The sequence below is a fragment of the Helianthus annuus genome, chromosome 4 (assembly GCF_002127325.2).
Source record: "Helianthus annuus cultivar XRQ/B chromosome 4, HanXRQr2.0-SUNRISE, whole genome shotgun sequence".
NCBI lineage: Eukaryota > Viridiplantae > Streptophyta > Magnoliopsida > Asterales > Asteraceae > Helianthus > Helianthus annuus.
In genome coordinates, this window is record NC_035436.2 from 183106583 (window position 1) to 183178671 (window position 72089).

At 37.6% G+C, this 72089-nt stretch overlaps 5 protein-coding genes across 6 annotated transcripts in view; 1 reads left to right on the forward strand and 4 right to left on the reverse strand.

The window, feature by feature from the left end:
• Positions 1-11930: 11930 nt before the first annotated feature.
• Positions 11931-14175, forward strand: LOC110937302 (protein UPSTREAM OF FLC). The gene is made up of 6 exons (XM_022179699.2): positions 11931-12092; positions 12183-12252; positions 12403-12521; positions 12873-13512; positions 13638-13733; positions 13844-14175. Exons 1-6 carry the CDS (start codon positions 11936-11938, stop codon positions 13956-13958), a joined length of 1197 nt encoding a protein of 398 aa, XP_022035391.1. The 5' UTR covers positions 11931-11935; the 3' UTR covers positions 13959-14175.
• Positions 14176-14461: 286 nt separating this feature from the next.
• Positions 14462-20185, reverse strand: LOC110937303 (UPF0496 protein At3g49070). Its single transcript, XM_022179700.2, has 3 exons — positions 20013-20185; positions 15158-16189; positions 14462-14773 (listed from the first exon to the last, which is right to left on the reverse strand). The coding sequence occupies exons 1-3, from the start codon at positions 20038-20040 to the stop codon at positions 14721-14723; spliced, it is 1113 nt and encodes a 370-aa protein (XP_022035392.1). The 5' UTR covers positions 20041-20185; the 3' UTR covers positions 14462-14720.
• A 1962-nt stretch (positions 20186-22147) lies between these two features.
• LOC110937301 (polyadenylate-binding protein 2) lies at positions 22148-28451 on the reverse strand. Its single transcript, XM_022179698.2, has 6 exons — positions 28294-28451; positions 28109-28223; positions 27933-27994; positions 25022-25213; positions 23126-23247; positions 22148-22403 (listed from the first exon to the last, which is right to left on the reverse strand). The coding sequence occupies exons 1-6, from the start codon at positions 28390-28392 to the stop codon at positions 22355-22357; spliced, it is 639 nt and encodes a 212-aa protein (XP_022035390.1). The 5' UTR covers positions 28393-28451; the 3' UTR covers positions 22148-22354.
• A 30385-nt stretch (positions 28452-58836) lies between these two features.
• LOC110937299 (serine/threonine-protein phosphatase PP2A-2 catalytic subunit) lies at positions 58837-65222 on the reverse strand. Its single transcript, XM_022179697.2, has 11 exons — positions 64924-65222; positions 63674-63730; positions 63312-63395; positions 63133-63204; positions 62903-62974; positions 61575-61615; positions 61213-61279; positions 60396-60587; positions 59623-59712; positions 59406-59513; positions 58837-59160 (listed from the first exon to the last, which is right to left on the reverse strand). Exons 1-11 carry the CDS (start codon positions 65011-65013, stop codon positions 59095-59097), a joined length of 939 nt encoding a protein of 312 aa, XP_022035389.1. The 5' UTR covers positions 65014-65222; the 3' UTR covers positions 58837-59094.
• Positions 65223-69512: 4290 nt separating this feature from the next.
• Positions 69513-72089, reverse strand: part of LOC110937298 (major facilitator superfamily domain-containing protein 12) — a 5133-nt gene continuing 2556 nt past the window's right edge. The window contains exons 4-13 of one of the 2 annotated variants that reach the window (XM_022179695.1): positions 71820-72016; positions 71662-71737; positions 71486-71569; positions 71330-71409; positions 71121-71247; positions 70900-70959; positions 70756-70806; positions 70307-70465; positions 69980-70112; positions 69513-69881 (exon numbers count right to left, since the gene is read on the reverse strand). In XM_022179695.1, the coding sequence (XP_022035387.1) occupies positions 69709-69881; positions 69980-70112; positions 70307-70465; positions 70756-70806; positions 70900-70959; positions 71121-71247; positions 71330-71409; positions 71486-71569; positions 71662-71737; positions 71820-72016 (1140 nt within the window). In that variant the 3' untranslated portion in view covers positions 69513-69708. The remainder of the gene's footprint in view (positions 69882-69979; positions 70113-70306; positions 70466-70755; positions 70807-70899; positions 70960-71120; positions 71248-71329; positions 71410-71485; positions 71570-71661; positions 71738-71819; positions 72017-72089) is intronic. The other variant, XM_022179696.2, reaches the window with a different exon arrangement.

Consider the following 72089-nt stretch of genomic DNA (forward strand, 5'->3'; position numbering starts at 1 on the left):
GGTAGGAAGATCAAGTCTTCCATTTAGGCACCTCTATGTGTTCACCACTACACTTGATGTAAAAAAAACAACCAAGGAGGGTCATGAACATACAATAAAGAATAAGAAATATACACACTAACTAAGAGAAATCATCAAATCATGTGAGGATTGTATGTTTGGACAACCCAAGTTGTTCCATAATCACTCATGTATCAAAGACAAAGTTTGACATGACTTGTGGGTTAAAAACCCTAAACAAAACACCAAGTTTATGAGGTTTAATCCTCTGATTTTAAATGTCTCAACCTTGTTTTTAAGCTTAACCAACCATGGGATAAGTTGTAAGCATTAGGACATAGGTATGAGATGTGTTAGACACAAGTTGCATAGGTTTAAACAAGTTTTTGATGAACATAAAAACAAACAGAAAGTTTATGGACTATTTCGGGGCATTTCCAGGTCTGATTTCTCCAAGGAGAAGTCTAGGAATCGAACCCCATGATTATACAAGCAAGTAGGAAAAAGAATCGAGTGAATCGGATAAGAATTGAGTGAGTTATGCTCATTTTCGTGAAGGGGTGTCAATCTACTCGAACCCTTGCTTTCAGCTACGGTTTGGTGGATGTTTTGTGAGTTTTTAGGGTTGCAAAAGTGGTAGGGAGGCTGGTTATAAGTGGTATTTATAGGGGGAAGGATTAGGGTTTCAATGGGTTGGGCTTTGGAAGTGTTTAGAAGGGGTTACACCTTGAAACTAGCCCACAAAACCCAACTATATGGGGCTGAATTTTGCTGAATTGGGCTGCCATATTTCTTTATTTTTTTTATTTTTTTAAAACATTATAATGAGTAATTTTGTTAATTAAGTTGTGTAATAATATGCAACAATGTTTCCCCTAACTTGTAACAAGGTGAAATATGAAATAAAACATGATTTAACTAGGTAAAAAGTGTAGTGTACAAGTTTTATTTACGAAGCAAGTTCCGTATTTTACAACGATTACGATGAAAGAATGGTTATAAGAACACAAGATTTCCAAAGATAGAATTTCACGTAAGGTTTCTAAATGTAGGATGTTTGAAAACGCAGGGCGTTACAGTCTCCCCTCCTTTAGGAAATTTCGTCCCGAAATTTATTCAAGAGGAAGGCTTGAAAGAGTTTTTGGCATAAAGGTGATCATTAAGAATTGAAACTTGGGAAGTTTGAAAGTTTTGAAAAGTACCAAATTTTGGAGAACGTCAAGGTAGATTTGCAAGGGGAAGTTTTTAAGGATAGTATAAAAAAAATCATACTTTCGTAAAACCTGTTTATTGAGAGGAACGAAAAGGTTTGTTACTTTAAATAAAGCAATAGAGGTATACTAAGTATAGTTTCACAAGAATCAAGAATAGGGAGGCTATTTTATAGGTAACGAGGTAAGTTAGGACTCAAATGTTTAAACAAGCTGGATTGCGAACGAGTTTTGTATAAAATAATACGAGTATAGAATGAACGAATGACTCTTAAAGAGTACAAGTATGTGAATAGCATAAGTGTTGGATAGATGAACGTAGTGTGTTAAGGATGAAGTCTCGTCATGAATAATCGGATATAATGCGTTTGTGAGTTGCGTGAAGTTGTATTAGGTCCAAAAGGTCTGCAACACACTGAATTTCTCATGGCACGTTTTACGAAAGTTTGGTAACATGGTGAAAACACTTATATATAGGAAGTACCAGCGGCGTATCCACCATGTTTTAACCACATTACGTCCGTTTCGTTACTTGGGGTCGTGTTACGTTCCGTGTCTTACCATACACAGTAGTACACTCTATGGTTCTCATACGCCTATCACTATAATCCCGTGTGCACCCGCGATTATACTGATTGTCGCATGATCCACATAGCTTGTACTAGTTATGTATGAATCAAGGTATACATGAATTTGAAAATAAGAATGTGTACGTAGAAGAATGTCGTATGTAAGCGTGTTTATGTTTAAGCATGTATGGGACCCACGTAAGCGAATCCCTCGGATTACGCTCGCGTATAGGTACGAATGTACGAATCATGAGTAAGGATGAAAGTATGAGCATAAGTTTAAGTACGAATACGCATGTATGTATGAGCATAAACATAAAACGTGTAAGTAGTATGTGTACAAGCAGAAGCGTAAAACGTATAAGTAGTATGTGTATGAGTACAAGCATAAAACGTATGAACATAGGTGTAGGTATGAAAAATAAATATTGCGTATATGGTGTACGTTGAGACATTGTAGAGAAAAAAAAGGTTAAGTATGTAGATACGAACGATATAAATGATGTTATCGCGAGATATCGACTAAAATGTGTATGATGATGTGCATGTATAGTTGTTTAAACAAAACGTTGAGTTTGTCGAATCAAAATTAGATTGAGCTTGGTTTGAAAGGTAGAATATAGTTTGTATATGTAAAGGAACATAAAGTACTCATTGGTCATGCTTAACGTATTTTGTAATGATTGAAATGCTACTTTTGTTTAAAAAAAAAGGAGTTCACGTATGTTGAAAATTGTCGGTCCCCATGAAGTCTTCTAGCCCACGTGTTTTGAAATTTGGGGCAGGAAAAAGGTTTTCAATCAAAAGTAAGTTCATTTCATCAAACGAGAAATCATGAATTTAAGAGGTTCTTGTGAAAAACGAGGATCCTTCGAACGAAAAACGAGTTAAGCGTTGTAGAGAAGGTTTTTTTTTTTAAATAACGGGTTTGTTTCATTTGCATCAAAACATGAAAATTTTGGACTTTGAAAGTTCTTGTGAAAACGTCGACCCTTAGAAAAGAAATTTAGTAAAAGAACTTAGTGATTGTTTAAAAATAATTTTAACAAAGGATTTATTGATGTTGGAAAGAGTATTTGGTAAACGGTCATATAACATCTATGAGGTCTTATAAGTAATTGAGAAAGGTTAGTTTGATTTCGATTAAGAGTGGAAGTCTCTAGTATGATGATATAATTTGAACGTGTTTCAGTTAATAAATCAGATGTGAAGTTCATGGGCAAGAGATTCATTAGACCGATTAAATTGATAGGTAGCATTTCGTAAGGTTTGGAAATTCGTGTAGTAAAACGGTAAAGACATGATTAAGAATCTCGTGTATATGATTTGAGTGAAAATGGATGGTAGAATAAGAAGTACGTTTGATAAACAATGTATTTTGAAATCGGTATAAGTAGGTATTTTGAATAATGATAAATGATTTAGGTATAAAACATGATCGGGTTTGCATAATAAAATATTTTGAAAGATAAGTTTTGGGTAACGGTCACCTAAGTAAGGGAATCACCCCTAACTCGTTGGTGAAGTCGTTTTAAGGGAAGAGGGGTGGAGTCAATCGTCAAGGTAAGGAAGTCACTCCAATCTCGATGATACATCTCCACTAGTTGTTACAAGGAATATGAATTTAAATTATATGAAAATCATGCGTATATAAGTGTATCGAAAAGGTTCGATATGTTGTGCGTGTGAAAAGAGAAATCAAAGGTAAACTCGAGGTTGAAAGATTGCATCGTATAAAATGAACAATAGAAACACATGTTTGACCAAAGTTTGGAGTGTTCCAAAACGGAACTTTGACTAACCAAAGTGGTCGAAAAGTCTTTTGAATTTGAGGAGCATGTTTTGGCCTAATAGGTAAAATACTCTCGCCGACAAGTCGGTTAACGGTATTTACCCTTCCGGTTACTACATGTCCCAAATCAATCGAAATTTCGAGACTTGGCGGGATTTATGAAAAAAATGCCAAGGAGTGGAACTAGTCGACAAGGTGCGGGTTTCACCCCTAACTTGACGATTTCGTATCCTAAGTGTGGTTGGTACTCGTCGGGTCAAAATTTAATTTCGACGTGTTGGCGAGGGTCCACTAGAACTTGAAATTTGAGATTTACCATTAAGATGTGGATTTCACTCCTAGCTTAATCGCGATATCTCGTGTAAAAAAAAAAAGAATAGGTAGATTGAGAGTCGTTCACCAAATTGTGGGTTTCACGCCTATTTTGGTGAATTCGTCTCATTTGTACAATATGAGTGTTGTCGGATTTAGAATAATCGAGTAAAATGCATGAGGGAAGTGTATGTCGAAGGAGATACACAAACAAGTATAAACACATAAGAAAGCATATCAAGGATGATACTTAAATAATGAAATAAAACAAGTATTAACACATAGAGAAATATGTCAAGAATAACACATAAAGAATCGAACAACGAAACAAGTGTTAACACATAATAAAACAAGCATTAATGCGTAAGAATAACATGTCGAATATTACACATGAGTAACATACATGTTTAAAAGAGCATAAATAAGTAACAAATAAAGTATCATGTAGTAGTCCAAGCAAAGCATACGAATAAGGTTCTAAAACTATAGACTAGGCTAAAGCATTCCTACTTTTCCTAATTCCCTATAGTTATGGCTCTGATACCAATCTGTCACACCCCAACCAATGGCGGAAACATCGGGATGAGACGAAGTGTGAAGATTGCTAGAGACATCATAACGCTATTTGTGACAATATTTAGAAAATCCAAATTTCATTTCATTTCATAACTTCAAATAGTCAACATTACAAGAAATTCAAATACGACAAGTTTAACAAAACAACATGATAACATAACAAAATTTTGATACAACATTTTAAACCCTAACGTCTATATGTGTATCTAGGCATCAACGCTACTTCATTTCATAGCATCATCGTCCTCAACCTGTAACATGTTTAAAATAAAGTTCAATGCAAAAGCAAAGGCGAGTATACAAGTTTGATACGTACATAGCAAAAGATAAGTTTGAACAATTCCTCATAGCAAGCATGTGATTCAAGATAAACATTTAAACATGGCATGTGTCTAACATATCAAACCAAGAAAACGCAACTTGCTCATGACATAACCAAAGTTTCAGTAGAGGCGGGTCGTTAATCCTATAGCGCTACATATGTCAAGGTTTGGCTCGTACGAAGTTAATGATAAGTTCAACACATAAGAATCACCCAAATTTAAAGTATCAAGCCATCACATATACAAGCATGTTATAGGAATGTTCATGTGTTTAGACAAAAGTTCATGTGTAAGTTTCAATAGGTAAACACGTTACACCCCAAAAGTAGTAAAAGTAAAAAGGGGAAAAGTACGAGTATACTCACAAAGTTTGCATATGTTTTCCGATTATCCAATTGTTGACGAGTAGAGATTTAGAGTCCGAATGTATAAGGGTTAAGGTTCAAGTATGTTTAGAGTCGAGATTCGGTGTTTAAAACAACATAAAAATAAGATATGAGGATAACATGGAAAATAATCATTTAGTACATATGATGCTTGTTCTTGACACTAGGAAACTCGAAGGAGTTTAGATGTTTTCATGGAACAAGGTTCCATTAGAATCGTGACAAGTTATCATAGTCTAGGATGATGTAATCTAGTACCCCGACATATGAACACTAGTTCATCATCAAAGATTCGATTATTCGAATAATATATTTAGGTTATATAATATATGTCCAATAGTTCAAGCATGAGGTAGAAGATTAAAATCTTCATTTTGGTACCTCTAAATGTCATAGAAGTCATGTAGGAGGTAGGAAGATCAAGTCTTCCATTTAGGCACCTCTATGTGTTCACCACTACACTTGATGTAAAAAAAACAACCAAGGAGGGTCATGAACATACAATAAAGAATAAGAAATATACACACTAACTAAGAGAAATCATCAAATCATGTGAGGATTGTATGTTTGGACAACCCAAGTTGTTCCATAATCACTCATGTATCAAAGACAAAGTTTGACATGACTTGTGGGTTAAAAACCCTAAACAAAACACCAAGTTTATGAGGTTTAATCCTCTGATTTTAAATGTCTCAACCTTGTTTTTAAGCTTAACCAACCATGGGATAAGTTGTAAGCATTAGGACATAGGTATGAGATGTGTTAGACACAAGTTGCATAGGTTTAAACAAGTTTTTGATGAACATAAAAACAAACAGAAAGTTTATGGACTATTTCGGGGCATTTCCAGGTCTGATTTCTCCAAGGAGAAGTCTAGGAATCGAACCCCATGATTATACAAGCAAGTAGGAAAAAGAATCGAGTGAATCGGATAAGAATTGAGTGAGTTATGCTCATTTTCGTGAAGGGGTGTCAATCTACTCGAACCCTTGCTTTCAGCTACGGTTTGGTGGATGTTTTGTGAGTTTTTAGGGTTGCAAAAGTGGTAGGGAGGCTGGTTATAAGTGGTATTTATAGGGGGAAGGATTAGGGTTTCAATGGGTTGGGCTTTGGAAGTGTTTAGAAGGGGTTACACCTTGAAACTAGCCCACAAAACCCAACTATATGGGGCTGAATTTTGCTGAATTGGGCTGCCATATTTCTTTATTTTTTTTATTTTTTTAAAACATTATAATGAGTAATTTTGTTAATTAAGTTGTGTAATAATATGCAACAATGTTTCCCCTAACTTGTAACAAGGTGAAATATGAAATAAAACATGATTTAACTAGGTAAAAAGTGTAGTGTACAAGTTTTATTTACGAAGCAAGTTCCGTATTTTACAACGATTACGATGAAAGAATGGTTATAAGAACACAAGATTTCCAAAGATAGAATTTCACGTAAGGTTTCTAAATGTAGGATGTTTGAAAACGCAGGGCGTTACATTTTTGGCGCGTGATGTTGACAGGCTGCGCACTTTCTTAATAATTCTACCACGTCCACGTGCATCCCTGGCTAATAGTAGCCTGCGCTCATAAGCTTAGCTACTACCATGCGTGGACGGGCGTGTATCCCACATAAGCCTTCATGGATTTCGCTGACTAAGTATTGCGCGTCTGTTTTGTCAACACAGCGCATGAGTGGTCCCATGAACGATTTTCGGTACAGAATCCCGTCCACCATCTCATAGTTTATTGCCTTGTTCTGGAGTTTCCTAGCTTCTGCCTTTCCTTCCGTGAGTTTGCCATGTTGTAGGTACATAATGATCGGGGATATCCAGGATGGGTTGCCGATCTCTATGACATTTACTTGTTTGAGAGGAACAGAAGGATTGGACAATACCTCGATGCGTACTTCTTTTGCTAGGTGCTTGAAGCTGGTGGCAGCCAATTTGCTTAGTGCATCTGCGTGTTTGTTTTCGCTTCTGTTTATATGATTTATTTTGAACGTTTAGAATTGGCTGATTAACATCCGCGCTTGTTCCAAATATAACGCCATAGCTTCACCTTTCGCATCGTAGTACCCATTAACTTGCTCAGCCACCAGTTTTGAGTCAACGTTAGCTTCGAGGTTTTTCACTCCCATTTTAAGCGCTAAACGAAGGCCTGCTAGAAATGCTTCGTATTCTGCTTCATTGTTCGTGCTCCGAAAATCCAGGCGTATCGCATATGTAAGTTCGTGTTCGTCTGACCAATCGGAGACCCGCGCCTGCCCCGTCATCATTAGAAGCTCCATCTGTGTGCAGAGTCCATAACCTATCGTCGAAGACGGGAACAGGGTTTTGGATTGCTTCACATTCCTGTATTTTGTCGACGGGAACTTTTGTGGAAAAGTCTGCTAAAACTTGCCCGTTGATTGCTGGTCGCGGTCTATATAGGATATTGTACCCTCCCTGCTCAATAGCCCACTTGGCTAATCGCCCCGCAACATCAGGTTTGGATAGAATTTGCCCTAAGTGGTAGTTGGTGAGAACTGTAATTACATGACCAGAGAAATACCGGCGTAGGCGTCGTGATGCATGTACGAGAGCAAGGACCAATTTTTCTATCATCGAATAACGCGTCTCTCGGCCGGTGAGCATCTTGCTGATATAATATATTGGGGTCTGAATGTTTTCTCGTTCCACCATTAGTACTGCGCCAACCACTACTTCTGCAGCGTGATAAATATAAGATTAGCGGCTCTTTTTCTCGTGGTGTTATTAGTGTTGGCAGCTGAATTAAACATTCTTTCATTTGTTTGAAGGCTGTTTCCGCTTCTGGTGTCCACTGGAAGTGGGTTTTCTTAGCGCAGTTGCGCAGCGTACTAATGAACGGATAAGACTTCGCAACGTGATTTGCCAAGAATCTGTTTAAGCTGCTAATCTTCCCACGAGTCTTTGCATCTCTTTTATCGTTGAAGGTGATGGCATTAGCTGGATGGCTTGCACCTTTTCCGGGTTAACTTTAAAGCCGTCCCTTGTTACTATGAAACCCAGAAATTTTCCTTCTTCCATCCCAAAGGAACATTTTGTTGGGTTGAGCTTTAAGTTGACGTTGCGTAATGAATTGAACGTACGCTGAATATTTTCGAGCATAGTTTCCTCTTCGTGGCTCATGATGACGAGGTCATCCATGTACACTTCGACAGTTTTCCCGATGTCTTCTCCAAAAATCGTATCCATCAACCTTTGGTAAGTAGCTCCAGCATTGCGCAACCCGAAGGGCATTTTTGTGTAGCAAAAGATACCTTTATCGGTTCGGAAGGCTGTCTTGTCTTCATCTTCCTCTTTCATTAGGACCTGATGGTAGCCTTTGTAACAGTCGAGAAAACACTTCCATCGGAAGGATGCCAAAGAGTCAACTTTTTTGTCGATTTCTTGAAGCGCGTAGCAATCTTTTGGGCACCCTTTATTCAGGTCTTTGAAGTCGACGCACATTCTCCACCCACCGTTGTGTTTTTGAACCATGACTGGGTTAGTGACCCAGGTATGGTACTGTATTTCGCGCAGGATTCCGGCCTTGAGCAATTTTGTGACCTGTTCGTTCATTGCTTCCGCTTTTTCTGCGCTGGGACTACGTCTTCCCTGTGCAACAGGCTCTGCTGAGGGTTTGACATTTAGACAGTGTTACGCTATTTCTCGCGGAACTTGAGTCATATCTGCTGGGCACCAGGCGAATATGTCTTTATTGTTCGAAAGCAATTCCTTCAATTGTATTCGTATTGCTGGTGAGATGGCGTGCCCTAGTAAGATTGTCTGTCCTGGATATTCTTCATTGAGGACCCATTTTTCTGGCTCATTTGGTGCTGAGGGTTTGGCCACTTTCGCTAGTGGCTCATCATCCACATACATAACCTCCTTACTTGAATACAGAATTGCTACTCCAGTTTCCGTTGGAAACCCGCAAGCGGCATGTGGAATAGAAGTAATCATGCTGAATTCTCTTTGTGATCTTCTTCCTAGCAAAACATCGTGGCGCGATGTTGCTGGCATGACCATGAAATTTACTGTGACTGTGCGCGAATGCTCGCCATCTGACAGTGTCACAGGGAATGCAATTTGTCCTAATGGAAATACAGCTTCGTTACAAAATCCAGTGAGAGGAAAATCGACTGGCTCTAGACGTGCTTTGTCTTCTGGATCGAGCTGCTTGAAACACTGTTCATAGATTATATCCATCGAGCTTCCTAGATCTATGAACATGTAATCGGTTCTGTAATGGCCGAAGATACTGGTGATAATTACTGGTTGTTCTTCCTGAGGTCCTCCAGGACCTTACCCCTTCACAGTTAAAAACCAAATCAAACACCGAATTCATTATTCAAGTCGTTTTTTTGGTTACGATTACGGTTTGATTTACGTTTTTTTTCTTCAGCTTTTGGTTTTTCTGAACACCCCTAGCCTCACTATTATGTAGAGAGAGAAAGAGAGAGAGAGAGAACTTGAGAACTTGTGTTCTAGAGAGAGAGAGAGAGAAAGATGTCTCTGAGATACAAACAAACAGTATCCTTGAAAGTGAAGGGCTTGCTCCTTTATTTATAGAGAGGGAAACCAAAACCCTAATGGGCCTTATCATAATGGGCTAAATTGGACCAATCCTTCTTTTAGTAGTTTGTTGATTGGGTTACTTAGGTTTGATTGGGGTTGGCCCAATATCATACCTACAACATTAGCACTCAAAGTTTGAGAAATTACATATAACATTTATTGAAAATACACTCATTTTCACTCATTTTTCCAATAGAAATCATGTATAAATCTATTATGATTATGCTATTTGGATTGTTATTTGCAATGAAAGTAAAAGTTAGAAGTGTCACTGATTATTATTAGCCGATCGGTCATAATTATGATTATTAACTTCCAATTTCCCTAATTTAAATGTCAATTAACCTTTGTGATTAGAGAAAAGAATAAGAAAAGCTGTGGCGCAAAATTAAAAATTGTAATCTCATGTGATGGGTTATTATAATTATAATTATAATTATAATTATATTATAATTATTAAGATAAAGTGGGCATGAATAGTGATTAATTTTTTCATGTAATTCTTTTAATTTTTAAATATAATAATACTATTAATCAGTAAATAGTAATCTTATTATTTTTCTAATAACTTACGTTCTATGTTTGTGTTTTTTTCTACATTATGGTATAAATTTTATTGAAAAACAGATACTATGTCGCTATCGTACCAAATCGAACAATATATGTAACGCTACCGGTAATTATTTATATTGTTTAGTGTACCAAACAACATTAGTACTTGTACATGTATTCATTTTTATTGTGTCCTGTTTGGTAACGGATTTTTGCCCTAGCCATAGTGAACCAAATCGAAACTAACCAAACAACTTCGGTATTTATTTTTATTGTTTTTGCTTTCGATAAGCTGGCACCGTAACACTATCATACCCTACTGAACACCGATACCTATATTCATTTTTATGCTTTTCGGTTTTGATAATTTTCATTTACACAACTCTGTTTGCGATGATAAATTAATGTCGGTACCAATATGTGATGATTTGAACCAGTAGAAACCATTCAAAAAATATTGGTGCTAGAACCGATGTTCATTTTTATAGTTTCCGGTCAATATAAAACACGTGTTTATTTCTATAACGAGTGCATGTGTTGTAACACAGTACTGTCACGAACCATGTTATATACCAATCGAATGCCCATGATAATGTATCGCCGCAACGCGCATGCGAATAATCTAGTTACTTATGGTTAAAAAAAGAGTAATCTTGAAATATTTTTATCACATTATATGTATTATAATGTATGAAGAGAAAAATGTTCGTTCTTTTAGAACCAATAACCACCTTATCGGGACAAAGAAAACTGTCACCACTTTCAATAATAAACAAATAAAAAGGCTTTAAAGACTTGAAAAAATCAAACTGCCCTTTAATTACGCCAATAATTGTCTCCATTATTCTCTCTTTGGGATTATATAAACTGTTAGAAACACATCAATTAAGCAAAAATAGAAGTGATCACAACATAAAAAGAAATAAAAAAGAAGCTTTTGTGGTTTTTAAGGTAACTAAAATTGGTCAAAAGCTGAATATATGTAACAAAACTATATCACGGGAATTCAGATAAAACTTCTCGGGGAGTCACCCATTTTTTGAGCTTCAAAACCATGTAAAATTACACATATACCCCTATTTCTTTCTCTAGTATGATCCGAGTATACCAATTCTTTATCATTGATCATTCTTCTCTTTCGTGATCAACGTTAAGATGATCAAGTTTATCGTGTTCTTGATCGATGTTTTATAAATGACCCAGTCTACTTAGTTAAATTCTTTCTCATTTCAACAAGAACTTGATTTCAGGTAATTGCGAAAACCGATGATTCTATTGAATATTTTTATAAAAGTTTATGATTTGTATATCCCAATAGTACAAAACCATAAAATATGATGTGTGTAAGGGAGGCCTGCATATATTATATTCATGCAAATTGTTTTGGTCTTGTTATATATTATATAGAATTAAATATCGATAAAAGAAAGAAATTCTTGTTGTCTTTTGTCATTTAGTAGTGCAGGCCGGCCAGACAAAGATTTTGTCTGTAGTTTTATTATATTATTGATTTCTTTCACTTGGTAGAACTAGAAGTAGATAGTTAAAGAACTATCTGTCATTAGTGATGTTTGCCTAAAAAGAACAACTTTATGTTTGCCTGCTAGCTTGTCTTCCATTTCCATTTTCCTTTGTAGAAAACTAATGGAGGACAAAGCTAGTATCGGTGCCGGTGGTGGTGGTGGTGGTGGTGAAATGAGGAAAATTCACATAGTTTATTTTCTTAGTCGTAAAGGACTTATTGAGCATCCACATCTCATTCGTGTGCATCATTTCTCACGAACCGGGGTTCGCCTTAGAGGTCAGTAGTTGTATAAATGTATATCCAAAACTTTTTTTTTTATTTTTGTTTTGCAATATTTGATATTTTTGGAATATGTGACTAATGAAGATGTTAAGAGATGGTTATCTGAACTAAGGGGGAAAGACATGCCTGAGAGTTTTGCTTGGTCATACAAGAGGTTTTTTTTTTCTCTCATTTTTCTTTAAATTCGATAATCACATTATTAAGTTTGTTTTTCTCATTCAGTATGGATCATGCATGCATGATGGAATGAATATAAACTGTTATTTATAGTAGAGATTGATGAAAGTTGATGTGATTGTTACAGGAAATATAAGGCTGGATATGTGTGGCAAGACCTACTAGATGAAGATCTTATTACCCCAATTTCTGATAATGAATATGTCCTTAAAGGTTCAGAAATTCCCTCCATCACCTTCACCAATGGTAATTTTCAGTTTCCTTTAGGCGTTCAATTATTATTCCAAAAATAGATGTCGAAATAGTCTCGTTGAGTAAAGGATGGGTTTAAGTCAAAATAGGGATACTATTTTGTGACGTGATCGACTTTAAGGTTAAACACACGGACCCTCCAAATATCCTGCTAACTAATGAGATTAAGTAAAACGCAGTATGAGCTAGGCATGTGATCTTCAAGGGGGTTAAAAGCAGAAAAAACAATAAAAATTGGTTGAAATTACATGAGCTAGTTATCCATACTAGAATTGCTTTGAACCCATCCAAGCTTTAATAGTATTCCAAGTTCTTGGAATTTTTATGTTTAATGTTCCAATGCAGATTTTAGTTCATATAGTGAGAAAGATGGCTCCAAAACAAAGTCAACCTCGCCCCCATTCAAGGTTGATGTCAAAGTTCCCAAAATCCACATAGCAAAAGATCAATCTCAAGATAATTCAATCAACTCATCAACGAAAACTTCATTTGAGATCGAATCGCCTTCATTTGGCTCCGAGACCTCCACTGAAGACACGACAAAGCAACTAGAAGATTACCACTTTGTTGACACAACTAAACATGAAGAAGTACAAAGCCAAAAGAAAACTGAAGTTGATGCCTTATTGGAAACTTATTTGAACAAAATCAAGAATGATGATAACATCAAGAAATGTGGCAGCCAGAAAGAAACAAGTAGTTCCAAGGTGCCCCGTTCTTCAAACTACTCGTTTGAGAAAAGCAGTAGTTACTCGGGCTCAGGAGCGACTCATATGTTTTTGAACTTGATCACTTGTGGGATTGTGGACACCAATGACTCGGCTATGACAGTAATCAAAAGAAAAGATGGTACGGCTTCTATGATGAATGTATCTTCTGCTAACCAAAAAAATATTGGTCAAGTGGTAAAAAAGGACAAACTTGGGGGGTCGGAGAAGGTTTCAAGAGGTCATTGGACTACTTTAGAGGAACAAAAAGATAACAGGTAAAACTCCAGGAAAGTTGAATCATTCTTATCTTCTTCTTTCTTTAACCTCTTTTGGGTCATTTTGTGTTCTTCTGAATTCGAACAATTTAGAAACACATGATCAGTTGTATACCTTCTTGCAGGAAGGAGGGATCGAAGACGAGTCATAACATGGGTCACTCCAATAACAAAAAGACAATCCCAGATGCTTATAAGTTTGTCAATGGCCCTTATTGCTCGTAAGTTTGATTCTTAACTTTTAACATACAAAGAACAGTGAGCTGAATTTCAAAATTCTTGTACTTTTGTCCGGCATTAACATTGTCAAATTGTCATATTATTGATGCAGGCAATGTGGGAGGAAGTTCAATCCTGAGAAACTTCACACCCATATGAAATCATGTAGAAGATTGAAGGCTTTAACCAAGGCTGCCAAATCCATATCCGAAAGGGTGATCGTTTAAACCAAAACGACTAGCTAGCCACAGATTCACCTTTTTAAACATTTAACTTGACAAATAGATACATTTTGGTTTTCTTTTTAGGAGTTAGAAATTAGATACCGTTTACTCTTGCAGATCATTCTGTATCTAGTTTTCTTTCTTAAAATCGCCAATCTCTTCCATGTAAAAGAAAAGTTGAAGTAGTGCATAGCAGCAATTAACTTACGAAGTTGAGGTATGCGTTTGGAATTCATCTAGAACCTACAACTTATAATTCTTAAACGTCTACAAACTTCGATCTCTATAAATCAAAATGCAATGAATACGGAGGGTTTATGATCAACCCGTCAATCAACTGGAGTGTGGGCTTGCGTAAAGACACTCGAAGAGTCGAAGATATATGTAAGTAGCAAGAAAAATGTAAAAAGCACTTAAATGAGTAATGTGTTTTCAGCTTGAATTCCAATTATCTCCATATTTTCCTCTATTCATTGGTTAAATTGAAGTGTAGCTCTAGCAAACTGTTAATGACAAACAACCATATTCAAATAACATAATAAATAATAATACATGTGTACATATAATAAGTTAATTAACATATATACAATCTAAGGCTAGCAAAGCCATCATCAAATGCCTTAAATTTTCCAAACACACCAAGTGTTATTCTTATGTTTCCTTTACTTTGATGTTGTATTCCCTTTGTTCCTTCTATTGTGTTATATAGTTAGTCTTGATTGATCTTCTTGTATCCGTTGACAGAGAGACTTCATTTATCATTTTTCATGACGCTTCTTCAAACATCGTTACCGAATGATGTTCTAGTCTATATTTAACTGTGTGAGATATATACATACAAACTATCATTTAACTATAGTTAAGTTTGTACCTTTTAAATTCTTATTGATATTAGCAAGAATTTACTAGAGCAAGAGAGTATTAATATTACTCTTGTCACCATTGTATTTGATATTTTGAATCAAAACAATCATTATAACTGAAAATTTCATAAACATTTACTAAGTTTCTACTTATATTTTAAGAAATCATATCATTCCACTTCACAAAGTTTGCACAACCATGTTAATGTTTTGTAAGTAAGTAAATTGTTTTATGTAGGAAATTTCAAGTATGATACGGTATCAAATACTATGGTTACGAAATGAACAAGAAATTATATAAAGATAGTAAGTTATTGAATCATGAAACCGAACTAGAACCTGAAATCTCCTTGATAACGAGGTTTCTTGCTCGATTGATGGTCATGAAACACAAGTACAAATGCTCCTCTAACTCGTCAAGTTGTTCGCGAAAGCTTGTATCATCTTTCTTCAGTTGTCGACCGAATTCTTCGATACTTTGAACCCGTTTGTGTCCTCTCTTGAGCCAAAACTTGGTTGATGTTTGCATATGCTCAAGCTCATCACTTAGCCGAGCCACTAATCGGCTCACCGTGTCTAGATCACGATTTAATATATATGTCCCCTTAGCCGCGACATCAAGCTGAGCATACAACTTAGCCAGCTTACCACTCGAACCGAACTCCATTGATGCAACTATAATCCCGGGAGCAGCCACAAGAGCCGCGAGAGCGTGAGTCACGATGATCACAGTAACAGAAACAGTTAAAGCCACTAGAGTAACGGCTGAGCCGTGTTTAATATTGTTGATCCTTTTGAGCTTGGCTTGAGCCTTGTCGCGGCTCAGCTCAAGCCGTTTAAGTAAGTTAAAGCATGCAGCTTGAACCGATTGAACTCCGCGAGGAGAAGATGTGGGGATCATAAACGGGTTAAACGCGTTAGAGAAGTCGGCTAACCGAGCTTCTATAATCGGACAACTTCCTACGAATGATACTTTCGTAGTTTCCATAGACTTTAAAGCGGTTTTTAAAGACCGGTATTTGGTTCGCAAACGGTCGATATCTTGTAAAAGGGACCCACAAACAAGGAAAGCGTTGGCGGTTTCGGAGAAGTAATCGGACAAGAGGGAGTGGTTTTCGGTTTTGTGTTTAGCCAAGGTAAGGATTCGGGTGACCGTGGGTTGATCGGGGTCGAGTAGGTTTTCGGCAAATAGTCGATAGGACGGGAGCCGGGCTGCAGCAACGGAGCTAACGGTTTGGTTTATGGTTGAACCACCATGGGCCAAGTCAAGGACTCGAGTCCAAAAGTCAATGTAGGATTGTGTTCTAAACGCATTAGCATACTCTTCACGAACATCTATTTCCAGTGAACTTGTTGGGCTGTGTTTGGCAGCTACAAAAATGATAAGAAGTAAATAAATGTTGGAAATAATAAGGAAATACTATATATAAGATAATATCATGTTTATAAGTGACTGGTCAAATTATAAAAAGTACCGTATCATTATTTCATTATTTCATTATTTAGGTTTACATGATTTAAATCTCCAAACATATAATTAGAGTAACTAGATAATACAAGTGTGCAAGAAAATGTATTTAACGTAGAGTCACAAGTCAAAATATACACATAAACAAAGTAACAAACCAAACTCTAGGACCCAAATTTCATCATCTAAAGCCAGATTTTGACACTGACAATTTTCGAAATTTCATGATTGTGATTATATATATAAAAGCATGTGAATCCAAGATTGCATTAATACAAATTTTTATTTAGTCAATTTACGGTACAATAATTGTAATTTTCCTATAAAAAGTATATGATGTCCTCTTATACGCCTAGGTAATTCGCTACAACATATATGCAATTTTCTAATTTTTAGTGCTATGACAGTTAGGGATAAGGAGTAGCAATTAGTACTCTTTTCCAATAAATTTCCGTATCAATTTGCTACTTATTTTTGGCATTTTTTTTGGAATTGGTACTTTCGGTTCGGTATGGTACGGACATTTTAGTCACTTTTGACCTTCGAATCATACCGTACCGATCGAATTTCGGGACCTAATTTTGGCGTTTGTCAGGGTCGGTACTTTCGGTATGGTACACTATTTTACCCACTTTTTACCTTCAAATATTGTGTCTTATTAAGCACTTTTGATACCGGTACCCATTTTTTTTTATTTTCAGGATAGGAACTTTTGGTACCGGTATGGTACTATGCTCATCCCTAATAACAATAATAAACTACAGTTATAAATCTAGAGAAGGATAAAAAAACATACTTTATCCTTTAATCTTATTTCTAAATTGACACATGTGTCTATTGTGGGATTTGAACCCTTAACTAGAGAGGGAGATAGACATTTTCTACACAACTTGATACCCTATGTAGAGATGGCAATCGAGCTTAAACTCGATGGGTAAACCCGAAACACAAAACATTCAGGGTGGGTAATGGGACGGGTATCGGGTATGGATATGAGATTAGTTTTGAAAGAAATTGTGTGATACTCAGCCCGATCATATACCCGATATATATACATAGTTTTTGAAAATTTTAGTTAGTAGTGATAATTTCTGATAGTTTTATTATGTGAAAATGTTCCTTGTATTTTATAAATTATCTATATTTTTATATGAAGTATTAACTTATCTTTCGATATTTATAGGGTTATTGGATTTTAATAATCCAAAGTTTCACCTGTTGGCCGATAATAATCTCAATTTTAAAAATTCCCTACAACGATCCCAACTTGTAAAAATTTGGCCTTCATTGATCTTTTTATAACATATAAGAATTTGGTCTCCTTAATAGACTCAAGTGCACCTGTAGCCTTATTAATTGAATTAAGTGCACCTACAGTTTGAAAAGGATCGGTGGAGGTCAAACTCTTACAAGTTGGGATCGTTGGAGAGAATTTTTAAAGTTGAGATGATTATCGGCCAACAGATGAAACTTAGGATTATTAAAATATAATAACTCATATTTATATTAACATAAACTTTACATTTATTAAAGATTTCATACTTTATAGCAAAAATGGCTGGTGTGTAATCATGTTATAATTTATTTTTGTTGTTAAGAATAGAAATATTGGATTTTAATAATCTCAACTATTCACCGTTGGTCGTCAACAGTCCAAACCTTAAAAATAACCATTGGTAGTCCCAACTATTAACATATTGGCCTTCAATGTACCCTGACTAACAGAATCCTAACTCCGTTAGTCTCCGGTCGTCGAAAAAATGTTTTTGGTCGGATAACTTAACATTTTCGTTTCAAACCTCTTTGTAACCTTATTACGGACCTTTAGGAACTTTTTTCTACTAAAAGCCTCAATTACTGAAGTCGTCGAAAAACTCCTTTTTCGCCGGAAAACTTCTTTTTGGTCGGAAAACTCAATTTTTTTGCCGTAAAACTCTACATTTTCGTCCCAAAACTCTTTGTAACCTTGGATCGGATCTTTAGAAACCTTTTTCTGGCCAAAAACAGTTTTCCGCTGACCGAAGACTAACGACTTTAGGCTTCTGTTAGTCAGGGTCCATTAGTGGCCAATATATCAATAGTTGGGACTGTATGTGGTTATTTTTGAAGCTGGGATTGTTGTCGGCCAATGACAAATAGTTGTGATTATTAAAATCAAATATTCCTTAAGAATATAAAGTTATATAAAAATTAGAATGATCAGAAAAAAAAGTATTTCGTAAACCCAACTAAGTATTTCTAAAAATCTAACGGGTATACTTAGTACGCGCCAGGAAATTACCAAACATATACCCAACGAGTACTGGGTCGTGTATATAACATAATTTTACAACCAGGTATAAGACTAATATTATTAAAATTGGTCCTAAACCTGACGCATTGTAATCTGTGACCTAGACCACATAGTCTTAGGCAGGGCCGGCTATTGGGCCAGTCAACTTGTGTCGTCGCCCCAGGTCCAAACTTTTATAGGGGCTGAAAGATTTTATATACATATTAAATTATATATTTAGTATATGCATTCATTTGTTATACGTAAATGTGTTTGTAGTGGAATGGAAAAAACTATCTCAAAATAATAATGTAGAGGTCTCAAGTTTAAGCCTTAGATCTAGGACTAAGATCTTTTGTTTTAATGCATTTCCCCTTAACCCCAATTTTGAGTCCAATTTTTTATGTCGCTCAGAATCTAGATTTTTTTGAGTTCTCGAGGAAAACTATGGAGTTAAGCATGTGTAGAATTTTATGGCAAAAGATCAAATACAAATAAAGTTAATGTACAAAACGTATGAACTGAAGGAAAAGATAAAAACACGCGATGACATTTTTGTAATTATTAGTAACTATCAAAATTACTCTAATGGAGGAAAACTATGGAGTTAAGCATGTGTAGAATTTTATTGTATATTCCTCTAAACTCTACAATATCAAATATACAAATGTTTTACTTGACAATTTTGTCTTTCTATATTGATTATGGTTTAAAAGTTATTCAAACTCGTTATTATTTTTTGAGATTATTATAAAGATTTTGATTGTTGATTAAATACAAAACTATTTTTTGTATTATTCTCTAAATTTTCTTGTTTTTATATATACCCTATAGACTTTAAAACATCAACTAATTTTTCTTAAAGCTTTTTAATTTCTATTCACCTATTTATCAAAATATTAATATACTTGATAAATATGATATTTTAATTTCAGAAAATGATGTACTTGATTTTCAAAAGTTTGGTTGATTATATATAGAGTTAATTACTGTTTTTGTCCCTGTGGTTTGTCAAAAATCATTATTTCAGTCCATTAGTTTAAAAATTGCGATTTCAGTCCCTGTGGTTTCACTTTCGTAACCATTTCAGTCCACCTCGTAACCATTTCAGTCCCTGTACTTACAGAATAAATGGATTGAAATGGTTACGAAAGTGAAACCACAGGGACTGAAATGGTTACGAAAGTGAAACCACAGGGACTGAAATCGCAATTTTTAAACTAATTGACTGAAATAGTGATTTTTGACAAACCACAGGGACAAAAACAGTAATTAACTCTTATAAAATTACAAAGGTTTAGAGAGGGTAATATCCCTTATCCAATTTAAAGTACCAACATATTTTCAATATATATAGTTAAGTTAGTAGTTGATGTTAAAAGTTGCATCGTAATTCAAATACAAAACTAGCAAGAAACCAAACTAAAAGGAGAATGAATGGTGATGTTACGTACCGTTACAAGGCTTGAGCTTAAATTTCATTGTACTTGCACTCGAAAACCCGTATTCGAATGAAAAAAACTTAAGAAATATGTAGAAATAATGCTGAACTTTTTAGAATCGATCGATCAAATAGGCGTGAATAAATTGGAAAATTAAACTCAAGAGTCAAGACTTTTGTAATTGAGGAGGGAAGTTGTGGAGATAAGTTTGGGGGTTTTATAAGTTGAGGAGCCTTTGTTGTTTTGATTTGAAGTTGCTTGAAAGCATTAAATTGGATATTTTTTCTCAAAAAGCTTATGGTGAAAGTGAAGAAGCCCCAAGCATTTACATTTCACATCATTCGTGTTATGTGTTTACGTAAGATAAATATTAATTTATTAGCTTAAAAATAATTTTAAAAATCCGACACGTGATTTGAATACTTTTTTGGAGTGGAAACTAAAACTTATATTTGTGCTACTGTTTTTTAATAAAAATAGACATAAAGATAACAAAAAAATGTAAAAATTATAAAATTATAGGGTAAATTACTTTTTGAATCCCTGTGTTTTGAGGGTTTTAACCACTTGAGTTCAAAATTAAAATGTTTAATGATCTGAGTCCCTATAGCCACTTTTTTTAACCATTTGAGTCCAAATTACTAACTCAGTTAGATTTTCTCAGTTAACCCTATTTAAAATGACCAAAACACCATTTTATATTAAAAAACTTATTTACTCTTATTATTTTAATTACATTACATATACATACAAACACAGAGCAATTCTCTTCCTCATCCCTCTCGATCAACTTTTCTTTCTCATTTACCATTCAACTAGTCTCCTTCTTGATCAAGATTCAAATTGGTCTTACAAACTTTCAGTTTAAATTTAAGCACGACCATACATTTAAATTAGGGGCTGTTTGGTAGCATCTGAATGACATTAAGAGGTTACCTCTTAATGAAATCATTTAAGAGTTTAACAAAGACAATGTAGAGGAATGTGACATGTGATGGTTTACCATTCAGATGTTACCTCTTATCCAGTCAGACATAAGGTTACCTCTTATTCATTCAGACTTAAGGGCCACAAATGATTTCATTAAGAGGCAGCCTCTGAATGGATTAAGAGCCTACCAAACAGGGCCTTAGTCTGAATTAACGAGGGCCCCAAGATCATGGCCGGCCCTGGGGGTGGGCGGGGAGGACCACCGGCCAGGGCCCGATATTTCGAGGGGCACGTTTTTTATAAAAAAAAAACCCGATATGTATATGTAAAATATTTTTTAAATCGGGTACATCCATACAAACACGAACATAGGTCCTCTTACAAAACTATTCTTGTGGTTTAGATTAGTTATTAACCCCTTTGGCATTAGGTTTAGACCTTTAGTGAGCCAAATACCTAATTTCGTTAAGGCCTAAGGGCACATATTTTCGAGCTCGAACATGGTACACGAATTCTCAGGGCCGACCCTGCCCAAGATGTCAAAGTCTCACTAAAACAAGATAACAAAATCTCATATTGACTACATACACCACCACTTTAACTTTAGATTAATTCCGATCACTGCCCTTATTGCTGCCTATTAAAGACAACCTTTGATAAAAGTAGATTAATTCCGATCACTGCCCTTATTGCTGCCTATTAAAGACAACCTTTGATAAAAGTGAGTTTTAATATGCGTCTCAGGTTAGAGGATACAAAAACATCACTTTCAAGAACTATTTACAACTTTTATCCATAAGTATTAATGATTTATCTTTGAACTTGGCCTCCAACTTGAACTTTCATTCAAATGACTACCTCATAAAAGGAACTAATGGTTGAATTCTACTAAATATGGTTGTTGTAAGGATCGGTTTCAACTTGTGTTTTGTCTACCGTCAACTTGACTTATGAAAGGTTTGATTTCAACTTGTGTTGTGTTTAGCAGCATAATGTTTTCTAGTCCACTCCAAAGTATGATTTGTAGCAGCCGAATAGTTTTGTCTAACGTGAAGTTTGTAGCAGCCCGATATGACTTTTAGCAACCCAAATGCCCGAATCACCCAACCAACCTTTTGAACCAAAACCAACCCAATAAAGATACGAGTAGCTGTTTGGTCTTACCATGAAAATTCTGAAACCTAATTAACACCCGAAACCCCTTTAACCAACCAAAGTATCAAAAGCTGAATTTATTCCGGTTAATAAACAGAGTATACATCTCTAAATAACCATGACTTGATACATGATATTCATCCCCCCAAATTTCTTTAATATTTCAAACACATCAAAACAAGTTATAGTCTCAGGACATCTTCCATTAAAACCATAAATATTCATAATACGCGATCAACCAAGAAATAGACTGCAGCATGTTGGTCTTTCTAATAATACGGCATGTAACGCGATGGCCTCCTGAACCTTGGAACTTTTCTGAAATACAAGGTTACAAAGATAGTGAGAGGCTAATCGTTTTTAAAACAAGCGGCAATTTCAACCAAATGGCTATATTCGGTTTTGAAAGTCAACCCATATAAGGACCTCCTAAATTGCTTTCTTAAAAGGAATTTAAGACTTTTTCTAATTTATATAGTTCTCCAATCATATATAGCACATCAATCAATTATATATCATATTTAAAACAATATATATATGAGAAGGATCCGTTAGGAACCCCACCCTTTATTGCGAGAACCGCGAGAACCAATGTGAACACAACCAAAAACACCTAAAAATAGCTAAAAAACACGCAAAAAAAATTATTTAATATTTTTAGGTAAAAAAATTGGCTACTAAAAATAGCTAAAAAACACGCTAATTTTCGTTACCCAAAAAAAAAAATTGGCTACTAAGAGTAGCGCTTTTGAGGTAAAAAATATTTAAAAAAATAAATAAAAATTGTGTGCTTTTTAGATATTTTGAGGGTTTAGCTTTTAGCATTTAGCTTTTTTTTTTTTTTTTTTTTTGGGGGGGGGGGGGTGTAGGTTTTTTAGGTTATTTTGTTGTGTTCACATTGGTTCTCGCAATAAAGGTGGTTCTCAAATGAACCTTACCCTATATATATATATAACTGTATTTATGGGTTGGCCCAACCCAACCGTTTGCCTCCTCTATTTGAAAGACAAGACTAGTAAAGTGAAATATCTAAAGCTAACCCGTATCCATATGGGGAATAGAAATAAGGAGGTACGTATGGCCTCCGAAATCCTCTGTAAGGATTGAAACGCCTCCCACGGAATTGCTTCATTCCAGGTACATTTGTCCTTTTAGCCATTACCTGCATGTACACAACAGAAAATTATAACCATCGAATAGATAACTTATAATCAACACGTTTCCACCAAATGATCGGTAATGTAAACTACTGTAATATAATCAGGTTCGCCATGCCACTTTTAAATGCTTTCAGATTTTGGAATTACATTTAAATCTTTACTGTTTTAGAGCTTTTGGCAGTAATTAGATGCTTTTAAATGCTATACCATAATTTTGTTTATATTATTTGAAGAATAGTATTATTCTAACACATAATATATATTTTTACTTTCTTTCATTTAATTGCGCTTTTCTTTTTCTCAAGCCCTCTTTTTAGGTCTTGCGCCTAGGCCCCAAGCGAGGCCTATGCGCCTAACGCCCTATGATAACTATGGTAATAACGTAACTATATTATTTCGTTTTGAAGAAAAGATTATTGCATTTGCTCCAGATTCATATAAAAAGATGGATAATGCAAAAAGAAACTACTTTAAACTGTAGCTTTTATTTTCAAATAAAAACTCCAAATCACCATCAAACAATTTCAAATGTTACTCATGGAAAATAAATTAACAGAAAGTCTAAACCTGAGACGACATCTACGGGGCTGTTTGGCAACATCTGAATGGTTAAGTGCTGAACTAGTAAGAGGTCTGAACCATTAAGTGCTGAACCAGTAAGAGGTCTAAACCATTAAGAGCCTGTATAATGCTTAACCGTTCAGAGGCAAATGTCTGACCAATTCAGATTAGAGGTCTTAACCATACAGACTCTGTATAAATCTTAACCATTCAGGGGCAAATGTCTGAACCATTCAGACATCTGCTCGTGAAACAAACAGTCTGAACCATTAAGTGCTAAACCAGTAAGAGGTCTGAACCATTAAGAGGTAAACAAACAGCCCACCTTTAATAGGGAAAAAGTTTGATTGTTGGTGATGTAGCTTTTCAGTTATAAGCCGGCTTGTACCATTAATTAGCAATCGTTATAATCACAACTTCAAATCCGTATCTAGTCGTGTCATCAGAGCTTATATCACAGAGTGCATAGTTTACATGAGGTTGAACACATGTATTGTAACAAAGCAAAAGTTGCATGCGACAGATTTTCTTGCATATAGAATGATATTTGCAGACACAGACCACGGGAAATGAGAAATGTCTCCTCATTTGTGCACCACTAAATTAAAAAATTGTGGTTCAAGTACTATAGCAAAGCCTCCGTATTCAAGTTATTAGCGTACAAAAACCGCTCCTAGTGCTAAAAACCACATGACTGGTTGAAGCATAAACAATAACCTCATGACAGTGTGATGCTACTTCATCATCCGCCTTGAAGTGAATAAAATGATTAATATTAATGAAAAAATAATAAATAAACTTGCACTCCATTGCTTCTTCATAGATTCATAGGTCGTACTGTGAATTTGTTTATGGATTGATGTTCATTAGTGGAGGTGGTGGCACTGGAAGATGGGCGGTGGAAGGTCGTGAATCTGAGGTAGACAACGACAAAGATAGTGATGGCGGTATTCTGGTCACTGTGGTGGTCGATTTCCGGTCAGATCTAGTTTGCCAGAAAACCGAGAGGGTCTATACCCTTCCACCAAACAGAGAAAAAAAAGGAAGGAGGCGGTACAGTTGTCAATGAGAGGATCCAGCCAACCATCAATCTCTCTCTCTCTCTAGAAATCTAGAAGTGGTTTTGGTAATGGAGGCTAGAGAGTGGTTTTGTTAATTGTGGTCTGACTGTTTAGTTAAAAGGAAAAGAAGCAGTACAAGAAAATAAATTGTTACCTTAAGTTGTCGGCCATGTAGCTCAGATTCACTAAGGGTGAGAGCCTCTTGAACAGCTTCCACTTCAAGAAACTCCACATAAGCAAAACCCTTTGGTTGACCAAATTTATCAGTAAGGATGGTGACCCTGTTCACAGTCCCACAAGACTGGAAATGCTGTTGAACTTCTTCAGGGGTACAAGCATAATCAACCTGCAAAAACCCTAATTTAGATCAATTAAATGTGTATGATATTCAAAGATATGTTAAAGGTGCATTTTTACAATCAAATTTGTATTGTATTATATGTTTTAACATTAATTTTACGTGTTTCTTATTTGAACTGCAAAGTGTACAAAAAGGATTAGATTTATTCTGTTTGAGCATAGAACTTTGTCTCCTTGACATAACTCATATTTCAAGCTATGTAGTTAATAATATCCCAATATATCAGTGATATATCGGTTATCGGTTCCCTGCCGAGATATCGGTGCAAAATATCGGTACCGATAATATCGGCAATATTGACCGATATTTGACCGATATCGGACCAATATTTGACCGATATATGACTGATTTTCCCGACATTAGTACCTTTCTTCTAATTACCGATATCCCACTGTGATAACCGATATCTCAAATATCGGTCCTTGACCGATATCAGATATTTTAACGCATTAACTACTTAGATCTCAAGTAAAACGTAAGCTAAGTTACCAGTTTTCAAAAATAACTAAAGCAAATCAGATACTCTACTCATAACTGATTAGAGGAAGGCAGAAAAAATAGAGTTTGTGAGAGAAATATATGTAGTGATTGCAAACCCCTCACCACATTAATTCAGTTCTAGGGCTTCACCATCAACCTTGCACAGCGAAAGAAGCACCAAAAGTTGCACCACTTGGCTTCACTCTGATCTTCACACAGAAAATATGGATTGCTTTTGGGCATTACTGAGCTTGAAATAACTCAGCTAATTTGCTTTTGGGATATTTCTTTTTTTTTTCTCTCAAATGTCCAATTTCAGACTTCTCTTTTTTTTTCTTTTTCTTTCTCTTTTTTTCACCTATTTTTTCTTTTCATTTTCTTTCTCTTTTTTTCATCTATTTTTTCTTTTCCTTTTCTTTCTTTTTTTTCTGTTTTTTTTTCAGGAAAGGGTGTAATAAACTATTCCCGTCCTTTCTTTTATTTAGTTTTAATTCACATCCTACCTCTCATGTTTTACATTACAGAAACATAGAGATACAGTTGCAGAAAACCAAAGCCTATGCAGAATCAGACAACAACATCCATGCTGATCAACGGTAAAAAGAAAAATTCTGATACTATAGAGAAATTTGAATGGTCCTGTGATCAGGCAGATAAAAGTTAATTGCACTAAAAGAATGATGATTGATATATATATAACCTTACAAGCGAGAAATGAAAAGAGTAAATATTGGTTGATTAAAAACAGGGACAAGAGCATTGGCAGAATCAAAAAGTTAATGTTTCTTTTAAAAACCTTGAGGTCGAGCTGAGTGATCTTCCAGCATCGTTAATGATGAAAGAAAAGCCTAACAAGTGAAGTGAAGAAAAGGGCTATGCAGTCAATAGTGGTGCTATAGTCGTTAGCGGACCTCAAGGTGTGTAGTGGTCCAAATAGCGGTGGCCTATAGCGGTTCCGCTATTAGCGACGCTAAATACCGCTATTTGGCAACCTATGTAGCGGTTATAGCATGGATTTTAGCGGTAAAGACCCAAATGCAAAATAATAAGGCCCAAATGCAAAATAAAACCTAACTCAGAACTAAATCTTTCAATCGCTGGAAGCTAGTGCCTCGTCTGTTACTCACAATTCATCTTGGTTTCGAATTTTGTTCTCTTCAACAGTCAATACAGTAACGCAGGTAGGTGTTTGATTGTGTTAATTCATAAATTAAATACTTCAAAGTTACTATTAGTGTTTGATTGTGTTAGTGTCTTACATTATGTTAGATTTGCAACAGGTTTTTAATATTTTTCAAAGATATATTTATATATATATATAAACATAAAATATGCATGGTATAAAATTACCGCTATACCACCGCTATAACCTATATATCATATAGCGGACCTTGACCGCTATTCGATTTTGGACCGCTATAACTGCATAGGAAAAGAATTGATGTTGGTTTATTGAAAAGAAGAGTTGACGTGTTAAAAGTTGAGAGATGGCACGAAGTGTGGTACAAGCAAAAACCATCTTAAGAAGAGTGATCTCCCTTCTCATGAAAAATGAATACCAGTAATTCCAATGATTTTGAGGATGTCATGAAGAAGAACAAGAGGAGGAGGTTCTAAGCAAAATGAAACAACAGCAATAGAAAGAAGTATAAGTTGATGATGATGATGATTTGGTGTGCAACTGTAAAATCATAGCCAGAGGCCGGCCTAACATTGGTAAGAGAAAAACAGACAAAGAAGAAAGTATAAAATGTGTAAGGGGCTGTTTGACAACTTCTGAATGGTTAAGTGCTGATTGCTGAACCAGTAAGAGGTCTGAATCATTAAGTGTTGAACCAGTAAGAGGTCTGAACCATTATTACCAGTATAATGCTTAACCGTTCAGAGGCAAATGTCTGACTAATTCAGATTAGAGATCTTAACCATTCAGACTCTCCATTCAGACATTTGCTCGCGAAACAAACAGCCTGAACCAGTAGGAGCTCTGAACCATTAAGAGCCCCATTAAGAGGTAAACAAACAGCCCCTAATTGTTTGTTATTATCCCTAATGAAGAAGATAAGTCTACAGTAGCTAGCTAGCAATGGGCAGAAAGAAGAAAAAGAAGATTTTGCAGAAGTTGGTGTTAAAAGGAAGCCTACTACTATGTAGAAATTACAAAGCTTCAACAATAATAATAATAACAAGTAAAATATGGATAAAGGTAAGAGCTGTTTGTGCTTACATTGCCAACAAATATGGACCTGGTATCCACCTCCTCCTTGCTTGCCTGGGTAGCAGCAGGATCTGTTACAGATAGATCACATAGGTAACAAACAGATGACATATACAAGAGGTGCAGTGTATAGTATTTAACAAAACAACCAACCCCCATAAAGAAATTTAAAAAAAAATGGAGACCTTGAACAGCAGCAGCAGCAGCACCCATTTCTTTCTCAACTTTGGCTTGCATCTCGCGAAGAGCGGCAGCTTCTTCCTCCATCTCCTTCAAACGTTTCTTCATCTCATCCAACTCCTAACAAAATCCGATGATTAACGGAAGGAATTAGGGTTAGGGTTTAGGAATAGGAAAAAAGGGTACCTACCTTAACGGCGTCATCGTCTGGTGGTGCGGTGGGCATATCGACGTCTGCCTCTACATCAGGGATGTCTCCTCCGTACACCTCGTGCTCTTCTTCCTCCATCTGATCTTGATCTTGATCTGATTTCCCTCCCTCCCTCCTCACGCCACTCTACCCGTCATATAATAATAAATATCATATTATATTATAATATAATATAATATTTTATCCTGACTTTTTATTTTACTTTCTACTAAAGTGTAATTTACGTCCCTCTAAGAGGCTGTTTGGCAACATCTGAATTCCATAAATGTTGAATCAATAAAAGGTCTTAACTACTAAGAACTTGTATAATCTTTAACCATTAAGGTCCCTCTATTCCTGTCTAAGTCTTTAAAACTTGCAATTTCCTCCCCTGTCCAAATTACCCTTACTAACTTCCTTACTTTCCTTCCCCAACCTCTTTGTACAACCCTAAATTATTCATCATCTCCCAAATCGTGTTCATCCTCATTACTTCCAAATCTTTCAATGTCTCAATCATCATATTCCAAATTGTCTTCAAAATGATACATGAAATCGAACGTGTAATCTTCCAGCGCAGGTACTTGCATTCAATCCTCTCTTCTTGGATCAATGCAATCCCAGGTCGTATATTTGTTTTATGGTGGTGTGGTTGATGCGATGGTGGTGATTGTGGTACGGTGGTGGTGATGGTGATGGTGATGGTGGTGGGGTTGGTATGATGGTGGTGTGGTTGGTGCGGTGGTGGTGATGTTAGTGCGACGGTGGTGCAGTGGGGGTGTGGTGGTGAAGGGTGCTAGGATGTCTAGAGAGAGAGTGTGTGTGCGCAGTGTGAGCGTGTGAAATGTGTGTATGATTAGTTTTATATATAACTAGTGGTATACTCCCGCGCGTTGCGCCGGACACTCATTTTATTACGCGTGGGAAATTCGGTTGAAATCGATTCAGTTCGTTACGGTGGCGGAAACTGGTTTATTACATGCGGGAAATTCGATTGAAATCGAATAGGTTTATTATGGTATTGAGTTCATTACAGTGGCGGAAATTGGTTTATTACACGCGGGAAATTCAGTTGAAATCGATTAGGTTCATTATATAGTATTGATTACGATATTAGGTCTTATAATTTATAAAACTATAGAAAATAACACGCAAATTAAGTCTTACCATCTTGGCCGGGTCATATAATGACACCAGGCTAGGTTTCACTATTAAAATTCTTTATTTAGGCAGATTAATTTAAAAGGAATGATCTTTGTTTCCTTGTATATAATAACAAAAATGAAATTTATAACATATATTCCATTAATCATAATAATGGTTACACATTGCCCTAAACGGGACTTTTTAAATAAATAAATACCTACGCAGAGGTTTACAGAAAACAAGTCCACGCAGGGACCAAATACATAGATAGATGTCCACACAGGGACTAAAAGATAAGTCCACGCAAGGACTAAACACGATAGATGTCCTCGCAGGGACTAAAATACTTAAGGCAATTGTCCTCGCAGGGACTTGATTGTAATAGTAAATACTATAGTACATAAAGAGACTAATGATCTCGTTTCTTCCTCCCTTTTAGTAGGTTTGCTAGGCCTTTAAGGAATCCACGATTACTTTTACGTTCTTGCTCAAAGTCTCGTTCCACCCGGTTTAAACGGTGGAGGATTTCTTCTTGCTCCGGTGGAGAAAAACGTGGCTGCTGCGACGGTTGTGGAACCGGAGGTCTAGGAGGTACTGGATACCCATGAGCTGAGTAATCTGTTCCCCAAAGGTTTCCATAAGCTCTGTCGGGATGGAGGGCATTGTAGTTAGCCGCTACCACGTATGGGTCGGCATCGTAATTATAGTTGTAGTGTGTGTGAGTCGGCTGCTCAAACGGGTTGTACGCGGTGGAACCGGCGTACGCTGGTATAGGGTTATCATACCCAAATGGTGGCGGAGGTGGTGCAACTGGTGCAGAATTCAAACCACAATATATAAATGCACAGCGGAAGCATAAAGATAAATATATTTCAACCATTGAATGTAATATCAAAGTATCACAATCGTCGAAATATAATCCACAGAGGATCAAAATGAAATATAAGTATTTTTCAACAGACGTAGGCATCTTAGGCTTGCGAGACTCTTTATTGATGCTAAGGAGAAATATCCAGCCAATTACGCTTAGTACTTGCATTTAATCTTTTCGGGAAATTACGTCAGTTTACACTGGTAAATACATTCAACCGACACTTTTTGTAAAAGGCTTAATAAAAATTGATTTGAATGCACAAGGCACAAACTCTTTATAACTTGGGAGAATTATTTAAATTTATAATCTTGTGAACGAATTACATGTTCCTTATGCGTTCAGTAGCCCGGACGTACCGGGTTAAAGATCAATAGACACACCACATCAACTATTTATGCACTGACCAGTGTACGCCTACACTCCGCGCTTAGGTCGTGGCCATTTCGTAAAATGCTGCCAAGGATATCCGGGACATGGTCATTAACCCCCCAAAGGCGTTTAAGTAAACAAAACTGTTTAAACGAGCCGATCAAATTATTCAATTAACCACCAAACGATGGAAGATTTGATGCCCGATCAAGCGGTATTTTATATACCGTACCCCAAGCCCGTATAACGGAAAATAAGTTAAAAGTATTTACCTTTGCAAGTAATATCCTCAATCAAATAAATGCAAGTATCTTTTACTGGTCTCCTATTCTGGAACGAAGGTTTATAACAACCTATTAGAATCCTAACGGGTCTTTAATGTAGCCTTAGCTAGACTAGTTGGTTTCAAAGGATAATTACGGCTTAATCGCATGAAAGGCGAAAACCGGGAATGGAATGTGATTTGGACCCAACAAGTTTGAAGACTTGTTTTATATGGGTAATATAATCACACTCTGGATTTTGAGGTCAAAACAATAATGTTTGACCCGTTTCGGCTAGTTTATGTAAACTAGTTACATAAACCGAACCGTGCGCGCAAAGGCGTAACGGGTAACCGTAAGAGTCATACACAAGTTTCCTAAGTCAATATGCTTTAAAGAGGTTGTGGTATCAGTAGGATACCTTCCATAATGCCCGTAACGAGTTTTAATCCAATGTGTGCCCCGTAGGGGTATTTCGGTCATTTTAAAGATCATAAAAGAGGTTTCTGAGTTCTACAGGAAATCTGAGTTTTCCGAACAGTTTATAAAGTCCAAAATACTCTATTTATTATTTAAAATCAGTAGCAACTGGAATCGGGTCAAAAGACCTTGTAGAACTCAAGTTATGCTCGAAAAGGGTATATTCGGTATTTACCGAACCGATGCCATAACCACAGGTTATGAGCAGGTTAAAAATGATTAAAAATCTTTAAAAATTCCAAAATATTATTTTACATCAGTGTGTAAAAGGTTTGGTGTCGAAATTGGGTTTAGATAGGCGTTATGCTAATTGCGCCATTTAATTACTAAAGTTTCCGTAATTGCGCTATTTAGCATAACTCCTATTCTGGACCTCGGATTGACGTGAAATTTTAGGGACATTCTTAGAAATCAGTAACTAAGGTTATTGTCCTTTCACGTGTCCAAAATTCTCGTTTTAAAGTAAAAAGGGCGTTACGGTCAACTTTAAGCATTTAACGGAAATGTGCTAAAGACTCGGACAAACAACGAACCGGTCACAGAGGGTTATACCATCATGTAACCTGGTCCTAAGAGAGTCCTAAGGCATATCTAAATCATACCATAACGGGTCAGAACTGAAATCAAAGCAAAAGTCAAAGTTTTGCGACTTTCGGTTCCGAACCGGGTCAAAACAGTAAATGGTCGGATCAAACAAGTTAGACTAGTTAATATACTTATTATCATGTTATATGAGTGTTAAAACAGATTACACGCCATCTACATTACTGATTATGCTTAAAATCGCAAAATAGCATTCTGTTGACTTTTTCTAAACAAGTTTGACTCGACAATCGGACTAGTTAGAGTGGGAATCAGAGGGTGCCCTTTTAGGGGTTTAATGCCCACATGATTACCAACATATAACTACTTTTGATTCGACAAACCACTGGACCATTTGTGATTTATCGTCAAGTCAATCGTTAATTACGACGGATTGACTTTTAGGCTATAACTAAACAAAAACTAAGCCACAAAGGGTTAGGCATACTTACAGAAGCTTGGTGCACGACCAGAGATGTTAGAAGAATGCTCTTGAGCTCCAGAAGTGGTCAAGAAAGCAGGTTTGAGGTGTGTTTCAAATGTGTGCACTACATTGCCTTTTATAGTGAAAAATTGTGCATAAGATCATCACAACTAAGTCTATAATTGCTCATGGATGATCAGCAGCTGTCCCTGAGTGCTAGGGGACATGTAGGGGGCGCCCATGCTGCTGTAATTGCACCCAAGGTCGGTTAAAACATCAAACAGTGAATCTGTGCATGTTTTCTACATCTTGCACCTTGACGCGGCCCGCATTAAGGATCAGGCTAGGCTCACGCGGGCCGCCTGAATCCTTAGGTCAGGAACCGGATCTTCACATGGCTCGCGGCCCGCATGAGCTTCCTTGTTTCTCTCACGCGGCCCGCCTGAGGCCTGTAATTCAAGATTTTCAAATCTTTTGCCATTATTAGCCTGACCTTTCGGTTTCGAAGGGGTAACTTTTGCGATTTGGGCCTCGATTATTTACGAATAAGGGCCTCGTGACTTTTACCCGCGCCGTTAAGTCCCCGGTTAGTTTAATTACTCTCCGAAAAGCCTTATCTTTTATTGTTGACGCTTCTAACCCCTCGCATACGAAATTGATCATAACTTTCTCGTTTTAAAACGGAACTTCGCGAAATTTATATCGTATATTCTAGTGAGCGTAATTTACTGTTACAAGCCTCGGGTATGTTAAAGGGTCACTCAGAGGTATCATTTAAACATGTTGACACAATTAACCCCTGTAGTTTGTAATCTCTCACTTTCTTCCGTATTTCGTTCCGTACGATCCATGATTTATCCGTTTGAAGGTACGAGCATCATTTAGGGTTACTGTACAATGTATTTATCCCTTGTTGACATTTTTAACCCTCGAATTTACATACTTTCCATGTTTGTCAACTTTAGTCCTTTATTCTGTATTTAACACCACGTGTAAACTCAAGACACGTGTCAATACATTATTGGACGCAAAAATTTCGAGGTGTTACATCCTCACCCCCTTAAAAGAAATCTCGACCTCGAGATTTATTGGAATAGATGAGGGTACTTCTCCTTCATCGTGGACTCTACCTCCCACGTGTACTCGGGACCTCTACGGGCATCCCATTTCACCTTCACAATCGATATGTACTTCCTGCGAAGTTTCTTGACCTTTCGATCCTCGATCGACACAGGTTTCTCAACGAATTTTAAGCTCTCGTCGATGTGTACATCTGTATGCGGTATAACCAGTGATTCGTCAGCGAAACACTTCTTCAGGTTACAGATGTGGAACACATTGTGGATACCACTGAGCTCTTCCGGTAAGTTTAATTTGTAGGCAACCGACCCGACACGTTCGATTACCTCGAAAGGTCCAATATATCTCGGGCTTAGTTTGCCTTTCTTACCGAATCGCATCACCCCCTTCCAGGGTGATACCTTAAGTAACACCTTGTCGCCTACTTCGAAATTGAAAGGCTTACGCTTCAAATCTGCGTAGCTCTTCTGCCTGTCTCTGGCAGCTTTCAATCGATCGCGAATTTGGACAATCTTGTCCGTTGTTTCAAAGATAATATCAGGTCCTGTCATTTGGACATCTCCAACTTCTGCCCAACAAACGGGCGTTCTACATTTCTATCATATAGAGCTTCAAAAGGTGCAGCCTTAATGTTGGTATGGTAGCTGTTGTTATAGGAGAATTCGACTAATGGTAGGTGGTTATCCCAACTGCCACCTAAGTCGATTGCACATGCACGAAGCATGTCTTCTAACGTTTGGATGGTACGCTCACTCTGTCCATCTGTCTGGGGGTGGTAAGCCGTACTGAAATTCAAACGTGAACCCAAAGATTGTTGGAAGCTTCTCAAGAAGTGTGATGTGTATCTGGTATCTCTATCAGAGATGATAGACACAGGCACTCCATGAAGGGCTACAATCTTGTCTACAAACAACTGGGCCAATATATCGGAGCTATGAGTCTCCTTTATGGGTAGGAAATGTGCTGACTTGGTCAGTCTATCAACTATCACCCATATTGTATCGTTTCCCTTCTTTGTCTTTGGTAATTTGGTGATGAAATCCATCGTCACCATTTCCCATTTCCACTCGGGAAGTTCAAGCTGTTGTAACAAGCCTGACGGCTTTTGATGCTCGGCTTTTAATTGTGCACAAGTCAAGCACTTTGCTACATAGGTGGCTATAGACTTCTTCAAGCCTATCCACCAGAAATTTGCCTTTAAGTCCTGGTACATTTTATCAGCACCAGGATGAACGGAATATCGGGAACTATGGGCTTCCTGAAGAATAACGTCACGAAGACCTCCATAAACAGGAACCCATATCCTTCCATTCAATCTCAGAATTCCGTCCTTGACACAAGATGACTGCTCCTCAGTTACCCCTAGCTTCTCGTTTGGATAGTTAGCTTCTAACACAGCTTCTTTCTGTGCAGCTAACAATCGTTCGTTCAGACTGTTCTTGATTTCAATGCTCTTGGCATTGATTCTTATCGGTTTCACTCTCTCTTTCCTGCTCAAGGCATCTACGACTACATTGGCCTTGCCTGGATGGTATCTTATTTCACAGTCATAGTCGTTCAGAGTTTCCATCCAACGTCGCTGCCTCATATTCAGATCTTTCTGATTGAACAGATGCTGAAGGCTTTTGTGATCAGAATAGATCACAAATTTAATGCCATAAAGGTAATGCCTCCAAAGCTTTAGTGCAAATACAACGACACCCAACTCTAAGTCATGGGTGGTGTAGTTTTTTTCATGCACTTTCAATTGTCGCGAAGCATAGGCAATCACCTTGCCCCTCTGCATAAGCACACAACCCATACCGGTGTGCGATGCATCACAATATACGACAAATTCTTCCATTCCGTCTGGCAATGTTAACACTGGGGCATTGCTCAGCTTCTGTTTAAGGATATCAAAAGCTTCTTGCTGCTTAGGGCCCCAATTGAACTTTATTTTCTTTCTAGTTAAAGAAGTTAGGGGTGCAGCAATTCTTGAAAAGTTTTCGATGAAGCGTCTGTAGTATCCTGCTAGACCTAGGAAACTGCGAATTTCCGTAGGTGTCTTCGGCTCCTGCCAGTTCATGACGGCTTCAACTTTAGCGGGATCCACCTGGATACCACGCTCGCTGACTACATGCCCAAGGAACTGGACTTCTCGTAGCCAAAAGTCACATTTAGAGAACTTGGCATAAAGCTTTTCTTGATGAAGCAGTTTAAGGATACATCGAAGATGCTTTTCGTGGTCAGCTTGACTCTTCGAGTAGATAAGGATGTCATCGATGAAGACAATGACAAATTTATCTAAATAAGGCTTGCAAACGCGATTCATGAGATCCATGAATGCGGCAGGTGCATTGGTGAGCCCAAAAGGCATCACTAGGAACTCGAAATGACCATATCGAGTCCTAAATGCAGTTTTATGCACGTCTTCATCCTTGACCTTCAATTGATGGTACCATGACCTTAGGTCAATCTTGGAAAAGTAGCTCGCTCCTTGCAACTGATCGAACAGATCGTCGATCCTGGGCAAAGGATACCTATTCTTGATCGTCACTTTGTTCAGCTCACGGTAATCGATGCATAAACGCATCGAACCATCTTTCTTCTTGACGAACAAGATTGGCGCTCCCCAAGGAGATGAACTTGGTCTAACAAAACCCATGGCCAGCAGATCATCTAGCTGCGTCCTCAATTCTTTCATTTCCGTGGGTGCCAATCTATAAGGCGCTCTCGCGATAGGTGTGGCTCCTGGAATGATGTCTATACTGAATTCCACTTGTCTGTCTGATGGCAAACCAGGTAGTTCTTCTGGGAAAACTTCAGGATAGTCGGAGATGACTGGAATGTCTTCAATTCTGGGTTTCTCCTCACCGATGATTACCTGTGCCATATATATGACACATCCTTTCTTCAAACATCTGGATGCCTTTAGCATAGATACATGTGCAGGCAATCCATGTCGAGTATCTCCCTGGATGGTAAGTGGTTCTCCAGACGGAGTCTTGATTACCACTTGTTTCTGGTTGCACACGATTTGGGCTTGGTTATGCGATAACCAATCCATACCCAATACTACGTCAAAACCAGCTAATTTAAAGGGTAACAGGGATAAAGGAAATGAGTGATTCCTAATGGATATAACACATCCATCTAAAACAGTTGAAACTGTTCCCATAGTCCCATCAGCTAGTTCTACTTCGTATTTTACATTCAAGGTTTTAACAGGCAATTTTAATAACTCGCAGAACTTATCATCCACAAAGGATTTATCTGCTCCAGAATCAAATAAGACTCTTGCGAAAACATCATTGATAAGGAACATACCGGTTATGACATTGTCGTTCTGGATAGCCTCCTTAACATCCATCTGAAAGACCCTCGCATTGGTCTTTTTACCTTCTTCAGCCTTCTTCGCTATCTTCGGGCAGTTCGTCTTGATATGCCCCTTCTCATTGCAACTGTAACAAGTTGCATCCTTGAGTTTCTTGCACTCAAGAGTCCTATGCTCCTAGGACTTGCATATCCCACACGGCTTCGGTGGGGATTTCTTTTCAAACCTGCACCTTCCAAAGTGGTGCTTCTGACAAACCTTGCACAAGGGCTTGTCGCCTGACTGTCGGTCATTTTTCTTGTTATCTGACCCCCTCTTGTGGTCACGATTACCCTGATGCTTCTTGCCGGACTTACGTGAATCATCATCCTCACGTTTCCTTTTCTCACTATCAGCATTCCTCAACGATCTCTGCCTCACTGCATCAAGCGTGAGAGACAGAGATATATCTGCCACGGATCTGAAGGTAGCAGGCCTAGAAGCCTTTACGCTAGCTTTTATTTCCGGGGCCAAACCCCCAATGAAGCGCGCGATCCGTTTGGGTTCCGGTGTAACGAGGTACGGAACCAATCTTGACAGGGTGTTGAAAGTAGTGAGATAAGCCTGGCAGTCCAGGTTCTTCATGACCAGCGATAGGAAATCAGACTCGATCTTTTCATCCTCGTGCTGAGGGCAGTAATTTTCCTTGATGAGAGCCATAAATTCCTCCCATGTCATGCTATACAAAACAACCTTCCCAGAGGCTTGAACCAGAGATCTCCACAATGCTAGGGCTTCACCCTTGAACGACCGTGAAACAAACTTCACCAAGTCTTTCTCAGCACAACCATTGATGTCCACAACAGTGTCCATCTCGTCTAACCAGGTCATACAATCCACCGCGCCCTTTTCCCCAGTAAAGTCTCGGGGTTTGCAGGAAACGAAGTACTTATACGTGCAACCCCTGGCGCGAGGTGCATCATCGACCACTTTCTTCTTAGGGTGGACGCTATTCTCATTGGATGAGTGTCTATCGTCGTCCTTCTTAGGCTTAGACGGAGTTGAGGGTGGTTTGCTGTGAGATTTAGAGTGGGTTTTTGGCTTTGAGTGTGGTGTAGATAAGGTTCTGCTTCGGGACTTGGTGTATTCTTCATACTGCCGATCTAAGGCTGCCTTGACAGCGTTGTCTACCAAAGCTTTTAGTTCAGCGCCCGTTAAATGAATCTGAGCGTTATCATTGTCATCCTCCTTCGAATGACTATTAACTCCACTTGGTTCAGCCATTGTAACTCGAATCTTCTACAGAAGATAATGACAAAGTTTTATTTAGGAGTTTATTATGGAATTGTCTTTTATGGCAATTCATTAACCATGGTAAACAGAGACCACATCTGGTTAATTTGTTACTCACTTTTATTTAGGATTTGAATATAACTTATCCTATTTACAAATAATATTGTTAGTGGCACGAAAGCCTAGTCACAGGGACGTTTTTATAATATAAGCCAGGATTACAGAGAATCAAGGTATGAAGGTTTGAACCGTAGTCCTTTTACCTTTCCTGACAGGGAGTCATAGACTACAACTGTCTTTTGTCTTATATGACAATAAGTATGGCCCGTAGGCACTTCATCACTAATGGATGTTTGATAAATGATCATCTTTATTGACGATCTAACCCCTGATTTACCAATCAATAATTTGGGTTTTGGAATCCCTTAATGGATTCGTATATAAGAATGACGCGTGTGATTTTAACGAATCACGTTTGCCAAGGATGTTAACATGTTTACAGAGGTTAACTGGAATCTGAATCTTTTAATAAAGTCTTACCATCTTGGCCGGGTCATATAATGACACCAGGCTAGGTTTCACTATTAAAATTCTTTATTTAGGCAGATTAATTTAAAAGGAATGATCTTTGTTTCCTTGTATATAATAACAAAAATGAAATTTATAACATATATTCCATTAATCATAATAATGGTTACACACTGCCCTAAACGGGACTTTTTAAATAAATAAATACCTACGTAGAGGTTTACAGAAAACAAGTCCACGCAGGGACCAAATACATAGATAGATGTCCTCGCAGGGACTAAAATACTTAAGGCAATTGTCCTCGCAGGGACTTGATTGTAATAGTAAATACTATAGTACATAAAGAGACTAATGATCTCGTTTCTTCCTCCCTTTTAGTAGGTTTGCTAGGCCTTTAAGGAATCCACGATTACTTTTACGTTCTTGCTCAAAGTCTCGTTCCACCCGGTTTAAACGGTGGAGGATTTCTTCTTGCTCCGGTGGAGAAAAACGTGGCTGTTGCGACGGTTGTGGAACCGGAGGTCTAGGAGGTACTGGATACCCATGAGCTGAGTAATCTGTTCCCCAAAGGTTTCCATAAGCTCTGTCGGGATGGAGGGCATTGTAGTTAGCCGCTACCACGTATGGGTCGGCATCGTAATTATAGTTGTAGTGCGTGTGAGTCGGCTGCTCAAACGGGTTGTACGCGGTGGAACCGGCGTACGCTGGTATAGGGTTATCATACCTAAATGGTGGCGGAGGTGGTGCAACTGGTGCAGAATTCACCTCTGCAGGGTGCCCAGAAGGTTCCCCTAACTGTGGTTCTTCAGGCACTGGCGGAAAGTGACTTGCACTCGAGTGGTGAGGGGTGCTAAAGTGGAATTCCCCTCCTCGGGTAGACATCCGTGTGCCTAATCTCCTATGCCTTGGTGGATCAGGAGGTGCTTGCTGAACTGGTGGCGGAGGAGGCGGTGGCGTAACTGCCACAAAACGCGAATCCTCGGAAGGATCCTGTTGCTGCTGCTGCTCATGAGGCGAGAAGTGGTGAGAGGGTGTGAAGTACCAATCACACTGGTTAAACCTCGCCTGGTAGCTGTCGGGACCTTGATAGGGTCTTCCATGAAAGGATGACCCATCAGAGATCTCGATAGGATGGTTGGGAGTACCTCTTGCAGGTTCTATGGGATCCGTGTCTTCATCCATATCTACCGCATTATCTTCGGAGAAATGGTCTTCAGGTCCTAAAGGGTTATAACCTATTGGTTCTTGGATATAATCAGCCGGGTTAAATCGGCCTTGAAAGAAAGGAGTAGGATCGCCATAGGAACGGTGCAATGCAGATCGCTGGAGAGGTATAAACGAAGGTTGAAGGTTACTGGGATTGTTCTCCGAATCTGGTCCAAAAGAGTGACGGTATGAAGGTGTCGAACTATGTGAGGTAGAATGTCTTGCTGGCTCAAAGAGGTTTCTTCTACGTCTCTGAGGTTCTTCACTACTTGTACTGGAAGGAGCTCGCATGTTCGAAGGTCCGGCCTCGTGATCATTATGAGTAGTGATCGGCCCTTTGCCTCTTCCTCCTCTTCTAATTGCTGGTGGCATAATTCCTGCTTAACAAATCTTTAAATCACGATAAACAATAAAAGACAAACTGGAATAACAATTCGAATTTGTCCTATGTTCTTGTCTAAACTCAAGTATGTGCAATTGTGTCATTGAGATTAAACACATAAGGATAGTGTTTAATTCACTCAACGTTGGCTCTGATACCAACCTGTCACACCCCGATTTCCACGTGTATCACCGGTGGGCCCGGTGGGGGATTACCGTGACGTAGTTGGCAACAATATAGTCAAACCACAATATATAAATGCACAGCGGAAGCATAAAGATAAATATATTTCAACCATTGAATGTAATATCAAAGTATCACAATCGTCGAAATATAATCCACATAGGATCAAAATGAAATATAAGTATTTTTCAACAGACGTAGGCATCTTAGGCTTGCGAGACTCTTTATTGATGCTAAGGAGAAATATCCAGCCAATTACGCTTAGTACCTGCATTTAATCTTTTCTGGAAATTACGTCAGTTTACACTGGTAAATACATTCATGTCACACCCTGGCTTTGCGGAAGCGTGGTTAATTTGGTGTGACTTCTCAATACCATAGCTTAATCATAACAAAGCTATATGAATTAAAAACATGCAAGATCATCCATTAAGTTTTGAAAACCAAATACAATACCATTGTTTTAACGGGAATACGCCCCAACAACCACAACCTTGTTCATCAACATTACAAACTTAAGTATAGCATAAACACAGCTTAAGGACTGTGACTTGTCCAGGAAAGAGTCACATTCCCTAAACCCTGGATGACCTCGGAAACTAGTGCAGCGGGAAAACGTGCCATACCGTGCCAGATCTTTTAATTCCCTGAAATACATGTAAGTTGAAAAATCAACAATAATGTTGAGCGAGTTCATGTGTTTAGTATGTGCGCGCGAGTAAACCTTTATAATCATTGCAAGTGTGAATATTTTGTAAACTCTGGTATGAAAGCAAATAAGGAAACATATCAGTTAATGTGTAACCACATGGTCCAACCTGCGGGCGCATGGGAGGGGATAGGACAAGGTCACCACATGGTCCAACCTGCGGGCGCATGGGTGGTGTTATGACAAGTCACCACATGGTCCAACCTGCGGGCGCATGGGTGGTGTTACGACAAGGTCACCACATGGTCCAACATGCGGGCGCATGGGTGGTGTTACGACAAGGTCACCACATGGTCCAACCTGCGGGCGCATGGGTGGTGTTAAGACAAGGTCACCACATGGTCCAACCTGCGGGCGCATGGGTGGTGTTTGTTATGCTCAAATAGGCCTATCACTTATATCCCTCGATCGTACTACGAGGACTAATGTTCTTAAGGTTTCACCTACCCAAATCACATAACCTAATAGTTCCTTCCTTAGCTGACCATACCATGTAAGAAATATTCGTAGTCATAGTAACATGTATTTCACCCCCGCAGTTTAGAAAACTGAAAACAGTTAAGAGAAAAGGGGGACATGAACTCACAGTGGTGCGTCTCTACCAAGTATGCCTCCAAATCAAGCAGCTGTGTGACGACCTACACGTACTAATTCTATTAGACGGACGGCCGTGCCTTAGCTTTATGGTTTAAGTTTTTGGGAAATAGTTAGGCAACTATTTCGTGTTTATATTTTTGGTAAATACTTGGTAATCATTTTCCTTCCCAAGGATGGGGGATTTAATACATGTGTGTTCGAAATATATTATTAAGTCTCACTTAAAATATATTTTATTTCTAACTCCAAAATATAAATATTCTTCTCAAAAATATTATATTTTCTATTACATAAATTTTCCCAAAATAATACCTTGACAAAAATACGCGTTAAGTCATAATTTCTTAAAATGCGTAAGTTACGTTTTAAATGATCGAGTGGTAATAATAATTAACGGTGTAACTTATATATTTATCGTAGAGACGTTCGTATTATTTTGGATCCATTAACATTCGATAGTATTATTTTTACCCTAAAAATAATACTAGTATTTTCACAAAATAATCATAAACACATATCAAGTGACTTTATGAAAAATATATACTAAATATATATTTACCAAGTTTTACTTTGTGAAATCCCACCTCCGATGTTTGTAAATAAAGTCGTGGCGAAATCTATAATTTGAAAACAAGTCGAAAAGTATTTCTAACACTTATAGTGAAAACAATTCTAAGTGTTAGGTTTTTAGAAAAATTTCGCCAGAGTTTCCTCTGTAACTGGAGGTGGCCACGCTTTCAAGCGTATCATTTTCTTTTATAAATCAAATCAACCACTTTTCTTATTCAACAACAACTTTATTCCAACATCATACTAGTTCAAAAATATCGCAAACGCATGAACTTGTGGGTTGTGTAAATGTGTGTAGTAACTTCCCATTATTTTTAATAGATCTTTCTACTTTTATAAATGAGATCCGTTTCTCGAAATTCTTATTTTTACAGAAAATGCATTTTTACATCTTCTAGACAAAATTTCAAAAAAAATTCTCTTGTTAAAACTTTTTGTCACACAAGTGTTTACACACTTGTGGGTTCATAAAAACATCTTTAGTTTATGAAAGACCCGGCTTCTAAAAATATGGTTTCTTTTGACACTTGGTCCTTTGAAAATACCACTTGTAGATCCGTAGATCTACTAGTTTAGAACCCCATTTTATAAGAAAAATTGTTTTTACACAAGTTCATGGTTATAGGTAGTGGTGGTCTTCATCTAACCACTCCTCACACTATAACATACACTAGGTCATGTTCCATGAACATGACTTAGCCGGGTTAGATGACGATCCGAGCTACTACTAGCATAAATCAACACTAAATAATCATAATAAAACAAGTCTCACAAGTTTTACACAAATATTCATCTATTAACCCCTTTGTTTATATTATTTAGTAGACTTTTACCATGTCTTTTTGTGCATTCGTAGATTTTAACCGACAAAGTTCCTTTTAACCACTTTAAAATAGATCAAGTGTGTGTTTCAAGCAACTTACTACTAGCTCGAGGCTAGGGAAGAAACTAGTCGGAAAACAGGTGGTTAATAGCAACGTAGAGGGGTCCTTGTGTTCCTGAGTGCACCGAGCTCCTTTATGCGTGATCCCTCACACTTGTATGTACTTGGACTTACTTGAAGGAAATTAAAAATGGATGGATGGAAATGAATGCTCTCGGCAGTGAGTCAAGGGGAAAGAAAAAGTGGAGTTTGATGTTCACAATTGTGAATGAAAGGGGTGTGTTCATTGGTGCCTTTTATAAACTAACTCTTACCAATTATCCAATGAATAATAAGTCTCATTATCCACTAATCATTTCAAAATAAAAAAAAAATTCGTTGGGGGTTGTCCCCATGCAACCGTTAATTAGAAAAAGGGGGGTTATGGGGTTGGGATTTAATTGTGAAGTTACTAGTTAGTTGGATCTCAAAGTGATAAGTAAGTATGTTAGTGTGTGTAATAATATAAAGGGTGTTAGGGTGTTGGGGGACCCTAACTAGTTCAGAAAAGGAAAACAATGTCAATGTCAATATTTTTTTTTTATGTTCCGGGTTAAGTCCGGTTGTACGGTAGGGTATTAATCCGTTAAAGTGCTTAATAAGCGTTTAAAGTGCCGTTAATATTATTTTTAGTGACACAATTTATTCCCGTCACTTTGGAAAGTGCCTAGTATTATTTTTCCAACTTTTTGCACTTTACTAGTTTAGATAAATGCTGAATTTTTATTTAAAGTGCAGGATTTTGTACTTAAAGTACGTTTTAGACACATCCGGTCACTATAATTATCACCTAGTGACGCAGTTCTACAACCCTCTTATCCCTACACTCTCTACTAGTGTAGTAAACTATCTCTGGCTCATACAGGCCTCAGTGACAGTGTCTGCCTGATGCTGGCTATACCAGCATGTTTAATGGGTTATCCGTTCCTTGTGCTATTGTGCTTTTGTGCATCATGTTTGTCACTAGAGTTCTTGTATGTAAATAATAGAGTGACAGCAAATAAAGTATGATGCAAGTAAGTACATGTATTAGTATTCAGGTTGCAGTTTGTCCACAATTTCAATCAAGCACAGTAATTAAGCAGTAATTATATATTAATTAAGTCGTACGGATACCTGGTTTGGTGAGGGTTGTCACATTCTCCCCCCGTTAAATAAATTTCGTCCCGAAATTTAAGTTCTGCTACTAGATGCAGGGTTCTTGGGAAATAAGTGGGGGTATTTCTTTTTCATCCGGTCCTCACGCTCCCAGGTGTATTCAGGACCATGTCTGGCATTCCAACGAACCTTGACGAGCTTGACACTGCTCCGGCGGGTCTTGTTTACCTTCCAATCCGTAACCTCAATAGGTTCTTCAACAAAATGGAGCGTGTCGTCAACATGAATCTCGTCTGTGGGAATGACAACAGTATCTTGCATTGGTCTTTTCTTCAAATTTAATACATGAAATGTATCGTGAACACCGTTCAGCTCGGCAGGTAAATCCAACTTGTATGCTACTAATCCAATTCTTTCAAAAATTCTGAACGGACCAATATACCACGGGTTTAACTTTCCACGCTTCCCGAAGCGTGCCACACCCTTCCAGGGTGATATTTTCAACAAAACCATATCACCTACCTCAAACTCTAGAGGTTTCCTTTTTCGATCCGCGTAGGCTTTCTGACGGTCACGAGCCGCACTGATGCGATCTTGGATCTGTGCAATCTTATCAGTGGTTTCCTGGACTACATCAGGACCAACCAACTGTCTATCACCAGCGTCAGACCAACAGAGCGGTGATCTGCACTTGCGGCCATATAAAGCTTCGAATGGCGCGGCACCAATACTGGTGTGGTAGCTGTTGTTGTATGAAAATTCGACCAAAGGCAAATGCTTATCCCAGCTACCGCCCAAATCCATCACACCTGCTCTCAGCATGTCTTCCAAGGTCTGTATCGTTCGCTCGCTTTGCCCGTCGGTCTGCGGGTGAAACGCGGTGCTCATATTCAATTGCGAGCCAAAAGCTTTATGGAAGGATTGCCAAATCCTTGATACGAACCTTCCGTCTCTATCAGAGATGATTTGAGAGAGGTACTCCATGGCGTGTAACAATTTCTCTCATGTAAATTTCGGCCAACTTGCTCGTATCATCTTTCTCTCTGATAGGTAAGAAGTGTGCAGATTTTGTCAATCGATGCACTATTACCCAAATGGTGTCGTGGCCTTTTGGCGTTCTTGGCAACTTAGTAACAAAATCCATGGAGATTTGTTCCCACTTCCACTTGGGAATCTCTGGTTGTTGCAGAAGTCCTGAAGGCTTCTGGTATTCCGCTTTAACCTTAGCGCAAGTTAAACATTTGCTCACATAAACAGCCACATCGCCTTTCATCCTAGGCCACCAATAGTAATCCTTAAGATCCTGGTACATCTTATCCGCTCCAGGGTGGATAGAGTACCGTGATTTGTGAGCTTCATCGAAAATAACCTTCCTTAAACCTCCAAACAAAGGAACCCAAATCCTTTTCTCAAAACACAACGATCCTTCCTTGTTTGGTACCAATAACTTCTCTATCCCACGGAGATATTCCTCTTCAAGGTTTCTTTCCTTGAGAGCTTCTTTCTGCGCGGCACGAATGCGCAGAGGAAAATCGGTTCGAACAACCATCTCCAAAGCCCTAACCCTTATGGGCTTGATCTTCTCCTTTTGATTTAGGTCATCGGCGACCACATTCGCCTTCCCTGGATGATACTTTATCTCGTAGTCGTAGTCATTCAACAACTCGACCCATCGTCTTTGCCTCATATTCAACTCCTTCTGGTTGAATATATACTGTAGGTTCTTGTGATCTGTGAAGATTGTGCACTTCGTACCATAAAGGTAGTGTCTCCAGATCTTTAAAGCAAAAACCACTGAGCCAAGCTCCAAATCGTGAGTGGTATAGTTCTTTTCGTGCACTTTTAACTGACGTGTTGCGTAAGCAATAACCTTTTGGCGTTGCATCAACACACAACCCAATCCTTGATGCAAAGCGTCGCAGTATACCACAAAATCATCCGTACCCTCTGGTAGTGCTAAGATTGGCGCGTTGCAGAGCTTCCCTTCCAATATCTGGAATGCTCCTTCCTGTTTGATTCCCCAATCAAACTTCTTGTCCTTCTGCGGGAGGAGCGTCAATGGTTGAGCGATTTTTTTGAAAAAATTCTCGATGAATCTTCGGTAATAGCCAGCCAAACCCAAGAATTGCCGAATCTTGGTTGGCGTCTTTGGCGTTTCCCAATCCTTGATCACCTCGATCTTGGTTGGATCCACGTGGATTCCATCTCCATTTACCACGTGCCCAAGGAATTGCACTTCTCTTAGCCAAAACTCACACTTAGAGAATTTGGCGTATAGCTGTTCCTTCTTCAACAGCTCCAAAATGGCTCTTAAATGCTGTTCGTGCTCGGCCTTCGTCTTTGAATAGATCAAGATATCATCGATGAATACGATCACGAACTTATCCAAGTACGGCTTACAAACTCGATTCATCAAATCTATGAACACTGCAGGTGCGTTTGTCAAACCAAACGGCATAACCAAAAACTCGTAGTGCCCATAACGAGTTCTGAAAGCTGTCTTTGGAATACTCTCCTCCTGTATCCTTAAATGGTGGTAACCAGATCGCAAATCGATCTTCGAATAGAAGCTTGAACCTTGCAGTTGATCAAACAGATCATCAATTCTTGGTAGAGGGTATCTATTCTTGATCGTCAGCTTGTTCAGCTCCCGATAGATGATGTTTATTTGAAAATCATCATCCTTCTTTTTGACGAGTAGTAATGGGGTTACCCCAAAAGGGAATTTTGGTCTGTTATCTTCCTTCTCTATCCATTGCTAAAACTTCTCTGTCAATCCTTGCATCTCCGAAAATGTAAGTCGCTACGATGCATTGATTACGGGTGCAGTGCCTGGAATTAAATTGACGCGGGATTCGACTAATCGTTGAGGAGACGATTCTGGCAAGTCTTTGAGGAAGACTTCAGGGTATTCTCCAATCACAGGGATATCTTCGGGTTTTGGTTCTTCGGTTTCTTTTTCCACGACATGAGCCAAGAATGCAACACATCCTTTGTGCGAAAATTTTTGTGTCTTCTTTGCCTGATAATCCGTAGGAGCGTATCCTGCTCCATGAATCACAATCATTTCTCCGTTCGTCGTCGGGTGCGGATGACAATCTCCGCTGGGTTGTTCGACAACCAGTCCATCCCAATTATCACATCGAAGCTTCCGTTAGGCTTGTTCTATCGAGAACTGGGTATCTAGGTTACTTACTACTAAAACAACTATATTTTCTGAAGTTAAAATTTGACAATACTGTCAAATAGAGCGTAACATTGACTATTATGAGACGTACCGATATCCACGCTTGGATTCTATCCCCGCTGTTGAGCTTTCATCCACGTGCCTGAGTGTTCTTAGGGCAATACTTCCTGAAATGCCCCACATCACCACAATTAAAACATGCTTGGCCACAACCTTGATCGTCACCATCCCTGCCTTGATAGTTGTCGTCGTCGTTATTTCCTCCGCGATTTCCGTTACCATCTTGACCTCTATTTCCATGTTCAGTACCTTGCCGACACGTTTCTTTGACATGTCCCACCTTGCCACAGTTACCACATTTTCCATATCTACACCGCCCGTTATGGTGACGTCGACAATTGTCGCACTTTGGTAGGATACCCGTGTACTCTTTTCTCTTTTTGACCTTGTCGTCGCTACTCGACTGGGTACCCTGTTTGAAATTCGCCAACTTCCTCTTGTTGTCCCCATATGACTCTACATGAGTCTCCTTCTTCTCCTCAGAGGCTGAAAATTTGTTCATCCTGATTGCCTCTTCCGTCAGGGCCACACTTAGATTGATGGCCTCAGAGATTGTTGCAGGCTTTGATGCCGTTACCATGCTCATGATTTGGGGTGCCAATCCCCAAATGAAACGCTTAATCCTCTTAAACTCCGGATCTACCATGTAAGGAACGATACGCGATAGAACTTGGAACTTCTCCACATACTCAGCTATTTTTGGACCTTCCATCTTCAAGTTCCAGAACTCAGTTTCTACCTTCTGGCTTTCTGTTCTCGAACAGTACTTTCTAAGCATTAGCTCTTTCAGCTCGTCCCACGATAGAGCATACGCAGCAGCCTCGCCCATTGTCTGAACCTGAAGTTTCCACCATGACAGAGCCCCATCTCGGAACAGCCCGGAAATGTACGTGACCTGATCCCTTGGGGCGCATTTGCTCGCACGCAAAACAGTGTCCGTCTTCTCAATCCAGCGTACGAAGGCTACGGCACCCCCAGTGCCGTCGAAATGTAGGGGCTGGCAGCCTAAGAACTGCTTGTAGGTGCAGCCGTTGGGTGGGTTATTTCCTGAGGTACCTCCGTTGCGCTCGGAGTGATGGGCCTCGTATTGTGCGATGACTGCAGCAATGATTCCCTGAAGTTCCGCCTCATTGGTGGGTATGCGTACATCCCGTCTTAGAGGCATCTTCCTATGATGATCGTACGGGTCAGGTCATAGTAAGTAAAATGTGCGTAAGTATACAACAATATCAACACATAACATCTCATGTTATAAATAATTCAATCGCATAACATCTCATGTTATAGACATAAACAATAGATCACTTCGATTGCATTGCCACAAATCGAGACCAGAATGTAAGGTTTATAGGTACCCAACTGTATCATACAACATCAATGACTTAATAGGTGACGACCCTAGGCAAGTCGTGCGATCGCTGGATATGTTCAGGAATCTCCGGTTCGTCCATTTTCAAATTCCAGAACTTCATCTCAAACTTCTGTTATTCCAATCTTAGAACCATATTTCTCCTTAATCATTTCCTTGAGCTCGTCCTAGCTCAGTGCATAAGCAGCATTCTGTTCCAAGGCCTGACCCTGATGGTCCCACCATGAGAGTGTGCCATCTAGAAATGACTCCGAGGTAAAGGTAACACTCTGTTGGGGCGAACAGTTACTCATTCTTAGGATGGAGTCAATCTTTTAGAACCAACGAACAAATGCAACGGCGCCTCCTGTTCCGTCGAAGTTCAAAGGCTTGCAGTTCAGGAACTGCTTATAGGTGCAGTCAGTTGGGGGGGGGGGTTATTCCCAGTAGTGCCATCGCTGTGCTTAAAGCGGAGAGCCTCATGTCGTGTAGTTGCCTGTGAGTTGCGTTTTTGCAGCTCGGCTTCTATCCTTGGCAACATACTGGTGTTTGTGTCATGCCTGGGTGGCATTCTCTTTTGCCGAAGTGGCATGAAGCGGGTTAGACATCATCTCAATTGTCTAGGAGATACATAGCACCATAAGCCATCATGTACTCACCTAATTTTACACGTAAATATACTCAATGCATGAGTGGGGAAAATAAATTTCTGAGCCTTCACATAGGCTTGCCAATTTGGCTTGATGCTTGTAATAGAATGAACTCGAGGCTACATCGCCTTGGTCATTAGTTATTTCCTGCTACATTGGTTTTCATTAGCTTGACTCACAGAGTCCACCGGGATTTCTGTGCACTACAAGTCGTTATTACGTGGGCCCCCGTAATAATAAATTGTCTTGCACAGTTACCCCAAATTTTCTCTCGTCCAAGCAGATGATCAATCAAGGAGCAACAGCAGGTGCATCGGCATGAACAGGGTCATGCTCCAATGCGGGGTCGGGAGCAACTCCTGGCTCAGGGGCCACAGCCGGCTCCGGATCAACAAACTCCATCTCAAAATCAGTTGGATCATCAAACATAGGGTCGATAGGGACCACAGCATCCTCCAAGGGCTGGTCTGAGTATATGAACTCCGTGTCATGGTCTGGATCAAAACCAGGTGGAAAAACAAGATCACCCTCTGTGATCAAACTCAAAGCTGTGTGCGGGAACCGTTGCAGCTGATGATGCCATATCAGGGTCGGCGTCGTGTGAATGGTGCTGCACTCCCTGTATATGCGAAAATGCGGATGTCAGAAATTCAAATGAGTCTGGGACAGGGGAATGGGCAGGAGTTTCCCCTGCAGGAGCGTCCGCAAGCAATAGGCTAATACCAGCAGCAATAGGGCCTCGCCCTCGAATGGGTCCTCCTCTAGTAGATCGTTATCGTCGACAGAGGCCATGTCGAGGGCATATCGAAAATGGGATAAACGACAAGGGGCACAGGAGCAGGGATCACCGTGAGTGGCAAATTCCCAACAAGATGACCATCAGTAGGCTCTGCTACGACTTCAGGCAGCGCAAAGGGCTGAATGTCGTCATTGTCTTTGCTGGTAGTATCGGGAATGTGCACCTCGTGCTCCGATGAACTATGTCGTCTGATGCTATGGCCATGGGGTTCGTAGTGTCCATCTTTCTTGTACATGATGATAGCATGTCGTTTGTAACAAAAATACATATACGTATAACAATCAATCACATCAACATATAAACATGTTAGTCAGCAATAAGCAATCAAATAATTCTCCTAGTCCCACTAGCCTCCCAGCCTCCCAGACTAATATTCCTAGTCCCACTAGCCAAATTCCTCCCAGTCTCTAAGACTGCTCTATCATCCACCTCGACCTCCTAGATCGAGCCTCGGCCTCCATGGCCGAGCCTCAGCCTTCATGACTGAGCCTACTCTTCCTAGTCTCACTAGCCATCTACCTCGATCTCTAAGATCGAGCCTCGGCCTCCAAGACCGAGCCTCAGCCTCCAAGACTGAGCCTAAAATAATAAAATGTGCTCAACATGTGTTTGTAAAAACGTTTTGGATCTGGACTTAAGTGGTATGCAGTAAAAATGTTTTCATGGGAGCCCTAGTGATCATAGTCTAGACTCGAGAAAGAATCCTAGTTCGCTATGATCAGAGCTCTGATACCAAGCTGTCACACCCTGGCTTTGCGGAAGCGTGGTTAATTTGGTGTGACTTCTCAATACCATAGCTTAATCATAACAAAGCTATATGAATTAAAAACATGCAAGATCATCCATTAAGTTTTGAAAACCAAATACAATACCATTGTTTTAACGGGAATACGCCCCAACAACCACAACCTTGTTCATCAACATTACAAACTTAAGTATAGCATAAACACAGCTTAAGGACTGTGACTTGTCCAGGAAAGAGTCACATTCCCTAAACCCTGGATGACCTCGGAAACTAGTGCAGCGGGAAAACGTGCCATACCGTGCCAGATCTTTTAATTCCCTGAAATACATGTAAGTTGAAAAATCAACAATAATGTTGAGCGAGTTCATGTGTTTAGTATGTGCGCGCGAGTAAACCTTTATAATCATTGCAAGTGTGAATATTTTGTAAACTCTGGTATGAAAGCAAATAAGGAAACATATCAGTTAATGTGTAACCACATGGTCCAACCTGCGGGCGCATGGGAGGGGATAGGACAAGGTCACCACATGGTCCAACCTGCGGGCGCATGGGTGGTGTTATGACAAGTCACCACATGGTCCAACCTGCGGGCGCATGGGTGGTGTTACGACAAGGTCACCACATGGTCCAACCTGCGGGCGCATGGGTGGTGTTACGACAAGGTCACCACATGGTCCAACCTGCGGGCGCATGGGTGGTGTTAAGACAAGGTCACCACATGGTCCAACCTGCGGGCGCATGGGTGGTGTTTGTTATGCTCAAATAGGCCTATCACTTATATCCCTCGATCGTACTACGAGGACTAATGTTCTTAAGGTTTCACCTACCCAAATCACATAACCTAATAGTTCCTTCCTTAGCTGACCATACCATGTAAGAAATATTCGTAGTCATAGTAACATGTATTTCACCCCCGCAGTTTAGAAAACTGAAAACAGTTAAGAGAAAAGGGGGACATGAACTCACAGTGGTGCGTCTCTACCAAGTATGCCTCCAAATCAAGCAGCTGTGTGACGACCTACACGTACTAATTCTATTAGACGGACGGCCGTGCCTTAGCTTTATGGTTTAAGTTTTTGGGAAATAGTTAGGCAACTATTTCGTGTTTATATTTTTGGTAAATACTTGGTAATCATTTTCCTTCCCAAGGATGGGGGATTTAATACATGTGTGTTCGAAATATATTATTAAGTCTCACTTAAAATATATTTTATTTCTAACTCCAAAATATAAATATTCTTCTCAAAAATATTATATTTTCTATTACATAAATTTTCCCAAAATAATACCTTGACAAAAAATACGCGTTAAGTCATAATTTCTTAAAATGCGTAAGTTACGTTTTAAATGATCGAGTGGTAATAATAATTACCGGTGTAACTTATATATTTATCGTAGAGACGTTCGTATTATTTTGGATCCATTAACATTCGATAGTATTATTTTTACCCTAAAAATAATACTAGTATTTTCACAAAATAATCATAAACACATATCAAGTGACTTTATGAAAAATATATACTAAATATATATTTACCAAGTTTTACTTTGTGAAATCCCACCTCCGATGTTTGTAAATAAAGTCGTGGCGAAATCTATAATTTGAAAACAAGTCGAAAAGTATTTCTAACACTTATAGTGAAAACAATTCTAAGTGTTAGGTTTTTAGAAAAATTTCGCCAGAGTTTCCTCTGTAACTGGAGGTGGCCACGCTTTCAAGCGTATCATTTTCTTTTATAAATCAAATCAACCATTTTTCTTATTCAACAACAACTTTATTCCAACATCATACTAGTTCAAAAATATCGCAAACGCATGAACTTGTGGGTTGTGTAAATGTGTGTAGTAACTTCCCATTATTTTTAATAGATCTTTCTACTTTTATAAATGAGATCGGTTTCTCGAAATTCTTATTTTTACAGAAAATGCATTTTTACATCTTCTAGACAAAATTTCAAAAAAAAATTCTCTTGTTAAAACTTTTTGTCACACAAGTGTTTACACACTTGTGGGTTCATAAAAACATCTTTAGTTTATGAAAGACCCGGCTTCTAAAAATATGGTTTCTTTTGACACTTGGTCCTTTGAAAATACCACTTGTAGATCCGTAGATCTACTAGTTTAGAACCCCATTTTATAAGAAAAATTGTTTTTACACAAGTTCATGGTTATAGGTAGTGGTGGTCTTCATCTAACCACTCCTCACACTATAACATACACTAGGTCATGTTCCATGAACATGACTTAGCCGGGTTAGATGACGATCCGAGCTACTACTAGCATAAATCAACACTAAATAATCATAATAAAACAAGTCTCACAAGTTTTACACAAATATTCATCTATTAACCCCTTTGTTTATATTATTTAGTAGACTTTTACCATGTCTTTTTGTGCATTCGTAGATTTTAACCGACAAAGTTCCTTTTAACCACTTTAAAATAGATCAAGTGTGTGTTTCAAGCAACTTACTACTAGCTCGAGGCTAGGGAAGAAACTAGTCGGAAAACAGGTGGTTAATAGCAACGTAGAGGGGTCCTTGTGTTCCTGAGTGCACCGAGCTCCTTTATGCGTGATCCCTCACACTTGTATGTACTTGGACTTACTTGAAGGAAATTAAAAATGGATGGATGGAAATGAATGCTCTCGGCAGTGAGTCAAGGGGAAAGAAAAAGTGGAGTTTGATGTTCACAATTGTGAATGAAAGGGGTGTGTCCATTGGTGCCTTTTATAAACTAACTCTTACCAATTATCCAATGAATAATAAGTCTCATTATCCACTAATCATTTCAAAATAAAAAAAAAAATTCGTTGGGGGGTTGTCCCCATGCAACCGTTAATTAGAAAAAGGGGGGTTATGGGGTTGGGATTTAATTGTGAAGTTACTAGTTAGTTGGATCTCAAAGTGATAAGTAAGTATGTTAGTGTGTGTAATATATAAAGGGTGTTAGGGTGTTGGGAGACCCTAACTAGTTCAGAAAAGGAAAACAATGTCAATGTCAATATTTTTTTTTTATGTTCCGGGTTAAGTCCGGTTGTACGGTAGGGTATTAATCCGTTAAAGTGCTTAATAAGCGTTTAAAGTGCCGTTAATATTATTTTTAGTGACACAATTTATTCCCGTCACTTTGGAAAGTGCCTAGTATTATTTTTCCAACTTTTTGCACTTTACTAGTTTAGATAAATGCTGAATTTTTATTTAAAGTGCAGGATTTTGTACTTAAAGTACGTTTTAGACACATCCGGTCACTATAATTATCACCTAGTGACGCAGTTCTACAACCCTCTTATCCCTACACTCTCTACTAGTGTAGTAAACTATCTCTGGCTCATACAGGCCTCAGTGACAGTGTCTGCCTGATGCTGGCTATACCAGCATGTTTAATGGGTTATCCGTTCCTTGTGCTATTGTGCTTTTGTGCATCATGTTTGTCACTAGAGTTCTTGTATGTAAATAATAGAGTGACAGCAAATAAAGTATGATGCAAGTAAGTACATGTATTAGTATTCAGGTTGCAGTTTGTCCACAATTTCAATCAAGCACAGTAATTAAGCAGTAATTATATATTAATTAAGTCGTACGGATACCTGGTTTGGTGAGGGTTGTCACAATTCAACCGACACTTTTTGTAAAAGGCTTAATAAAAATTGATTTGAATGCACAAGGCACAAACTCTTTATAACTTGGGAGAATTATTTAAATTTATAATCTTGTGAACGAATTACATGTTCCTTATGCGTTCAGTAGCCCGGACGTATCGGGTTAAAGATCAATGACACACCACATCAACTATTTATGCAATGACGAGTGTACGCCTACACTCCGCGCTTAGGTCGTGGCCATTTCGTAAAATGCTGCCAAGGATATCCGGGACATGGTCATTAACCCCCCAAAGGCGTTTAAGTAAACAAAATTGTTTAAACGAGCCGATCAAATTATTCAATTAACCACCAAACGATGGAAGATTTGATGCCCGATCAAGCGGTATTTTATATACCGTAACCCAAGCCCGTATAACGGAAAATAAGTTAAAAGTATTTACCTTTGCAAGTAATATCCTCAATCAAATAAATGCAAGTATCTTTTACTGGTCTCCTATTCTGGAACGAAGGTTTGTAACAACCTATTAGAATCCTAACGGGTCTTTAATGTAGCCTTAGCTAGACTGGTTGGTTTCAAAGGATAATTACGGCTTAATCGCATGAAAGGCGAAAACCGGGAATGGAATGTGATTTGGACCCAACAAGTTTGAAGACTTGTTTTATATGGGTAATATAATCACACTCTGGATTTTGAGGTCAAAACAATAATGTTTGACCCGTTTCGGCTAGTTTATGTAAACTAGTTACATAAACCGAACCGTGCGCGCAAAGGCGTAACGGGTAACCGTAAGAGTCATACACAAGTTTCCTAAGTCAATATGCTTTAAAGAGGTTGTGGTATCAGTAGGATACCTTCCATAATGCCCGTAACGAGTTTTAATCCAATGTGTGCCCCGTAGGGGTATTTCGGTCATTTTAAAGATCATAAAAGAGGTTTCTGAGTTCTACTGGAAATCTGAGTTTTCCGAACAGTTTATAAAGTCCAAAATACTCTATTTATTATTTAAAATCAGTAGCAACTGAAATCGGGTCAAAAGACCTTGTAGAACTCAAATTATGCTCGAAAAGGGTATATTCGGTATTTACCGAACCGATGCCATAACCACAGGTTATGAGCAGGTTAAAAATGATTAAAAATCTTTAAAAATTCCAAAATATTATTTTACATCAGTGTGTAAAAGGTTTGGTGTCGAAATCCGGGTTTAGATAGGCGTTATGCTAATTGCGCCATTTAATTACTAAAGTTTCCGTAATTGCGCTATTTAGCATAACTCCTATTCTGGACCTCGGATTGACGTGAAATTTTAGGGACATTCTTAGAAATCAGTAACTAAGGTTATTGTCCTTTCACGTGTCTGAAATTCTCGTTTTAAAGTAAAAAGGGCGTTACGGTCAACTTTAAGCATTTAACGGAAATGTGCTAAAGACTCGGACAAACAACGAACCGGTCACAGAGGGTTATACCATCATGTAACCTGGTCCTAAGAGAGTCCTAAGGCATATCTAAATCATACCATAACGGGTCAGAACTGAAATCAAAGCAAAAGTCAAAGTTTTGCGACTTTCGGTTCCGAACCGGGTCAAAACAGTAAATGGTCGGATCAAACAAGTTAGACTAGTTAATATACTTATTATCATGTTATATGAGTGTTAAAACAGATTACACGCCATCTACATTACTGATTATGCTTAAAATCGCAAAATAGCATTCTGTTGACTTTTTCTAAACAAGTTTGACTCGACAATCGGACTAGTTAGAGTGGGAATCAGAGGGTGCCCTTTTAGGGGTTTAATGCCCACATGATTACCAACATATAACTACTTTTGATTCGACAAACCACTGGACCATTTGTGATTTATCGTCAAGTCAATCGTTAATTACGACGGATTGACTTTTAGGCTATAACTAAGCAAAAACTAAGCCACAAAGGGTTAGGCATACTTACAGAAGCTTGGTGCATGACCAGAGATGTTAGAAGAATGCTCTTGAGCTCCAGAAGTGGTCAAGAAAGTAGGTTTGAGGTGTGTTTCAAATGTGTGCACTACATTGCCTTTTATAGTGAAAAATTGTGCATAAGATCATCACAACTAAGTCTATAATTGCTCATGGATGATCAGCAGCTGTCCCTGAGTGCTAGGGGACATGTAGGGGGCGCCCATGCTGCTATAATTGCACCCAAGGTCGGTTAAAACATCAAACAGTGAATCTGTGCATGTTCTCTACATCTTGCACCTTGACGCGGCCCGCATTAAGGATCAGGCTAGGCTCACGCGGGCCGCCTGAATCCTTAGGTCAGGAACCGGATCTTCACATGGCTCGCGGCCCGCATGAGCTTCCTTGTTTCTCTCACTCGGCCCACCTGAGGCCTGTAATTCAAGATTTTCAAATCTTTTGCCATTATTAGCCTGACCTTTCGGTTTCGAAGGGGTAACTTTTGCGATTTGGGCCTCGATTATTTACGAATAAGGGCCTCGTGACTTTTACCCGCGCCGTTAAGTCCCCGGTTAGTTTAATTACTATCCGAAAAGCCTTATCTTTTATTGTTGACGCTTCTAACCCCTCGCATACGAAATTGATCATAACTTTCTCGTTTTAAAACGGAACTTCGCGAAATTTATATCGTATATTCTAGTGAGCGTAATTTACTGTTACAAGCCTCGGGTATGTTAAAGGGTCACTCAGAGGTATCATTTAAACATGTTGACACAATTAACCCCTGTAGTTTGTAATCTCTCACTTTCTTCCGTATTTCGTTCCGTACGATCCATGATTTATCCGTTTGAAGGTACGAGCATCATTTAGGGTTACTGTACAATGTATTTATCCCTTGTTGACATTTTTAACCCTCAAATTTACATACTTTCCATGTTTGTCAACTTTAGTCCTTTATTCTGTATTTAACACCACGTGTAAACTCAAGACAGGTGTCAATACATTATTGAACGCAAAAATTTCGAGGTGTTACATCTAACATCTCACATAATTACCATTTTTAATTTAAAATAACAATCATATGTTAATAATCTATAAAACTCAATCAAACACTACAAACATGTACAAACAACCAAAGAAAGGGTACAACTAAAAATAGCATAAACCACAACTAAAGTTACACTTACAAGTTACAACACCGCATTGCATTAACATGTTGCAAATTGATATATTATAAATATTAAAATCTTATGCATTAAAGACTTGTTCATTATACTTGTGTGCATATAAGAGTTGTACTTTGTGTGTAAATGACTAAATTGCCCTTGTAACTAACAGACTTGGTGGATGGAGTTAAAAAATTGGACTCAAATGGTTAAGAAAAGTGGCTATAGAGACTCAGGGCGTTAAACATTTTGATTTTGAACTCAAGTAGTTAAAATCGCTAAAACAAAGGGACTCAAAAAGTAAGTTACCCAAAATTATATAAATATATTACCAAACATATTTCACTAGAGGTAGGTTTTCAATCGGAAAACGGACCCGAGTAAAACTAACCCAAACTCAATTATGATGTTATTTGATTAACTCAAACTTGAAAAAGATGGAACCTGAAACCCGAAAATAGCATTCAGTTTGGTGATTGGGTTGAAAAAAATGTTAATTGGCTTAACCTGATTGACCCAAATTTACATAAACAATGCGTATTATACGTACGCATACACAATTAACAGATAAGTCTAAGTTTCCTCGCATATGTTTTGTTTTTGTTATGAACATGATGTTTTTGTTTTGTTGGTTGTTTGAGCGACTAAAACTGTTCGGTTTGGTTGATACGATTTAACGCTTTCTTTTTAGTTTATATAATTGGTTGATATGGTTTGGCTTTATGCTTATTTTATTTGACGCCTTTTTAGTTAATATAGGTTTATACTATACGGGTTTGAACGAAATGTCACATTGTGAATGTTTTTATATAACGTTTTGGGTGTTTTAATCTCGGCCGCTTGGTGCTCTGTATTTATTTATACCATCAATGAAAAAGACATTTTTGTAACCGATCAGGTTCGGTCCTCTGTATTTGTAACCGATCTCATACGTAAACAAGTAACCGCTTCATGTCGGCTAATATCGGTTTTGACCGGTTCAAAAAAAACCAAAGGTGAGACCTGCTCAGGGTGCATATCATCTTGACCATTCATAATTTAAACCTATAGCCACTAGCAGGATTGCATTTTCCTTTGATCCAAGTTTTAAAAATTCAAGTGCACAAAATCAATTATACATAAAAATCAAACACTGATAAATTAATCATTGATAAAAGCTGAGATAGGTTAAAATTAAATTGAATTGCGAAAAAATAATAAAAATTAGAGACCGGAATTTTACAGCCCCTTCGCGCATCCACCAATGAAGAACTTTCGCCGATATTTGTTAGATCAAAACACCGATTCAACCAGCCACGAGTATTACTCAACTTCACAAGAAATAATCAGGTGTTCTTCTCGTGACATCAGGTTCGCCTCTTCTAGGCGCCGGGTCAAACTGCATAGCATATAATTTTCATTAATAATGTTCGACGGATTACAAAAAATAAAAATAAAAAATCTGCTAACGGGTCAAAAGTCGCCCAAAGTGTCCAATATCATTTATTCAAAAAATAATCATATTATCGAAATAAATTAAATATATGTTTTATCCGTTTTGTCAAATCTGTCATATTATATGCATGTTGATGTGCACATCGATAACAACATTTCATTTCAATAACAATATAATCTTTATGAAACCTGGATGAATGTGTGGCCATTGCAATCATCGACCTCCAGTATAGAAGCCATGTTCCCACATCGATAACAATAGTTTGGTGCACTAAAGATAGTTACAACTTTTTGGTCCTGTCGTAAACAAACACCAACATTAAAAAACGGTTCCCACCAACACAAATATAAATATAAGTCCATAGTAACCTCAAGAACTAATAAAGTTTAAAACTTTTGTACTTACATGCCCCCAGTTGAATCCCTCCATTACCAGCTGATGAGCTCTAGCAATGAGCTTTAAGTTGTTGCTGTGGTTAAATTGCTCAGATATGTCCTGTTAACAAACATCTAAGCAGTTAATGCGGTAAAATATCGGATATTGACCAAGAACCGATATTTGAGATGTCGGTTATCGTGGTGGGATATCGGTAATTTTAATATCATGTTGAATTTATATATATAGCAATTTAACACTAACAGTTTAGTATATTTTCCTACCATTAACAAATTAACCTTTTGCAACTTGCAAAACACTACAATTGTAGCAAGTAGGAACTAATTAAGACTTAAAACACTAATAGCCAGGGGCGGAACCAGAGGGGGGTCAAGAGGGTCCGTTGACCCTCCGGTCGCCGGAACTTTTTGAATTTTTATTTATAAATCTTGAGTTTTTGAATAACAAACTTAGAGATGGACCCCCTAATTTGAAACAGTATAGAATATAATATAAGCTTTATGATGACCCCCTAACTAAATCGTTCTGGTTCCGCCACTACTAATAGCAGCAATAAGGAGAGAGTTGAATGGTAGAACTAAGAAGAAAAGTACTGATATCGGGAAAATCGGTGATATATCGGTCCAATATCGGTACTGATATTCTGACCGATATTTCGCACCGATATCTCACCAGAGGACCGACAACCGATATATCGTGATATTAACTACATAGACAAACATGACAATATTAATCAAGTTCGTGTAAAGAAATGGACTGCATGGTGAAAAAAGAAGACGTACCTGGCCAAAGGTGTAACCAGCTCCACGAGGTGAGATACCCCAACCGCAACGGTCATCTGGGTCAGACCACAAAAGATCACACATTGGACCCTCGTGTGGAACCTCTTGAACGCGATCGAAACTTCTTATACTATCAAGTGTTTCAATGGATGGTGACAACCCACCATGAAGACAAAAAATTTCTGATTCAACCTAGAAATGAAGATTAATGTGGTTAATGATTTAATGTGCTTTCCAAAATGCATAAACATTAGCAAAACAATTGCCATACAAATATATGAAAACATGAACGACAAAAGTGAGATTTTTGTTGAATCTTTATGTTATATAACCAAATTACACCTCTTATAATAAAATTTAAGTTAAAACCGTTATTTTGGCCAAACCAAGGTTTAAAAGAACGGAAACGAGTTTCGAGGCGTTTTTCCTTCGCCTCACGAGGCGTAAGCCTCGAGGCGAAACGAGGCGTAAGGCCGAGGCGGTATTAATAAATGAATACAAAAATTATATATATTATAAAAATAATAATACTAACTAATTTCATCATCAAAACATCAAAAACATACATAAAAAAGACATGTAATGCTTGAAATTGACACAAAAAGTCAAAACTTCAAAAACAACTATGAAAATCCCATGAGGCGCACCTGAGGCGCAGTAAAAACCCCATGAGGCGCGCCTCAGACTCGTTTTTTGGCCGTTTCGCCTCGAGGGCGCCTCAGGCGTTTTTCAAAACCATGGGCCAAACCACAGAGACGAAAACCGTATAACACTCTAGTTAGCAAATGAATGGACGAAAAGAAGAGAACAGACATACCAATGCAGTCAAAGGGAAATAGTCAAAAAGATCTGTAAACATCTTCCAAACATTAGCACTGCCATACCTGTAAATCAACGAATACCAACAACGATATGTGATGGTGAATATTCAATATAACTGTTTTAAACGGGCTAGAAAGGTGCAACTCTGTAATGGTCAACAGAGGAGCAACAATGCCATTTTAAATTAAAAAAAAAAAAAGAAGTTACTATTTTTTTTATTTTTTAAATAGCTAATATATTTGCTAGGTATCCATCCATGTTGCAAACAACTGCTTTTTAGATGTCTTGAAACTATTTTATAAAAAACTCCACAAGTAAATACATATGATTTCAGATACTAGAATGCAAGGAACTCACTTCCGGAGGCATTCATCATAAAACCCATAGACTTGTGTGATCTGTTAACAAATGTATTCAGATTATTAGTTATAGCCACGTCAATAGAATAATAACAAAAAAACGAGACAAGTGAGTCACCTACAGTGTGCTTTTAATGCATAAAACCTCATAATATATCTAAAAATTAATATTAATATAAAAGGTTTAAATCATAAACGAAAGCAACTATTTATAAATAATTTAAAACTTTGGACAAAAAGAGTTTTTTGGTCAACAAACCTAACTTGATCAATTTCGACCTGTACCGAAAAAAAATTACTCGATAATTTTACTCATTAAACAACTTGCCTAGCCTTAGGGGTGTTCATCGAATTGAATAACAAATTTTCAAATTAATCGAATCGAATTTTTATATTTTTTTTACCTGAATTCGTATTCAATTAAGATTTGATTTATTCGATTCGAATTCTATGCTCAATTCAAAATTCGATTCGATTCGTATTAGAAGCTCGAGTTCGAATAAATTCGATATAATTCAAATTCGCCATAAGTAATAAATACTTTTACTTTTATTTTTAAAACTACTATAAACTAATTATAAGGGCTTTCAGAGTTTGACCCATAGTTGTCAATAGCGATCCTAGCGATCACTATAGCGCGCTAAGTAGCGTATAGGTATAGTGTCGCTATTAGGGTTGTAGCGATGGATAGCGAGAATAGCGACACTTTTTTTTGTTTTTTATTATAAATAGAAATTAAATATAGCTACAAAATAGTTGGATTTTAGGTTTTTGTTAAATATACATGTAAAATAGCATATATATCAGGGTATTTTGATATAATATACATATGAAATTTAAAAAAAAAATTCTAGTGTATCACTATTTATAAAATTGCCGCCCACTATTTATCGTTATTCGCTATGTAGCATATAGGTACCTTATCGCTATTTGTCGCTATTCGCCATTAACAACTATGGTTTGACCAAAATTTAAAAGGTTTTTTCCACATGTGTGTATATATTCATGTATATATGTATATACAAAACATATATATGTATAATTTGAATTTGAATTTGAATTTCGCATCAAATCTAATTAAAAATCATACATTCGTATTCGATTCGAATTAAATTACTTAACTCGAATTAGAATCGAATCAAACTCGAATATTTGAAAACCGAATTTGAAACTTGATAATCAAATTCAAATCGAGTCGAATTTTTTATTTTTCGAATCCGAATCAAATACTGAACACCTTGACCTAGCCTACCCATTATTCCACATCTAATTAATATCGTTACAAAAACACCAAACTATAAAATTTCACAACAGATGAAGCAGCACCTGCCGACTTTCATGATTTCCTCGTAAAATAGTGATTCTCTGAGGATATCTCAGCTTCAAAGCGACCAACAACTGAACAAAATAAACGACAAGTAAATAATGTTACCTCATTCCCAAAATCCCAAATAGATAAAAGGCACACATTTTGCACAGTTCATAAGTTAACAATGATATAGATGTGTAAAGGATGATAGATACAGAATAAAAACATGATTAATATGATTGCTTACCGTGACTGTTTCAACAGAATAATACCCTCGATCCACATAATCGCCCATGAACAAGTAATTTGTATCCGGACACTGCCAGTAAGCAAACAGTAAAATATTCATGAAGTTAATTGATAGTTGTATAATTAATAACAGAACCCAGAATTATCGCAAAAAACAGTTTATATAAAAAAAAATACCTTTCCTCCAATGCGAAAAAGTTCAGCAAGATCATGAAACTGCCCATGAATATCACCACAAATAGTCACAGGGCTCTTAACGGGCTGCAGAAGACGCAAACATCCAAACACTTTATTAGTGAAATATCCATGTGACGACCCGTTTGTCTTGCAATCAGTTGTTACATAAGCCTATTACAACCCAACGCTAACAACTGAAATGGGTCAATTTTTCAACTATATGTGATAAAATCAGAAGTTGCAAAATTGCAGCTTATAATTTAGTGAAGGTTATAAAGCATCCGAGCAACAAAACAATGGCTCAAATCTACATTTTTTAACTGAGCCGAAGAACGAAATCTTGTATGGTCATACGGTCATACCTGAACATTGCTTTCCTTCATCAATATCTCTTTCGCCTTCTCACATAATGTCTTTACCTAAATCCACAAAAAAAGCATGCATACAACGATGAGTATACGTCCACGATATCATCGATAATTTCTTATTATAAATAAAACATGAACACATATAAACATAATAGTAATTTAATGTCAATCCCTTTCTAGTCCTAATTTAGTGAAAAAAAAAATAATAATATCATTTTTACCCACCTTCATTCTTCAAACTCTAGTCACACCAGTAGGGGTGAGCAGAAAACAAAATAACCGAACTGTAACCGAAATAACCAAACCGAACTGTAACCGAAATAACCAAACCGAAATAAAAACCGACGGTTCGGTTTTCGGATAATCATTTTCAATAACCGCAACAAAAAAACGAACCGAACCGATAGGTTATAATACGCCTATTTCATATTTTATTATGTTTATGCCTAACGTAATGCAACAGTGTGTTATAAATATTGCATGTTTTGATGAAGTAAACACTTTTTCATTTGGATTTGGTAGTGAGTGAGTGATTTAGTGTTTTCCTGTTTGGGTACCCAAACTACAGTTTCTGTCTAGGCGAGACAACTGATGATATGTAATACATACACTAAATAGTAACTTATAAAGGTGAACAAACGGTAGCTTACGAGTGTATTTTGGTAGAAATTATTAAACAAAACAGAACAAAAAACACTAAATAGGTTTACCCAACAAGTGTATTTTGTTCACACTTTCCCAACAGACACACAACAGCAAAAACATAACTAAAAAACGGATTTTTAACCGTAACCAAACAATAACCCAATTAACCGAAATAACCGACAGTTCGGTTTTCAAAAATATAAAAACCGATTATATCGGTTTGGGTTTCAGCTCAAAACCGAACCGAACCGTGGACACCCCTACACACCAGAATAACATTCAAGTGAACCACATTCCAAATAACACAGTTAAAACTCTATAAATAGCTCCTGAAACCACAATTTCCACATAATAATAAACAAATTCATGAAATTGCAAACCAAATCAAGAAAATATAATTAAATAGTAACCCCTTCATAAAAGGCAATTAAAATTAACCAAACACTAATACCCAAATAAGATTAATTTCAGATCTATCAAAAACACACAATCTAAGATGCAAAGTTTAAAACTTTAACATACATGTAATTGAAATTTAAACAGAAAACCCTAAAATTGCAAAATAAATAAAGTAAAATTAAATGACAATGTGGTGAAACCTCTGGCTCTGATAAGGGCTTGCACTGCATGAGCTGTGAAATTTGTTCGTCCAGGTTTCCATGGCTGTTTGAAGCTAGATCTACACTCATTTTGGTATGTGAATATATATATTTATATTTATATAGATATAGATGGTGTGTGTGTGTGTCTATCTACGGTTGAGTTTCTAAAAAGAAATGAATATTTGAATGAATCAAAAATTTTTAAGAAAAATGGAATGAAAACTGAAGAAGTTAGAGGGGCGATGATGAGCGCCAAGAAGAAAGAAACCCTCCAAGATCGGTTTCTCGATTCTTGTGTTTTTCCTGCATTTAGTTACATGAATGGTCACTATGGTATAGTCATATTACGGTTTTAGTCCTTAAGAATTTAATAGTTAGATGTTTAGATTTATAGTTTGTAATAAGGCTAAATTGCACTTTTCGTCCTTTATGTTTCAATGTTTCGACAGACGCTGTCCTTTAATTTTAAAAATTACACTCTATGTTTTTTATGTTTGCAATCATTAACGGGCGGTGTCCTTTCATCTAAACCCAATTAACTTTTTATGTTAAAACGCTCTTTGTAAAACTCCTTAACAACAGGGACCATATGTGCAACACTCAAATTCTGTAAACTTTTCGACGAAGTTAGTTCTGATAAACGGAAGGCGAAAGAGAAGGACGACGAGGTGAGATTCCGGCAACCACCGGGTTCGGTTTTCGTTTTCTCTGGTAAAGATATACAATAACAAAGGCAACAACAATGATGATGACAATTGATGGAATTATAATCAATATCAGCTCAAAAGAATTTGCACCCTTCTTTCCTCCATCAGAGAATCTGAAGAATGAGTATCGTTTAACGAGTCGAAACCGACGGGCCATGATTCTTCTGGTGGCGATGATGATAAACTAACAAATTGGCAACCATGAAGTAAAGGGTTAATGACAATCCGTTTGTAGTTTATTGCATCGTTATCTGTCCTTATCGATCCAGACAAGTTATTGAACGAAAAGTTAAACTTCACATGAGACTTTGAAGTCAAAAAAACAGAAGGAATTTCACCCAATAATTTGTTGTTGTTGAGAACAGGAACTGTTAGATTTCTAAGATTCACGAGACTCTTTGGAATCTGACCGGAAATCTGGTTCTCTGAAGCATCTAGGAACTTCAAACATTTGCAATTAACACCAACATTTGCAGTTTCTTGACGAATTATGATGTTGTTGCTTACGTTCAAGAAAAAAAACATTCAAATCATTGTAGTTTCTTGACGAATTATCATGAAATAGAGTACCAGAAAGCCTATTTCCAACACGCGAGATTGAACTGATCGAACGGACAGGATCCTCCGTCGTGCCTCGTATCTTCTTCAACGAGAAGTTATTCGACGGACTTGTGACGTTAAACTCGTTGAGGAAGTGTTCGGATGATGCTCCGGCGGCTCCGGTGTACAGATTTGACGATCCAGATGAGAAGATGGATGAGATGGTGACAACGGAGGTTTTGACTGTGGGAGGAAGAAGGGTTTTAACATAAAAGTTAACACATATGGTCCTTGTTGTTAAGGAGTTTTACAAAGAGGGGTTTTAACATAAAAAGTTAACTGGGTTTAGCTGAAAAGACACCGTCCGTTAATGATTGCAAACATAAAGGACATAGAGTGTAATTTTTAAAGTTAAAGGACAACGTCTGTCGTAACATTGAAACATAACGGACGAAAAATGCAATTTAGCCTTGTAATAACGTTAACATGTTTGGACTCTGAAAATAAATGTAAGTTAATTAAATAAATGATTCTCGGCTTTAAAAAAGTTTAAGAACCAAAATCTCTATGGGTCCCACATTTTTAGTATAAATGTTGATATATAATCAAGATGTATGTTATTCTTTTTATATAACATGTTTGTTAATTGTTATATCATCAACACATATTAATCATTTGATTAAAGTTTGTAGGTTGGTACCTTACAAGAAAAATCGGTAGCAGCGGAGATGTAGAATGCCGAGGTGCTAGCCAAACAGTGGATACATGAGGCAGAGGTGGAGAGGTTGTGGAAGGAAATGGAGTGGAACCGAAGAAAGGCAGAGGAGGACCAAAAAAAATCGAGGGATGACGCAAAAAGTTGACTCACATCCAAGAAAGAATAAAATATATGTTTAGACAACATTCAGGATCATGACACCCGAACACCTTCCCACTACTTAGACGGACTTTATTTATATTTTGCATAAAAATATATTGCATTTAATTTTATTGTAATTAATTTTTTATTTGGTTTATGGTAAGTTTAGTAAAAAATGTTCATATCTTATTTTTATTTTCCATGAATTTCCATAAAATGTATATTAGATCTTTCAAAATTAATTATTAATAGACGGATTATCAATTGTATTTTCGCCGAGAATACTTAAAGTAATTCACATGTGAAGGATATGCGGTATATCATCGCTAATGAATACATCAGTAAATTGCCAGTACAATCATTTTGGAGGATGATAAAAAAAACTTGTCGTCGTTTGTAAATCCAAATAGTAATTTATCGCAACCATGATTAGAAAAACAAACTAAACTTACATTTTATCATTATGATCCAATAGAGAACTAAGAAGACCCAATAATATTGTATATTTATAGTTTATTATATGTTATCATAAAAGACCGTTGAGTTTTAGGATGCTAGTTTTCTTCTCTTTATTTATTGTTTATATAAATCACTGAATTACAAAAAAAAAAAAAAAAAAAAAAAAAAAAAAAAAATTCTCCCACCAAGTCTTCACATACTTTTTTATCACAAAACAGTGACATTTAACATATGAATTGTTTTTTTTTTCTCTCATCATCTTTTTCTTTTAGTTATACCAGTTATATTGGATTTTTAGTTTGGACATGGTTGGTACTTGGTGGTAGTATATACATAACACTTTTAGAACTATTCTAAACTAAATATGCATTTCCATTAATCCAGTAGTGATAATTTCTTAAACATGTTATTAAACTTCATTAAACGATTGAGTTAGGCCAAATACCAGGAAAAACCAGGTACGGATCATACTAGGATTTAACCAAAATGAGTTATGGTCAAAATGGTTTTTGACCGTACATAATGGATGTGTCTTGACTTGAGTCGTTTTAAGGGGGGAGGAGGAAGGGTACCGAACATAATTTGCTTTTATAATGGTTAATGGCTACGAATAGCGAGGACGGTTGTGCCACTACTCACTAGTGGAGGGGGCCAAGGTGGAGGAAATGGTGACAATTGTGTGGAGATGAAAGTGGTGGCGGGGGGTGGGTTGTGTTACGGGGACGATGCGAATACGGGGAATGACAAAACTCAAAAATTCAAGATACGAGTACGGCAAAGGTACGAAAAAAATATAAAAAATAAAAATATATTAAACAAAGTCCAAAATAAGATATATATTGATGTAAAGTGTAATCTCCAAAAACACTACATCAACCATAGGTGATTTAATTATCAATAATCAAATCATTTTCAAATTCCGGGTCACCTAGCGAGAGATTGACAAGCTCCGAAAACCCAACATCTTCCATTGAATCAAAAACACTTAAAATTACAAGTTCCTCCTACTGCACCTTGCTTTTCAATTTTAGTCATAGTCCCACAATGGAGGTTCTTCTACTGGTGTAGATGATGAGCCTTGTGTTTCTTGTGAAGCCATAATCGATGATGAATATTGATGATGATTGATGAATTGAGAAGTGAAGATTGTTAATCGTGGTGTTATATTGACGCATGAAAGGCCGACGGTTGTTTTTGGAATTTGAAAGGGTAAAAACCCTAACAATAAATAGAAACGCCCCTAAAACGTTTTGGAGCCGTCCCCATTAACCCGGAAACGTTTTGGATCCATCCCCATTGGCGTTTCCGTCCCCAAAGCGTCCCCAGGACAGGTTGTGTCTAGTATGTGGTGTCGACACACAATGGTGGTTGGTGATGCTCACCTATTTGAACGCATTATAAGTTAACAAGTTTTATAATATTGATCCAAAAGGATTCGTTGTATAATGTGAATAAAACCAAATTGACTCGTTATATAACTAATTTTAGACCCACATGTACCCATAGAATCAACTAATTTATCAAAGGCTATCTTGCCTAGTGGTATAAAGGTGTTGAAAAATGTATCACTCCTCAAGTGGTGTGGGTTTAAGTCCGGTGGAAAACAATTATAACTAGGTTTAAAGAGTGTGACTTAACCGTTCTTGAAAAAATCAACTCATTTCTTGATGAGTCACTCTTTAACTGTCCATATTTTTTTTCCAGCTATTAATAAAAAAATGATCATCATCATCATACTCAGTATATCCCACCAATAGCAAAGCTAAAGTGGGGTCTAAGGAGGGTAAGATGTAGACAGCTTTATCTCTACCCCGTATTAAACTTTATATGAAATTCTCCCTTTTCCTAAAGATATGGATCAAGGCCATGACCAAAACATGTGGATTCACATGAATCTACTTTGGCAGTGAAGCTAGCACTAAAAAAAGCTAAAGTTCTAAAGGAGTGCCTTTGGTTGCACCTTTACCCTTGACAGTGACGAGCCTTAATCAAGGGTTCAACCAGCCAAATTGTGTACAACATTAACTAAAAAATCACTAGCAATTAATAATACTTTCATAACTTATGCTTCCACCCACCATTAATAATCAAGTTTGTTGGATGTCAATAGATAAAATTCTAAAAATAGATAACTCGAATCGAGTTTAAAACAAATGAACCAAAAATATATGTGGTTCAAGCTAGATAAGAGGTCAAGAACTTGTGCGTTGACCGACCCTATTCCAAAAGGGGTACCTTCAAAGGTCTTAACCGGGGTTTCTCGAGCTTCATGGTGCATGTCACAACCACTGCCGCAAGTGCACAAACGGCAGGCACAAGACCAACCCCGTATCTTGAAACCGAAAAACATGAACACTTTGGGCTGCAATCCTTCAGGGCTGTAGAGGTATCTGCAAAACCACAACAAGTGATCGAATCGTTTTTCACTTTGTACACCAAACTAGTTGATTGTGTAATATTCAATAGTTGAAGCATGACAAGGGATTACTTTGATATGACTCGAGTATCCATAAAGCAAGCCCACACGACACCTTGTCGAGGAAGCTCAAGGATCCATACACAAACGCGCAGCCTTTGACATCTTCCCCGACTAGATAGCTTTGCATGCTTATTCCAGTGACCTATATATATATATATCATATTATATACTCTTACTAATGTTGAAAAGAGAACAACATGAATTAGTTACATAATGAGTTAACTACTTTTGGTCCAATTTCTATTTTAGGCTAGCATCCACTCGAAACAGAAATCGATCCAATGTTAGTTACCCTTGTATGTGATTAATTCAAATAATGTCAAGAAAGTGTTGTACCGATATGAGAGCATTAGCAATGCCGATGACGAATGAAAGGAAGTACATGATATTCTTCAAGTTGCTTGGCATAAAGAAGATTGCTGAGCCACAAAGTATCCACAAAACACCTCCAACGGAAAAGAAAATTTTTAAACGTCGGCTGCTCCATGTGAGTTCCTAGACAACACAAAGCAGAAAATTTTACATGTTTAAATCAAGAATCTTTGACTCTGTAGAGTCAAATCCAATACCTTCAAAATGTAAAATATACATACGAAAAAACATGTATATGAGTTAACAACAAGATCGTGTTAATAAGGCTGTTTGTTAAGAATCTAATGTGTGTGAAGATTGTCTCTTAAACTAAACTTAGCAGCTCAAATTCAAATCTAAAACCAGATCACTTTGACTGTCGAAAGTCAACAGGCATAAGTAGTAATATCAGGAAATGAGTTTTGAAAGGGGACCTGTAGCACGATGGAGACGATAAAGCTGGAAATGTAGATCATCGCTGGAATCTACCAAAAAGTTCACAGATAACATAAAAAATGAGCCACAAATTGAAATTCAACAAAGCAAATCATGTTTCATATAACTCTATAAGTACATACCAGTGCTTTAGAAGACTGGGCCATTCGTAGGTCGTTGATGACATAGAACGCGAGAAATGACTACATTCCACAATAATAAATGAAAGTTACGCCTTTCGGGATTCTTGAAATGTTCATATGAACCTCAAACGCACATGGTTTTTGTATGCGTACGTTCAAGTTCATGTTTAATTGTTTATACTATCATGACACATGAAAACAAGAGGTTTACGAGACCAAACCTGAGACACGTTGGTAATTAGTCGCGTGAAAATGTAGACAAGCGCAACTTGATAGTATAGAACTTTTTCAAACCAGTAAGTCCATGCTATCTTTTGATAAGCATGCCCTTTAGAGTCTTCCTTCAATCTACAAACAAGTTTCAAGTATTATAACCTGAAAATTCGTATGAAGCTGAAGTTCAAATTTTGTCCCTTTAAAAAGCAAATACCTTGGCTCTTTTGTCCCAATGTGAAACACGACCACAAAGCAACACCCAACGAATATCGACAAGTATGCAATCCATCGATACTGTTTATTTACAAAGAGTTAATACAATGAAAAGCAAACAAAAACGCGAGTGGAGCATAGTTCTTCATCGTAGTACCTGATTTTCAATTTCTTTTGTAGTTTGTGAAGGGTTAACATGGAAGACCACAAAGGCAATGGCATATAAGCTGAGGTTGGCAACCTTCACAATCATATTTAATGAAAAATCAATATGAAAATACTCGAGTATCATAAACTGGTTTTATGAATACTTATTTGTTAAAAGCTGCTTACCATCGAAAATGCATTCCGACAACTAGTCATAACTACCCTACTTGTTGAATTAAGGGTGATGCAATTCACCATAGACCTACATTAATCAACCAACTTTCAAGATGGGAAATCAAAGAGAGGGGGGAGGGGGGATGCTATAAACAAACGAAAACGAATACATGTGTGAGACTTGTGTAGCTGCCCATCCCACATTGAAGACGGCTGCGAAAAAACTGTAGCCAAGTGTTTGCAAGGTAGTGGATTCGTTGCCGAAAATAAGACAAGGAACACAGCTTCCAAATACAGACGAAAATGAAACGGCTACCAGTATCGACCCTCCTCCATGCCATATTTTAAAATGTCCGAATCTGTCTATCTACAACATATCCACCAAACAACCAACACATGCTGATGTCAAGTCTTTCACAAAATAAGACCATATAGCACTA

Bases quoted from the DNA above. Each gene is read 5' to 3' on its own strand.
- LOC110937302 (XM_022179699.2), top strand. From the start codon at position 11,936: ATGGAGGACAAAGCTAGTATCGGTGCCGGTGGTGGTGGTGGTGGTGGT. The intron at 12,093-12,182 runs GTCAGTAGTTGT...TGACTAATGAAG, and splicing joins AACCGGGGTTCGCCTTAGAG to ATGTTAAGAGATGGTTATCT. The intron at 12,253-12,402 runs GTTTTTTTTTTC...TGATTGTTACAG, and splicing joins TTTGCTTGGTCATACAAGAG to GAAATATAAGGCTGGATATG.
- LOC110937303 (XM_022179700.2), bottom strand. From the start codon at position 20,040: ATGAAATTTAAGCTCAAGCCTTGTAACG. The intron at 16,190-20,012 runs GTACGTAACATC...TCATTTTTGTAG, and splicing joins TAAGCTCAAGCCTTGTAACG to CTGCCAAACACAGCCCAACA. The intron at 14,774-15,157 runs GTTCTAGTTCGG...TATCTCACACAG, and splicing joins CGTTATCAAGGAGATTTCAG to TTAAATATAGACTAGAACAT.
- LOC110937301 (XM_022179698.2), bottom strand. From the start codon at position 28,392: ATGGAGGAAGAAGAGCACGAGGTGTACGGAGGAGACATCCCTGATGTA. The intron at 25,214-27,932 runs GTAAGCACAAAC...GGGTTTTTGCAG, and splicing joins GGTCCATATTTGTTGGCAAT to GTTGATTATGCTTGTACCCC. The intron at 23,248-25,021 runs GTAACAATTTAT...GTGTACATGCAG, and splicing joins TACATGGCCGACAACTTAAG to GTAATGGCTAAAAGGACAAA.
- LOC110937299 (XM_022179697.2), bottom strand. From the start codon at position 65,013: ATGAGTGTAGATCTAGCTTCAAACAGCCATGGAAACCTGGACGAACAA. The intron at 61,616-62,902 runs GTGCTGCTTCAT...ATTTGTTAACAG, and splicing joins GAAATCATGAAAGTCGGCAG to ATCACACAAGTCTATGGGTT. The intron at 60,588-61,212 runs GTATGTCTGTTC...CTTCATTTCTAG, and splicing joins ATTTCCCTTTGACTGCATTG to GTTGAATCAGAAATTTTTTG.